The 62,010-nt window shown below is 41.5% G+C and overlaps 5 protein-coding genes across 6 annotated transcripts; 2 read left to right on the top strand and 3 right to left on the bottom strand.

Annotated features, from left to right (window-relative positions):
• Nucleotides 1–640: 640 nt before the first annotated feature.
• Nucleotides 641–4,268, top strand: LOC127774415 (patellin-6). Its single transcript, XM_052300658.1, has 4 exons — nt 641–1,565; nt 1,669–1,793; nt 1,883–2,024; nt 3,785–4,268. The coding sequence occupies exons 1-4, from the start codon at nt 786–788 to the stop codon at nt 4,043–4,045; spliced, it is 1,308 nt and encodes a 435-aa protein (XP_052156618.1). The 5' UTR covers nt 641–785; the 3' UTR covers nt 4,046–4,268.
• A 17,389-nt stretch (nt 4,269–21,657) lies between these two features.
• Nucleotides 21,658–24,968, top strand: LOC127773065 (uncharacterized; the record flags this gene model as incomplete). Its single annotated transcript, XM_052299075.1, has 4 exons — nt 21,658–22,690; nt 22,792–23,330; nt 23,472–24,259; nt 24,368–24,968. Coding segments are annotated over exons 1-4 (2,961 nt in total), but the record flags the coding sequence as incomplete, so codon positions are not given.
• A 9,204-nt stretch (nt 24,969–34,172) lies between these two features.
• On the bottom strand, nt 34,173–46,092 carry LOC127773534 (N-terminal acetyltransferase B complex auxiliary subunit NAA25). The gene is made up of 19 exons (XM_052299634.1): nt 45,916–46,092; nt 44,414–44,570; nt 44,211–44,329; nt 44,047–44,121; nt 43,375–43,468; nt 43,166–43,284; nt 42,505–42,575; nt 41,506–41,653; nt 41,236–41,411; nt 40,024–40,223; nt 39,772–39,902; nt 39,185–39,261; nt 38,680–38,754; nt 37,921–38,113; nt 37,706–37,825; nt 37,247–37,385; nt 37,041–37,087; nt 35,290–35,550; nt 34,173–35,008 (listed from the first exon to the last, which is right to left on the bottom strand). The coding sequence occupies exons 1-19, from the start codon at nt 46,060–46,062 to the stop codon at nt 34,307–34,309; spliced, it is 3,051 nt and encodes a 1,016-aa protein (XP_052155594.1). The 5' UTR covers nt 46,063–46,092; the 3' UTR covers nt 34,173–34,306.
• A 2,517-nt stretch (nt 46,093–48,609) lies between these two features.
• LOC127773799 (BTB/POZ domain-containing protein At2g30600) lies at nt 48,610–55,120 on the bottom strand. 2 transcript variants are annotated; one of them, XM_052299975.1, is made up of 14 exons: nt 54,983–55,106; nt 53,803–53,848; nt 52,493–53,315; nt 52,073–52,402; nt 51,719–51,946; nt 51,236–51,397; nt 50,375–50,587; nt 50,079–50,126; nt 49,907–49,962; nt 49,700–49,832; nt 49,543–49,617; nt 49,372–49,452; nt 49,207–49,275; nt 48,610–49,110 (listed from the first exon to the last, which is right to left on the bottom strand). In XM_052299975.1, exons 3-14 carry the CDS (start codon nt 53,297–53,299, stop codon nt 48,892–48,894), a joined length of 2,421 nt encoding a protein of 806 aa, XP_052155935.1. In that variant the 5' UTR covers nt 53,300–53,315; nt 53,803–53,848; nt 54,983–55,106; the 3' UTR covers nt 48,610–48,891. The 2 variants fall into 2 exon arrangements, with proteins under 2 accessions (XP_052155935.1, XP_052155936.1); XM_052299976.1 differs by lacking the exon at nt 53,803–53,848 and having other exon boundaries at nt 54,983–55,120.
• A 2,668-nt stretch (nt 55,121–57,788) lies between these two features.
• On the bottom strand, nt 57,789–60,069 carry LOC127774793 (uncharacterized). The gene is made up of 3 exons (XM_052301085.1): nt 59,309–60,069; nt 58,296–58,596; nt 57,789–58,105 (listed from the first exon to the last, which is right to left on the bottom strand). Exons 1-3 carry the CDS (start codon nt 59,819–59,821, stop codon nt 58,068–58,070), a joined length of 852 nt encoding a protein of 283 aa, XP_052157045.1. The 5' UTR covers nt 59,822–60,069; the 3' UTR covers nt 57,789–58,067.
• Nucleotides 60,070–62,010: the final 1,941 nt, after the last annotated feature.

Genomic DNA, 62,010 nt, shown 5'->3' with positions numbered 1-62,010 from the left:
ACTCTATCTAGAAATTAAATTAATCAGCACAAATTATGGAATTAACTAAAAACAATAATTAAAGTAATCACCTCAGAGCATTATGAATGTATAGGAAGTATTTTAATCAAATCTAAAAGTAACTTATATATATGATAATTAAATATATGATAATTTGTTCAATGAAAAAAGGTATTAATTAAAGTTACTTTCTTTTTTGTTATAAGTTACTTTTATAATATATGTAAATTACTTTTAAGCTTTACTGAATTTACTTTTGTATGTATAAGAAGTAACTTAGTTAAATCTAAAAGTAATTTAGACATATCATAAAAGTAATTTGTGATTTTTCATCAAAATATAATCATGTGAGATCTTGTTGTAAAGATTTAATTGTTATGAACATAACGGTATAATCGGATCGTAGATTGGATGAGTAGTTTAAGAGAAAATTATATTTAAAGTATATGTAGATGGTGTCTCTTATAGATAGGTGGTAGCAGTAGCTGTGTAGTCACGTCCAAAGAAAAAACAGATAGAGGCCGAGGTCGGCCCAACGGGCCTGACGAACACAGGCGCACAGCGGACAAATCCTCTAATAATTAACCCGTCACACTTTTTCCCCCCTTCTCTCATAAAAACCCCCACCCCCCAACAGCGAGCGAGCGAGCAAGCGCGCCCCCGCCACGCCTCCATCATAACGCCACCGCCACGCTCGCCACGCCTCCCATCCGCTCCACTCCATTTCAAATTCTCGCCACCTCCCCCCCGCATTTCGACGAACACCTTCGCCGCCCACCCCCCGCATGTCTCCGACCGCCACCCCATCCCCCGCGCCCGCCGCGGTGGCGGCAGCGCCCAAGCCGCCGCCGTCGGGGACGGGGGCGAAGCGCAGCCTGATGTCTTCGCTGATGGAGGCCACCGCGCTGCTCAGGTCGTCGTCGTTCAAGGAGGACTCGTACGTGGCGTCCGCGCTCCCGGCGTCCGACCTCCGCGCGCTCGCCGACCTCAGGGCGCTGCTGTCCACGCACCCGGACCCAATCTCCATCTGGGGCGTGCCGCTCAACCCGGCGCCGCCCCAGGGCGGGGAGGGGGCCCCGGCCCCGGCCGCCGCCGCCGACGAGCGCGCCGACGTCGTGCTGCTCAAGTTCCTCCGCGCGCGGGACTTCCGCGTCCGCGACGCGCACGCCATGCTGCTCCGCTGCGCCGCGTGGCGGGCCGAGTTCCGCGCCGACGCCGTGCTGGACGAGGACCTCGGGTTCAAGGACCTGGAGGGGGTCGTCGCCTACATGCACGGCTGGGACCGGGAGGGCCACCCGGTCTGCTACAACGCCTACGGCGTCTTCAAGGACAGGGACATGTACGACCGCGTCTTCGGCGACGGCGAGCGCCTCGCCCGCTTCCTCCGCTGGCGCGTCCAGGTCATGGAGCGCGGCGTCCGCGCGCTCCACCTCCGCCCCGGCGGCGTCAACGCCATCATCCAGGTCACCGACCTCAAGGACATGCCCAAGCGCGAGCTCCGCGCCGCGTCCAACCAGATCCTCTCCCTCTTCCAGGACAACTACCCTGAGATGGTCGCGCGCAAGGTAACAAACATACCAACCACTGTCTTGTTTTCTAATTTCTACTCACCGCCGCCTCAGGCATTTCGTCGAACACCTACCTGACTCTGGCACTGCTTCCTCGCAGGTGTTCATCAACGTGCCCTGGTACTTCTCGGTGCTGTTCTCCATGATCTCGCCGTTCCTCACGGAGCGCACCAAGAGCAAGTTCGTCATCGCGCGCGAGGGCAACGTCGCCGAGACGCTCTTCAAGTGAGCACCATTACACACCATTTCGTTCCCCATTTTGCTCGCCGCCGTCGCCGCGACACGCAGTTGATTCTCGCTTTGCTCACTTGCAGGTTCATCCGGCCGGAGCTGGTGCCGGTGCAGTACGGCGGGCTGAGCCGCGCCGGCGACCTGGAGAACGGCCCGCCGAAGCCGGCGTCCGAGTTCACCATCAAGGGCGGCGAGAAGGTCTTCCTAGAGATCGACGGCATCGAGGTATTACACTTCTTGCTCCTCATCATCATCTTCCCACATTGGGAGCTCAGATTTTAACTAATCCTACAAGGCCTTCAAACAAAATTTTGCATAGTTTACATCAAAAGTTGAGTAGTGAGATCTTTAAACTAGTCCTAAGTTCCTAACCACAACAACTTCTACTTTGGCTTATCCACCACCCCCTTCTGCTTGTCTCAATCCGGGTCGCCATTTGCCAAATCGGGAGCCTAAACAATTTGCAATCACTCACCTATGTTTTGCGACTAATTAAGTTGTGTGCTCGAGATGGAGCAAAATACTAGCCAGTCAAGGCAAGAACTACAACGAGGGATTATTGAGCACCGGTTTTGCTTTGTCCTAGGTATCAAATTTATAATCTTTTGGGCTCACCGCTCCCCAACCCCAATGCGATTAAAGATTTGCAGTACTACCGTTTCTGCCTCTGTTTCTCTCTGTCTACTCCAATGGCAGCGGCGCAGGCGCATGTGAGGGCCCTCGCCCAGTGCCCACTATTTGGTGTCTCTCCGGGTTTTTTGAAAGGAAATTGCGGTAGGATCAACGACCCGACTGCCATTGCCAGCACGCTGCAAAAGCTGACCCCGGGGGGGGGGGGGGGGGGGGGGGGGGGGGCTTCGAGCTGCGTGTGTTCTTGCGTTGCGTTGCTACCACACCAGTAAACGCTGCGTCAACCAGCGGTAGGAGCAGTAGAGAGCACAGTACAGTAGTACTAGTACTACTAGTAGCACTATACTATGGCTGTGTTTAGTTATTAGATCGATCTAAACACAGCCTATCCTCTGCAGCTGCACACCTCTAGTATATAGCTGACACGATGACTACTCTGCTTCTTCCCTTTTCCTGCTTGCAACAATAGTCTTTCAACAGTTCACATGAAGAGCGAGAGATACAATACAGCTTGATTCCGTCGTCACAGGGCTCACACACACCTGCAGCTAGTAGCATCTTGTGACCGGAATTACTAGTGAACGGTGTGTGCATCTGAGCTCCTTGGCAATGTGGATTGAATTGCCCAAGCCGATGAGCATGAAGGAGGACACCGTCGAGAAATTCTTCTTCTGCGACGAGATAATACCCCCCGATGCCGATGGTGCTGGAGCGGCGGCAGCAGCAGCAGTGCTCCTTTTGTAGCTTTGCTTTTGTTTACGGTTCACGCCACGGCGCGAGTTTCCACGCGCTGTCACCTCTCACGCTCACAGCATGACAGCGAGGTGAAAAGTGGGGGAAAAAAATGAGTCACTCCTTGCTTGTACTAGTACAGATTTTTTTAGCAGGGTAAAAAATTATAGTGGTAATAAAAGCGTTGGCTAGTTAAACCTTGTCTTCGCCTTCCCCGATTGGCTGGTTGAGGTGTAAAAACCTTCAACGGAAAAGGGTGATTAACTTTGGGAAGGGTTGGGGCAGTTGATGTCGATGATCAGTGTGATTCAGTGTTTGCTGCTTTTCTTTAACCGCTGTAAAAAAAACTTGCCCACTGTATTGGATTCTGCCAATGCCGAAACGTTTCCTGTGAACCGTGTTGCACATGGTAGGACCAGCTTGTGAAAGAAAACCATGTAATCTTGTGATCCCATGGATGGGACTTGAGTGCGTGGCATAATTACATGCAAGCGTGATCTATGATGTACTAATCTTTTGTTCTATCTGGGTAGTAATAAGAACAACAATAATAATCCATGATTTGGGGGATAGATTGATTTTGATCGCCGCTGGGGGCAATTGTGTTTTTTATTTCTTTTCAGGCCGGCGCGACGATAACGTGGGACCTGGTGGTGGGCGGGTGGGAGCTGGAGTACGGCGCGGAGTACGTGCCGGCGGCGGAGGACAGCTACACGCTGTGCGTGGAGCGGACGAGGAAGGTGCCGGCCGCCGCCGACGAGCCGGTGCACAACGCCTTCACGGCGAGGGAGGCCGGCAAGATGGTGCTCTCCATCGACAACTCCGGCTCCCGGAAGCGGAAGGTCGCCGCCTACCGGTACTTCGTGCGCAAGCCGTCGGCGTAGAAGGCGGCGGCGGCCGGCGGCTCGCCGGCCACCAGTGGAGTGCTTTGCATCGTTGCTTGGCTTTGAAGAGGGAGAGGTTTAATTTAATTTAGGGGCTACTTAATTAGTGCTATAACGACGTGCATGTATTAATGCCATATGTAGAATATAAATTGTAAGAGCTGTCACAACGAACTTATCATCATCCTTATAAAGCTTCGAGTTCACTGTTTTTTTTGGCTAATTTATCATTGTCCATGCATACATATATACCTGCAGAAATCAGGCTTATAATACAGAGAAGTTGCTGAAAATTGACAACTAATAAAAGATGCAAAGCAAATACTAATTAAGTTTCTGAAAATTACTACTACTACAGTACTTCAGGTGTTGTCAGTCTCATGAAGCTAATCTGCATATACCCCCAAAAGGGAAGAATTTGACTGCAGTTGATAGTGCTAATCAGTGACTAGTGACTAGTAGTACTAAATCCAAAAATGTACATTTGCAGGAAAAGCCACTAATGCTACGGGATGTGAGACCTTTGTATGTGCAACACAACACTGCATTTATGACATTAGGGACAAGCTAGAACAAGACAAGTGACTGACAGTGGCTTAGCGGTACAAAGCCTGTCTACGTGCTACAATCGCCCTGACCACTTTGTGGCGCAACGCGATGCAAAGGGTCTTGGGTGGGCATAAAGAGGGCTCCTTCCTGGCGGTGTCTTCAATTAATCATGCGATTGTTGGTTAATTACATTGTCCAAAGAGCGTACTTATAATTGGCATGTTTAGGCCGATGCAGCCTGCAGGTTTTAATTAAAGGAGTCCCCGGATGCATGTTTTATTTAACGTGGATTCTTAGCATGATATGCAATTGATTGTTAGCGCTATGCACAGATTAATATCAGGATATTAGTATTGAAGTTTTCTCATTGATCATTAATAATACTTCATCATCCTAAATGGAAAAGGAAAAAAAATACTAATTACCCCCGAACTATCGAGGTAGTCCGAATTACTCCCCTGAACCATAAAACCGGACATTCTTCACCCCCAACTATGCAAACCGGACGAATTACCCACCTCAACCCAATCCGCGGTGGTTTTGATCTACATGGAGTACACGTGGCAATCTAGTCAGCATTTTATTGTGGGGCCCACCTGTCATATATATACTCTATCTATCTCATGTCTCTCTCTCGGGCCGTCGGGCTCAGGTCTAGCGGCGCGGGCGGACGGCGTGCACGACGCCGCGCAGGGGCGGGTGGTGGGCGGCGGCGGCAGGTCTACGAGCTCGGTTGGCTCCGGTGGCAGCGGCAGTGACAGCGTCCGCGGCGGGACGTGGAGCAAGGCAGCGGCGGCGACATCCTTGCCCCCGTCACGGCGGCGCGGAGCTCGGACACGCCGGCACTGCGGTGGCCGCCCCCTTCCCCACGCGCCGCCGTCCACCGCAGTTGCCGCCCCGCCGTCCATGCGTAGCTGATGACCCCGGCCACCGTGGTGTTGTACCGCAGCCCGTGCGCCACCTCCACCACAGTTGCCGCCGTCGCCGCAGCCTCGCCCCGCCCCGACGAGCGCGACAGGGCCGTCATCCACCGCCCCCCACCCCCGCGCGCGTCACCGTCCACCGCCCGCCCCCGCGCGTCGTCGTCCGGCGCCTACCGCCCGCTCCCACGCGCTGCCGTCCACCGTCCGCCGCCCGTCCCTCCCCGCGGCGGGCAACCGGTAGGCTGTGACAGGAGCAACGCTAAGGTGGGAGGCTGCCGGGAGAGAAGGTGGGCGCGAAGGAAATGGCGAGCGGCGGTCGCGGGAACGGCCTCCTCCTCCGCCGCTGCCGCCTCCCTCTTCCGCCTCTCTTCCTCCTCTTCCCCATCCTCCTCCCGATGCCGCTCCAGCTCTCGATGCGCGCTCCGTCTGCCGTCCCCCATCCTCCTCCCGACGCTTCCGGCCATGGCTCGCCTCTCCGCCATGGCCGCTGGCGCCTGCCTCTCCCCCATCCCCTCCACCTCTCTGCACGTCACGTGCGCGCCAACCGCCGACCCGCCCCCCGCTCAGCCGCCCATCGCCCTTCCCCGCGCCACGCCATGCGTGCCGGCCGCCGGGGTGCGCGCTGCTACTGCTGACCGACGAAGAGAGAGAAAGAGGGAGATGAAGAGAGAAAGAGGGGTCTGACATGTGGGTCCTACCATTAAAAATAAAGTAAAATGCTGACTGGATTGCCACGTAGACCAAAACCACCGTGGATTGGGTCGAGGGGGGTAATTCGTCCAGTTTGCATAGTTGGGGGTGAAGAATGTCCGGTTTTGTGGTTCAGGAGGTAATTCGAACGACCATAATAGTTTGGGGGTAATTCGTACTTTTTCCTAACAGAATAGTCTAAATATATACTAATCTCTCCGTCCCAAAATATAACAACTTTTAACCCTCAGCATTTGTCCCAAAATATAACAACTTCTCCACCGACATTCTTTTCCCAACCAATCACAACTCTCCACCATTCACTTTTTCCACCACCTCCACTTTTCATTTAATCACAACCCTTTACCATTCACTTCTATCTACTTTCTTAATAACCGTGTCAACTCTAAAACTTCTTATATTCTGGAACGGAGGGAGTAGTTATGTAGTTCTCCAATAGAAGTCCTCAAATCTGCTTGTACTATAGACAAAATCCTCTTTTTAAGACGGAGAGAGTACGTAATAATTTATACAAAATACCTACGGTTCTACGAAATTTACTCCTAAAATTTCGATAGGACACGATCCAAGCTGAAACTAGCCCTACATGATACATGTGATGGAGTGTGGGTGGTCCTACTAACCTTGCTTCTTGCCTCTCTTATCTGAGCTGGTCCTAGGAGTAGTACAAAGACGTAAAAAAAAAAAAAGAAAACAGAAGTGTTTATCACATCACAGCTCAGGATCACAGGAAGGCAGGTGTGTTTTCATCTTTGTCGCTGGTCAATGTGTTCATATGCCCTGCTTTATCTTTTCTTTATCTTTTCTATTTTTTCTTTTGGGGAACATCGCCAACGCTGCAAATAAAGCTGCCTCCTGCTGTTACGCATTGGTCCAGGAAGCAGAATTGGCGAGAGCCCCCGTTTGAAATGAATTTAGCACTCCCTCCGTCCCATAGTTCTAAGGATTCTGAGTTTTTACTTGTAACGTTTGACCACACGTCTTATTCAAAAATTTTTTAAATATAAAGGGTGAATAGCTAATTTAGTCCCTTAAGTTTTACCCAAGGCTCAATTTGGTCCTTCACGTTTCATTTTATCCACATAGTTCCTCTAAATATTTGTTTTGGCTTGAAATCATCTTTGGGTCCACTTAATATGCCATATGGCTATTTCTAGTTAATATTTCTATTATAAATGTCCCTTTTGCCCTTAATTTTTATACAACTATATACTAGAAAATAGAAAACCAAGATGAATAAACAACATTGCAGATGTACTTCCCCTTATTTCAACATATGCACATGAAACTTAAGCAATTACTATCGTATATACTTTCTAGTACATAATTTATTTTCGTTTTACATAATTTACTATGCTTATCTATAAGAAAATCAAGCATGCAATTTTTCTCTTATATATGTGAATGATAGGTATAATTATCATTTATCAAGAGAGTTGTTGGTTCAAGGTCAAGTTTGAACTAAAATGAAAATTTAAAGGACTAATACGAATAGATTGAAACATCGAGAACTAAACTGAGCCTCAGATGAAACTTGAAGGACCACTTTGGCTATTCACCCAAATATAAAAAACAAAAAGTTGTGCTTAAAGTACTGTAGATAATAAAGTAAGTCACAAATAAAATAAATAATAAATTCAAAAAATTTTTAAATAAGACGAGTGGTTAAACGTTGCAAGTAAAAACTCAAAATCCATTATATTATGGGATAGAGGATTACTGCTACTCCGGGCATCCGTACATCGGAAAGTTCTCAATTTATGAACGATTTAAATGTCGCTTTACTACTTCCGGCCAAAAATAAAATAACCAATTAATCAATTATATAACGTGAAATTATCTATTACTCCTTTCATTTTAAAATATAGCAACATCGTTTAGCACAGTTATAGCTATATCTCTATCAAAAGGCGAGTGAAGCCGGTTAAAGTGATCTCACGAAATAAACTAGAGAGATAAAACTAGATTTAGGCAGCTCTATAACTACACTCTAAACCCAACCCATGAAGTTAAATTTAGAAGTTGAAGTCTTACCAAATACTCCCTCCGCCTCACAATAAATCGAATCCTGGAGGGAGGGGTTTGTCCAAAAAAAACGATGCTAGCACAAAAAACCAGAAACCATCAAATCGTTTGTGGGCCATACTAATAAATACGGAGGGCAACAATATCTCACGTCTCCTCGTTCACACGCGCAAACCTTATCTCTTCCCAAGCCTCTCGCGTTTCTCTCTCTCTCGTTCTCTCGCTACGGCATCTGGATGCACAACCTCGCCGATCCTCCTATGGTCCTACCCTCTCCACCCCTCTCCCCCTCCCTCCCGTAGTCCCGCTCCACCCCTCACTCTCCTCTGCCCGCGATTTTCTGCATCCGATGCGGCGGCTGGGATGTGGCGGTTGAGGAAGGCCTGCGGGAGGCAGATCCAATCAAGGCGATGGTGGCGTTGGATGGATGCAGCGGCGGCGAAGGCAGTGGCATGCTGTTTTCATGGAGGAGAAGGTGGAGGCGACTGGTGGATGCGGTGCCGTTGGCGGATCTGATGCAGATTTCTTTTTTTTTTTCTCTATTCTTGGTTTTTCTGTGTTCTTGGTACTTGCTACTTCATCCAGGTGAATTAAAATCATTTTTTCCAGATTGGAGGGATGTTATCTTTTCCGTCGGCAAGTGTACAAATTAGTTCTTGCATCTGAATTCAGAGCAATCCTTTTTTTTTTCTCAGATTGCATCTGAGTTAGTTCTTTTTTTTTCGGCAAGTGTAAAAATTAGTTCTTGCATCTGAATTCAGATGTCTCTTCTTTCGGCAGTGCAAAAATTCAATTTATTTTGCCTTCTTTTTTTTTGTCATAGATGCTTCCTGTATGTGCTGTACTAGTAGTACTAATTAATTAATGGATATAGATAGGGTCCGTGCTGATGAACGAATGTACTAAATGAGGGTATTTTGGTATTTTCACCTTAGTCCTAAACTCACATCGGGAATCCAGGAATCGACATTTTCCGGAGTAGGCCTTTAATGTGGGATAGGACACATCCTAGGCCCTGTTTAGTTCACACCAAACTTCCCCCAAATTTCAAACTTTCCATCACATCACATCTAAAACTTTCCTATTCACATAAACTCCTAACTTTTTTTTTCCAAACTACCAAACTTCGGAACTAAACACAGCCCTAGTATGTATTACATTCTGTAAATAATAGGTTGTTATATTTTAAGTAGATTTTGCTACAGGATATCGTGTCTTCGTGTTTTATCTGTATGACACTACACGAAGTCACTTACTTTTAAAGGAACACACTACAGAAATATGGTTATTCGCTAGAAGACACCACGCCCATTAAATTAGTGCTTTCGTGCTGACAAAGTGAGAGGGGACCCACCTTTTTACATGGCGTGACCAAATTGCCACGGAGTGTTTTGCTTAGGATGGCTGCATGTGGCTCTTATTCTCTTCCTCCTCATCCTCTTCCTTTCTCATCCTCTCTTTTCTCTCTTCTCCAGACAAAACAAACAAACAAACATTGTTGAATCTCGAGTAAAAGCATTGCACATAATTGATGAGTTGGTAAATTTGCATATTGATGAATTTGGAGTAAAAAATTACATTAAGGGACTGTTCACTTTGATGCCATTTTCAACTTTACCAAATTTTGGTTAAGTTACCAAAAAAGTGGCTACATTTAGTTTGCTGCCAAATTTTGGTAACTATATAAGAAATCCTACCAAAATTTTGGTAAGTTGCTAAAATTTTGGCAACTATGCCAAAATTTTGGTAAGGTTTTTTTAGCATCAAAGTGAACATGCCCTAAAAATGAAAATAAAAGCAGCAGAAGGGAGGTGTCATTCATGACCACCGATCGACGACGGCATGAGCAGATGCGATAGTGGTGACAACGAGCGGGAGCAACCAATCTGGCATCGGGGACGACGAGGGCAAAAGGAGGGCTCCAGATCGGGCGTTGGGGACGGCCGTTGTGATTCGCCGGCGTCGGGTCAGGCGCGGATTCGCCAGCGTCGGGTAAGGTGCGGCTTGAGCAAAATTGACGATAGCATCGTGCGAGAGCACCCGGGCCGGCTGCGTCAACAGCGAGGCAAGCGGATCGGGGGCAATGGTGACTTGGGGGAGGGCCATCCAGTGGAGAGACACGTGATGCCGTCCCCGCTCTTTCGTCATAGACCTTGTCCTCACACCGCGCAACCTCTGTCATCGCCGTGCACTCCGCCCGCTGGTTGCGCTACTACTCCTGACTCGCACGCCTCGCTGGAGAAGAGAGAAAAGAGAAAGGAAGAGATAAGGAAGAAGAGAGTAATATGAAGAGAAATAAGGAGCAATTTGGTCATGTTGTGTAACAAAGTAGGCCCCCTATTTCTTTGTCAGCATGAAAACACTATTTAATGGATATAGTGTCCCCTAGCAAGTAACAACATTTATAGTGTGCTCCCCAAAAGTGAATTCGTGTGGTGTCCTATAGTTAACATCACGAAGTCACGATGACCTGTAGCAAAATCCGCTTATATTTTAGGATAGAAGTAGTACTCCCTCAGGCAACTATTCTTTCTTCATGTCTCATAATATAAGGCAAGCATGCATACATACATTAACTAGCATCTCTTCCTCTAAATTCGCTTGGTTTTAAATCCTCTACCATCAAACCCTCCAATCACATTACCTGTAGCATCGAGGTGATCCAAGAAAAAGGTGATTTTTTTTTGGCTTTTGTGTTAGTGGTATTTGTGTTTTATATTTTAGGATAAATAGAGTAATATGAATTTGGATAAGGTCTCTGTACCAAAATAAATTAACCTAGTACATATTCTGTATATGTTTAGATTCATAGTGTTAGGTAGTGTCACATCATATATGTTTAGATTTATAGTGTTAGGTAGTGTCACATCGAATAGATTGGTATATTTTGTATCTCAGAGAACTCTTGTGACGAGTATATAACATTCTTGTATCACTGCTCTTTCGTTGTAAACTGTCCATATATATTCTTCTTAAGTACTCTCTCCATTTGAAATACTACCAGTAGTATACGGTATTGTGGAGATTATGGGTACATATACTCACATGACAAGGCTATCCGACTGGTTGGGGATGGTTCATATAAATAGAATATATATAGGATAAGGACTCGAATATTGTGTTTACTTGTGTATCAAGGAAACATCACGTTGTCCTGGTTTGTTATAATTGTAAAGTAGTTATAGAGATTTAAAATCTCTATTCTGTAAAACTGCCTCCTCCGACAATATATGAAGGGCAAGGTGCTTCTCAAGGGGCATAACCACATTTGTGAATGTCATATAAATACCACAATCGACGGATCAAATCCCGAAATAGGAGTAGGGTATTACTTCTCATCGAGAAGATCTGAACTTGCCTAAACCCTTGTCTCATAACCCATCCACTTACCTTCCTTGTGTGCTACCCCTTTTCATATTGCCAAATTCTAGTTTCGACAATTGGCGCGCTAGGTAGGGGAAGCGTCAAGTTTTTCGCGGACTAGTGCGATGGGATCTACATCAGGCGTCGATGTCTTTGCCTTCCCTCCAGGGTAGGTGTACCGCTTCAGTAGCCTCGACTTCATCACAGACGACTTCGGCAAGATCTCTCTTCTCGTTCCGGAATCGAACCAGTCAGGAAGAGATAATCCCTTGGCTCCGTTCGGTCCCCCGAATGCCACTGGGGTCTACTCCAACATGTTCTCCCTCGAGATGGCTTCAAACCACTCAGGTGAGATGGCAACGATGACATCTTCTCCACTAGTTTCTCTCAAGACGTGCCTGCATATCCTCCAATAACCATGCAACTTCCGCCCGCTCTCGTTGCAACGTTTGGTTCAAGATCGCCTTTTCCCCGTAGGTCCCGATTTGATCTGGTCTAGGCTACGATTGGGTCAGGCTCCAGGGAGGTAGGCGTCCTACTCCAACCACTCAAGTCATGCTCTATCGAGATCGCCAACTACCTCAGCTCCTCAGAAGACAGCTTTTACCCCGACACTGAGATTGCAGATGGATTTGACTTCGACAACGATTTGTTAACAACGGAATTTCGCATCAGATTCGGAAAAGGAGGAAAGAGATCGAAGCGGATTTGATATAGAATCGAGTTGAATTCAGAGTCGGATTGCGCATCGGCTAGCATCGTATCAACGGGAAACAAGACAGGGGTTTGACTTGGCCGATATGGCAAGTAGTCGATACAGTGTGACTTGAGCTCAGTTTGGGTTTAGATTTGGATAATCGTCATTGCCAATTAGAAATAGAGCTCAATTAAGGCAATTGTATTTATTAATTAGGATATTTGAGTCGGTTTGTTAGAGATTTGGTAAGAGACTGCCATGTGATCTTGTTTGTATTTTATCTTTTGGAAAGATTGAGTTGTGTCCATAATGGACTAAGTTTGTACTCAGGGTATAAATATGAAGCCCAGACCAATGTAATCGGGGAGACAATCCAACACAACTTCGGCACATCGCCACCCTTTTTATTCTTCTTTTCAGCGAGTTCTCTCGACAATAGGCAACCCGTCTCGATGGCTTGTGCTATCGGGGCTATTATGTCGTTTTAGATGTTTTAGTCCTTTTATATGACCATCTACTATCATATGTGTTAGTTAATATAGTCTTAGTATCTCAATTTAGCTCTATCTTGTTCTCGTTTTAGGGTTCTTGCCGGTATCGGTTAAATTGCCTTACTAGATTAGATTAACTAAGGCATCTACCATCTTGAAAAGTGATTAACTCCTTGATTATTTAGACTTTAGGTTTCTTTACTTACTTTGAGATGCATCATCCCTAGTGTTGTCTAGAACCCTACAAATAACTTGAAATTAATTATAATTACAGATAGTATCGGAGTTTCAGCTGATCTTACCTAATATACATGCTACTTTACTACTTTTATGTATATTTGCCACTTATATAGATAGATCACCCTATATAAATATATCAAATCTACATCAGTATCGGCCGAGTTGCCAAACTTTGTAATAGATCATTATTTGATATATTTCTATAGATTGATTTGTTTATATAAGTTTGTACTAGAGTACTAGCTAGCACATTATCTTTACTTATCTATCTTGCTCTAAATATTGTTCCATCGGCTATTTCTATAGTATCGTATGGCATATACTTGATAAACTAATTAGATGATATTAAAGCCGATGAGGCATACTTAGGGTTTGCGCTTAATTCATATATCAATCCATAGCTGATCCGGTCCAACTATATCGGCTCAGATCACTAACGATACGTCATCAGCCTATCGGCCGATCGGCTATCGGCTGACTCACTCTGTTTGTTGTTTCCTTGCTGGTTGCAGGATCAAACTAGCTGGCACGCCCTTAGCACACTCGAGGCAAGGCTTGGACTTGCACTGGAGTTAAGCAGATCTCTCAGGCCACCGTGTTTCTCTTCAACACGATTACACTCTACTTTTCTTTAGTGTTTTCATGGCTAATGCTGAGACTGACGCCAAGGTGGCTGCACGACTTGCGGAAGAAGAGAGAGACAGATTGGACAAGCATAGCGAACACGGAGAGAACAAGAGGAGCGCTTACACCGAGAGGAAGAGGAACGCAAACGGAAGGAGGAAGAAGATCACAGACTACAAGAATTGGCCGAGGTCAGGCGCATTGTTCGAGATCTCATAGGTCAAATTGTCGTCGACAACACCAATGTTTTTCTTACGCCTCATCAGAATGTTGTCGGGGCGGTAACACTCATCAACACTCTACTCGACGCAACTCCGGCTCATGTGACATCAATTCTAAACAAGGTGAAAACCATGGTCGCGGCTACCATCCCAGACATTCCAGGAGGCAGTCGGCAGGCCAGTGAATCCACATCTCAAACACCCGCCTACCATATCTCCGACCAAGAGACTATCGAGAGCCCGAGTGCAACAGGACCAACTCCCGTGCACCCCTCGGGGATAGGGGACGTCAAGATCAGTTGGTTCACTCGCTAGCCGACAACAACAATCGCCTCCCTCATACAAACAGTGATGCAGAGAAGATTCTGACTAGCAAAGCACTTCTAGAGCTGGTGCTCCCGCCAACCTCAGAGATACCCTAAATCAGCGCTACTGAGAAAGAGAAAACAATGGCAACAGCGATAGATGCCGGCACTCTCCCGATGGCAATGACGAAGGGGTTGCGGCTTTCACAAGTGTCCTGCGTCGAGTGAATTGGCCGAGTTGTTTCAAGCACACAAGCATTGAGAAGGATGATGACAAGACCATCTACAAACTTGCAATTCACGCAACAGGAGGAGACAACATGGTAATGGCGAACTACTTGCCCGTGCCATTGACCGATCAGCCAGGAATTGGCTCGCTGGGTTACCGCGAGGTTAAATCAGTTCCTAGAGCGAGCTCTGTGATCACTTCATCGCAAACTTTCAGGGTACCTTCGAGCGGCCTAGGACGCACTTCGAGCTCTACAGCATAATTTAGAGGCCCAATGAGTCCTTAAAAGACTATATTCGACTCTTCTATGAAAAGCGCAACAAGATTTCAGACATTACTGACAACATCGTTGTGGCCTTTTCACAGGAGGAGTTCGTAACGACTTTCTCATCGGCAAATTTGGATGCAAGCCTCACAGGGCGGTCAAGCAAATGTTTGAAAAAGCAAACAAGTATGCCAAGTCAGATGATGCCATCAAAAGCCTCAAAGCGGTTGGCAAGCGGCTGGCGCCCCAAGAAAGACAACGGCAACAATGGAGCTAACGGGAGCGGCAGTAACCACAAACATCGTAAGCGTAAGCCTGAGGATCTAGTGGCTGCAACATCAAATTATCAACAGCTGCGACCCCGCATCAACACCTATGACAAGGTCATGAACGGCCCTTGCACGCATCACCCAAATTCCAAGCATGTGACCAAGGACTTTTTTATCTATAAGCAATTTGCGGAGCAGTATGTGTCCCAACTCAATAAACCATATGACGGAGAGGTTGGCCCCTCAGGACAGAAAAAGGACGACGGTGACGCTAGTCAAGGTGCTTTTCAAGATCCGAGGACTGAGCTCAATCATATCTTTGGAGGACCGCTCGCCTACGAGTCCAAGAGGAAGCAGAAGCTAGCCGATAGGGAGATTAACGCAGTTCAGCTGGAAGTGCCACAATACATGTGCTGGTCAGAGATTGCAATCAATTTCAACCGCTCGTATCATTCCAACAGAGTGGTCCACCCGGGACAGTGCCCCTGATACTGAGAAAATTGACATTTAGCCATCCTCGGGTTGGGGTTTCGCTAAAATGCCATCCCCGAATGTGGCTTTGTTATAATGCCATCTTCAAACGTCACCATCTTGCCACATTGCCATTTCATCCAATTTCGGTTATTTGCAAATGTTATCCACTATGATCTGACTTTTTTGCCCTTATGGCTACTTCGTTGACTTGCATGGGAGGGACAGATCGATCTCCATCCAGTCGTCTTCTTCCTCTAGCAGTCGCAGCCGGACGGCAAGCATAGCTCGGACGTGCTCCCGGTCCCAGCGCTATCGCAGCCGAGCTCTAGCAGTCGGCTGCTCATCTTCTCCGGTACGGTGAACCCGACGCTGGTGCAGGAGGTGGCGTGCTATCTGAGCATGGAGCTGGGTCGGGTGAAGATCAAGCGGTTCACGAACGGGGAAGCGTGCGTGGTTGTGACATGTTCCTGGTGCAAGCCACCTTGCCCACCGCCCAACGAGAACCTGATGGAGCTCATCATGATCGACGGACGGTCGCCGCGCATCTTGCAGTTTGGGTGGCAGCAACAGCACTAGTATGGCTAACGATCTCGCCAGCCATGGCGGAGCTCGCCATTGAAGAGGGACTTCAAAATCCACAACGGAATTAAGCCGATTTGAGTGGGATTTGTGGGGGAATTGATGAGGAGGACGAGAGGAACCGATTTTTGCATTCAATTTGGGGCGAGAGCAACCGAGGAGGGAGATCAAGAGAGGACATTGTTGCATGAGTTCATCGGAGAGAGAAGGAGGTTGGCGGGCGGAAGTGGAAGACGCTCCTGGCGAGCGGGCCCCATGGTGGAAGGATCTTGGCCGGTGCGTGGAGTGGCTGAAGCAAGGGCATTTGGGTCAAACCAAATAAGCAAAACAATGGAAAATATTTGCAAATAATTGAAATTGGCTAAAATGGCAGTGTGGCAAGATGGGGACGTTTAAAGATGGCATTATAACGAAACCACATTCGGGGATGGCATTCTGGCGAAACCCCAACCCAATGATGGCTAAATGTCAATTTTCTCCCCGATACTAGACCCTGTGGTTCGCAATGTCAAATTAGTATGTAGGAGTATCTCTATGGTAGAGCAGAGATTAGGGAAAAAAACAGTATGGTACTCCTCGGTAAATGGGAGATAGTGGTTGAGGTAAGATTGAATGAAAATTAAAATAAAATTGTGGTTGATGAAAAAATTAGTAAGGTAAAATTCTTATATTTATATTTATGTAAAAATTCTGAATTGATAATGTTTTTATTTAGGAACTCAAGGAATAACTAACAATATTAACTCATCTATTCCAATTTTGACCAAGAATATTCTTTTTTTATATTATTCAATTATGTAGGTGAAATTTATATTATTAGATTTATTTCGTATCGCAATTTCATAATAGTGTACATTGTTAAGTATTTATGAAAAAAAATTATGGTAAGAGCAATTATATCCCAATAAACATTGTCAATTAATCCCTTCCTATTATATTTTGTGACGGAGGGAGTATTATCAAAATAAAGGAGTATTTGCATTTTATTATTGCAGTTGTGAACGAACTTGTAGGCCCATAAAACCTAATGTAGTACTCTATTTCTCCTTACAAAGTATAGTTTTGGCTAGTCAAAGATAAATTAAGCATGTGTTTGAAATATTTCTATGTCATTCATTAATACGAATAGAAAATGAGGAGGAGGAGGAGGAGGAGGAGGAGGAGGAGAGAATAGTACTATTTTAATGACTAAAATGAGAATAAAAAATATGAAACGGTATTAAAGAGGATCAGTGAATCCTACTCTAAAAATACACTTTTTGTGAAACAAATTATTAGGCTAAAACTACATTATTTTAGGATAGAGAAAGTATGAATTAAAAGGTCTTGATTCCAACTCTAGTAGGATTAAAAAGGTAAAGCCTGCTTTTGTGAGGGAGCATACACATGAGAGAAGTGAGAGAAGTATATGTTTTGCGATTGTTTATTTTTATTTGGCAAAATTTACAACAGGACATTTAAAAAATATGATCTTTGCCGGGATATCGCAATAACGTGAATTTGCTCGAGGATACTTAAAAACTATGGTAATTTGCTAGTAGACACTGAACGCATTATTATATGATTTCTTGCTATTTCCGAGAGAGAATTTTTACGAAATGACACCTTTGCCCCTAGGACCAATCTTCATATGCTGGCTGGTCATCTGCCCCTAAGTAGTCTTTGCCAATGTCAGAAGGTAGGAGGAGTCTGGCGGTGGTGATCCACTCTGCCTTGTGGCGGCAGAAGGCCAGTGTGGAGGAGGATGGGATCCACGGTGGCGAGGGCATGAAGTCCTGCGGCTCCTTGCGCGCCGAGCGCTGCCAATGAGCCGAAGAAAGCAAGAGTTGTTGCTGAGGCGCTGACAAGATGGGAGAAGTTGATATCTGGTGCTCGTTGGCAATGGGTGGGACCTAGTCGGGCTTCCGGCTTCCTGCCAAAAGGATTTCGTGCACCCTCCTCCTCCTCCTCCTCCTCCTCCAACTTCCCGGTCTCCAGCGGTGGCGGCGAGGAAGGTAGCAAAGGGCGTGGTAAGGCCGTTGAAAGGCTATGAGACGTCGGTCGTCGGCTTGACAACGGGAGCAAAGACGATGCTAATATGAGTGGACAGCGGGAACATTAGGACATGGAGACGAGGAGCAGCAAATGTGTCGGCGCCTGCGCCGACGCTGCCACTGGTGGGTGACAACAGAAAGGGGGCGTTGATCTGCCGACGCCGTTGTTCCTCCACCCCTATGCCGCATGCCACTTGTTGAGGAGGAAGATAGGGATAAGGGAGAAGAAGATAGGGGTAAAATGGAAATTTTGTCTGGCTTCTCTCTCCTCGGCTAAGTGAATATTATATTTTTAATACTCACGGTGTCCTAGGGTAAATTACCATGTTTTCTTTAGTGTTCTCAGATAAATTCACGTTCTTACTTAGTCCTCTAGCAAAGACCGAATTTTTTAGTGTCTTGTAGCAAATTTTGCATTTTTATTTCCAACTTTGGCTGCGAAGAAAAAATAATTTGTTGGTACAATTTTATATCTTAATTCTTAGTTGTTTAAAAGGCTAAAAGCCAAGACTAGAAAATAGATATCGCTAAAAGATCAATTATGAAAATTAGGTTATAAAAATAAATTTTCGCTATGGCTAATAAACCAACAAGCAGATAACGAAGAAAGAAAATCCTCCTAAAATGGCTAATGTGTGTAACTCCATAGTAAGCATTGACTCAAATAATCAAAGTACACCGTATTAAATATAGCTGATCTAAAAAAAAAACCATATATGTACAATGGAAATATAACACCTTGTCAATCCTAATGATCTAGAAGCCTGGAAATGATTAGATGAATATGATAATTTGTCAGCGTTATGGTGAATAATAAAACCGTACCACTGCATCCTATAATCGTTGAAGTACAATGGATGAGGCAAAAGCATTCATTATTTATTGTTAGCTTATGCGCTTAATTGAACTTAATTAGTCTTGGATTGGAATTCTAGCTAGTAGCACAACTTTAGGTCGAAGAATTGTAGCCCATTTCTATTAATTTCATGCCTCAAGACCATGAGAGGCTATGCATAAATTAAATTAAAGAGTGTAATTTGGAACCTGACATAAGAATGGTATTTTAATTCTAAAAAGGCAGTATTGAACTTTGTCCCCGCAAAGAACTCATTTTCTTTTAGTCGTAACTTTTCCTACTTTATTTACTAATATGATAATTTGTCGTCTTTATGAGCTTAAAGGAAAAAAAGTAGCATTGAGACTTTTTTTTCTCTCAATGGGATAGACTGGAATCTTGAATATATGAATGAACCAAGGGCACAAACGAAAAAATTAATCCTCATAAAGTTAACAAAATAAATTTAAAATAATATTTTAACAAATTTGTATGTAAAAAAATTTCTAAATCTTGTGTCATTTAGAAGCTCGGGGTGCGTACTCTTAGAGCAAGTTTTTTAAAAGAGATAGTTGACACCATTAATTTTATCCGTATAAGTTAAAAGACAGTATGTCATACATCATCTCTAAACTATCTGGAGCACGCTAATTTCAATTACTTTATTTTATTTGTCCAATTCACTTTTTTCTCTCATATTTTTTTTAGTCTGTGTGAAGGTTACCTCTTGTATAAGGGATAGCTTTTACTTTGGCCCCGTTCTTTTCTTATTAAGATACATATTTTACCTTAGTTTTTATTAGCACGCTTTTCAAACTGCTAAACATTACATTTCATGTGAAAACTTTCTATATATGCATTTTTCAAGTTTGGAATAATTAAAACTCGATTAATCATGTGTATGGCTTTCTCGTTTTGTGTGCCCATAGTTAATCTTCATCCAACTCAAACGGGTCCTCTCTCTACTTTCCTCTCTCCTCGACCTCATCATATAAGCTTATTTGACGACTAAGTGTTTAGGGGTTTATAGTACTTGCTCTCATATTCCATTCTATTATGAGAAAAAGAACAAGCCCAACATTAAAGTTGATAGTATGGACATTAAGGCCAAGGGTCTAGTTGCTAAGGCTCCAACAATTTAACTCTAAGAACCGAGTTTGGAGTAGAGTTGTGGAGCAGTTTAAACCCTGGTCCACATCTCCAGTTCATTGTGTGAGAGCACTCCAGCTCGCTGATCCTTTGGGTGGAGATAAAACTATTTGGTTGGGCTCAAGCCCAAAGGAGAGATGAAGCTAGAGCTAGAGCTCTTCCAAACGGGTGACAACTTCTTAATTTGACTATTGTATTCTTCTCTGTAAGCTCACTTTCTGAACTGCTAATTCATATAATTTTTAAAAACGCTTTTCATTTAAAAATTCTTGTAAAAACTAAATAAATCAAAATTCCAACTTTATAATAGTTAATATTAACATAATCATGTGCTAATGGCTCTTCCTACTTTGCATGGAGTTGAAAAGCTTAGCCATCCTACCAAATCTAACTTAGCCTAAGGCCCATTTGGTGGAGCTTCTTGTAGTTTCTTGAAGAACCTTCAGCTCCCCTAAACAATTTATAATTCAGCAAATGATTTCAGTTTTTTTTCTATTCTCTTCAATTGCTTCTCAAAATCTCGAGATCCCCAACAAAGCTTAATTAGGCTATGGCTTATAGATCGAAGACACGTTACGTAAGCCAAATATATCGGGGGAACAGTAATTTTGTACTACTATCAATTCAGAAGCTCTAAAATATTGCACTTCTGTGAGTGATGAAAGAGATAAAGAAACTCTAAAATTGAGTGTTACAATTTAAAATTGGTTGCAGCTCCTCATGTCATGCAGATGTTAGATGTGAATTTATTTTCACCACACGTTACAAAATATTGAAAAAGAAGGTACCACTGGTGGAGAAACCATCTTTCGTCGGTCGGCCGAATTCCACAATAGTCCCGAATGCAATAAAAACCGGGGCTAAAGATGATCTTTAGTCCCGGTTAAAAAGGGTTTGTGTTACCATCTTTAGTCCCAGTTCAAATGCTGTCAGGGCCTGTCAGGCCCCCCCGGGATCTTTAGTCCCGGTTGGTAACATCCCGGGGATTTTTAGCCCCGGTTGGTAACACAAACCGGGACTAAAGTCTCACCCCTATATATATGTCTTCTTCCTCCTCCAGCTGCCCGAGCAAGCTTCAAAATTTCTTCAAAAAAGATGGGAGGTCATGCCAAAATTTCTAGTGAATTTATTTTGGTGATTACATACAAATCGGAGGTGCCTAAAAGGTTTGCAACTTCATCCTCCAATGTTTTTTTTTGTCATATTACATTTGGAGCTATGTTTTGCACACTTTTTTGTCTCCAAAATTTAGTTGTAAGTTGATGAGAGAGAAAATTTGTGTGGGGAAGAAAGAATATATAGAAATTTAGTTGATTTGCTAAAGAAGGTTTTATGAAATAGTTGAGAAGGAAAATATAGTGAAAGTTAATCTTAAATAATAGAAAACAAACTAAAACGAAAATTAAAAGAAGTAAAACACATTAAAATTAGTTTAAAACTTTAGAAATAGTAAATAAGAATTATTTGGTGTAATATTTTATGATTTTTGTATGAATAAAGATATGTCATTATTGTATGACTGTTGAAAGAGTTTGTAATTATCTTATAATTATTGTATGACTGTCATTATTGTAAGAATAATTATTTGTGTACGATTTTTTTTCGACTCATGTAGATGGATCGGCAATGGATGTACGCTGACCGGCGGTCCAAAGAGTTTATTGACGGCGTGCATTATTTTTTGAGAGTGGCCGAAGCTAACAGGCAAAAGGGTTTTATTTGTTGTCCATGCAATAAGTGTAAGAATCAGAAGGAGTATTCTGCATCCAGGACTATTCATTTCCACTTGTTTGAGTCGGGGTTCATGCCAAGCTATAATTGTTGGACATCCCACGGAGAGCAAGGTGTTGAAATGGAAGAAGATGAAGTGGAAGACGACAATATTCCGGACTTTGCTCAGTACGTTGGATTTGAAGGAAATCAAACGGGCGAGGAGGAAAGGGATGCTGATGGTAACGACGTTGCGGATGATCTTGGTCAGATGTTGCAGGACACCAAGGAGGACTGCGAAAATGAAAAGGGGGCCTATAAATTGGACAAGATGTTAGAGGACCACAGAACGTCGTTGTACCCAGGTTGCGAGCAGGGGCACAAAAAGTTGGATACCACTCTAGAGTTCTTGCAATGGAAGGCAAAAAATGGGGTTAGTGACAAGGCATTTGGCGATTTATTGAAACTCGTCAAGAACATTCTTCCGAAGGGAAACAAATTGCCCGAGACAACGTACGAGGCTAAGAAGATAGTGTGCCCTCTAGGACTGGAAGTTCAGAAGATTCACGCATGTCCGAATGATTGTATCCTATATCGCGGTGAGGAGTACGAGAACCTAGAAGCATGCCCTGTTTGCAAAGCACTACGATACAAGATTAGACGAGACGATCCAGGAGAAGTTGACAGGCAGCTAACAAAGAAGAAAATTCCTGCTAAGGTGATGTGGTATTTCCCTATAATACCACGGCTAAGGCGTTTGTTCAGGAACAAGGGGAATGCTAGAATGATGCGATCGCACGCTAAAGAGCGTCAACAGGATGGGATACTGAGACACCCTGCCGATGGTTCGCTGTGGCGAAACATCGACAGAAAATTTAAAGACTTTGGAAAGGACGCACGAAACATACGGTTTGGTTTGAGTACGGATGGCATGAATCCTTTTGGAGAGATGAGCAGCGGCCATAGCACTTGGCCCGTTACGATGTGTATCTACAACCTCCCCATTGGCTATGCATGAAGAGGAAGTACATAATGATGCCGATTATTATTCAAGGCTCCAAGCAACCTGGTAACGACATCGATGTGTACCTAAGACCACTGGTCGAAAATCTTAAACTGTTGTGGAAGAAGGAAGGTGTCCCCGTGTGGGACGAGGACAAACAGGAGGAGTTTAACCTACGAGCGCTGCTGTTCGTAACCATCAACGATTGGCCTGCACTTAGCAACCTATCCGGACAGTCCAACAAGGGGTACAAGGCTTGCACTCACTGTATGGATGAAACAGAAAGTACGTATCTTAAGCACTGTAGGAAGGTTGTGTACATGGGTCATCGTCGATTCCTTGCAGCAAACCACCCGGTTCGGAATAAAGGCAAGCACTTTGAACATAAGGCGGACCACCGTACGAAGCCTAAACATCGCGGCGGGAAAACAGTGTTTGCTATGGTTAAAGATCTTAAAGTAGTGTTTGGAAAGGGGCCTGGTAGCCAGCCTATAGAGAGCGAAGATGGTCACGTAGCGATGTGGAAAAAGAACTCTATATTTTGGGAGTTACCCTATTGGGAATTCTTGGACGTCCACCACACAATCGACGTGATGCACCTCACTAAGAACCTTTGCGTAAACCTTCTTGGTTTCCTAGGTGTATACGGAAAGTCGAAAGATACACTGAAAGCACTTAATGATCTGAAACATATGGAACAACGTGGCGACCTTCACCCGGAACCAAAGGAGAAAGGAAGCCATTATTTGAGTCTAGCCAGCTACACTCTTAGCAAGGCAGAGAAGGAAAGTATGTTTGAATGCTTGGAGAGCGTAAAGGTACCGTCTGGATACTCCACGAATATCAAGCGAATAATAAGCACGAAGGAGAAGAAGTTCACAAACCTAAAGTCTCATGACTGTCACGTGTTGATGACACAACTGCTACCAGTTGTAATAAGGGGAATCCTTCCAGACAATGTCCGGGCAACAATAACAAAGCTATGTGTAACAAAGCTATGTGCATTCATGAATGCAATTTTGCAGAAGGTCATCGATCCGGATAGATTAGAAGCCCTTCAGAATGATGTGGTGCAATGTCTCGTCAGTTTTGAGTTGATATTTCCACCTTCATTTTTCAATATAATGACGCATCTGCTTTGTCACCTTGTCAAAGAGATCAGTATTCTCGGGCCTGTGTACCTACACAACATGTTTCCTTTCGAGAGGTACATGGGCGTTCTGAAGAAGTATGTTCGTAACCGTGCTCGTCCAGAGGCAAGCATCGCCAAGGGCTATGGAACAGAGGAGGTCATCGAATTTTGCGTAGAATTTATTGAAGACCTTCGCCCAATCAGGGTACCTGAATCACGCCATGAAGGGAGACTACGGGGAAAGGGAACTCTCGGAAGGAAAGCAATAATGACGGTAGACAACAATTTATTCCGTAAAGCCCATTTCATGGTTCTGCAACAATCTTCATTGGTAGCTCCTTACATCGAGGAGCACTTGGCTCTAGTTCGTGCCAGAAACATCGGTAAGTCCGATGCATGGATTACACGGCATCACATTGATACTTTCCCCGCGTGGCTACGACCACATCTCACGGGTAACGAGACGATCAACCAACAACTGGCCTTCCTGGCGAGGGGACCATCTGGGTCAATCGCGACATTCCAGGGATATGAGATCAATGGGTACACATTCTACACGAGAGCCCAATACATGAAGAGCACGAACCGAAACAGCGTTGTTCGTGTCGATGCCATGGGACATGATGGAACAACTGGCACGTATTACGGTGCCATTGAGGACATATGGGAACTTGACTATGGTCCTCTCAAGGTCCCTCTGTTCCGGTGCCAATGGGTTAGGTTGACTGGTGGAAGCGTAATAATTGATGACAGTGGGATGACAACGGTTGACCTTAACAAGGTTGGATACTCGGACAAACCTTTTGTCCTTGCCAATGATGTAACGCAAGTCTTTTATGTGAAGGACATGTCTAGCAAAGGAAAGAAGGGCAGAGGGCCTGACGAGCCTAAGCGTCACATGGTTCTCCCAGGCAAAAGAAAAATCGTCGGAGTTGAGAACAAGACTGACGAGGATTACGATCAGTTGGATGGGCAACCCCCTTTCACGGTGACGATTGACCCTAGCATCCTCCTATCAAATGAAGACACCCCTTACTCACGTAGCGATCACAAGGAGGGAACAATAGTGAGGAGAAAGTACGTGCGGTCAACCGTCACCGCCGATGTATTGCCGTAATTATTGTGTACACGATGTAAACTATTTTGGATGTATTGATTATCCATATAAATCAATTGTTGTATGGCATATGTTAATTACGCACGATTATTAAAGGTTTTTACAATTTTAAATCATGTATATGCTAGTTATATGCGATAATTACAATTTTTAAAAGTTTTAAATCACGCAGGTGGCATTTTCATATGTTAATTAGAGTTTTTAACAATTAATTTACTATCATTCATATGCTAATTATATATGACTATTCAAATTTTTAAAAGTTTTAAATCATGCAGGTGGCATTTTCATATGTTAATTAGAGTTTTTAACAATTAATTTACTATCATTCATATGCTAATTATATATGACTATTCAAATTTTTAAAAGTTTTAAATCACGCAGGTGGCATTTTCATATGTTAGTTAGAGTTTTTAACAATTAATTTACTATCATTCATATGCTAATTATATATGACTATTCGAATTTTTAAAAGTTTTAAATCACGCAGGTGGCATTTTCATATATTAATTAGAGTTTTTAACAATTAATTTACTATCATTCATATGCTAATTATATATGACTATTCGAATTTTTAAAATTTTTAAATCATGCATGTGGCATTTACATATGTTAATTAGAGTTTTAACAATTAATTTACTATCATTCATATGCTAATTATATATGATTATTAAAATTTTTATTAATTTTAAATCATGTCGTATGTATATACATATGTTAATTAGAGTTTTTAACGATTTAATATCATTCATATGCTAAGTATATATGATTATTAGAATTTTTATTAATTTTAAATCATATGTTTGCTTATTACGTTTTATCCACTTAATTTGTTACAAACAACAATAAATTTTCGAAGTAATTGTCATTAATTTATGTACTTTAAATAATTTTAATGCATTATTTTCTATTTTAGAAACACATATGTAATGGAAATTAATATTCAGTGCGCTTATCAGTAGTCCCGGTTCTTAACCCTATCCGGGTTTAAAATGAATTTGGAAATAGCGGGAAAATATCTTTAGTCCCGATTGATGAGAACAACCGGGAGTAAAGATAGATATCTTTACTCCCGGTTGTCTTTACTCCTGGTTGTCTTTACTCCCGGTTGTCTTTACGCCGCCAAAAACAAGGACCCGGGGTACGATTGCACGCAAGAGGAGCTTGACACTTACGTGGCATTAGAAGTCAGGAGACAATTCAAGCCTCGAAGTCCAGAAAAGAAGATTCCTATAGACCCGAGTGTCAGGAACTTCTTCAGGGGTATGTCTGCACCTGCCAAGGAGGCCATAAAGCTATCGGACTATGAGCGAACACTCAAGAAAGCATCTTCTGGAAATTCCAAACCAGTCCCTCAGCTTGGAGAGCAACCAAACCAGGAGATCGAGCCGTTGGTGACCGGTGAAGATTTTGGAATACAAGAATTTATTAATGACACCGGGCTAACTACGGATCAATTGCTACGAGACGCACCAATCGAAAAGGCGGAAGTGAAATACATGTACGAACTCGGTAAACCGCTTGTCAAGCCTGAGCTGCTGCAGTCCCTACCCACACAAATGTACAAGTTCCATCAGCTGTACATGGAGATGAGTGCCACCGGTAGAGAGATGATCGGAGCGAGGATCTGGGACACGGACTTCTTGCAAGGAGATGACATTCTCTATATCAATTTCAAGGGAATCTACGAACTATACCAGCTGGACGCCCTCGACGTCTCTATTATGAGTTGCTGGATTTTGTAAGTATATCGTTCAGTTAGATTTCTTACTACGTCTCCTTTAATTAATTAGGTCCTTGTATATAAGTAGACTATATATAATATATACTTCCTTTTATCATTGTAGAATGGAGATTCAAAGGGCCCGACGGTGGGGGGTTTTCGATACTGGATTCATCGACCCTCGGAAAGTAAACGTCGCAATGCTCGACCAATATCCGCAAGCCACAGAGGACAATCTCGTCCATCTCCTAAAGGCGCAGCATTACAAGACGTTCATACTGTTGCCGTACAACACAGAGTTAGTTTAATTTTATTGTCTTCCTATACCAAATTTCATTCCAGTACGAACATGCTAAGTGTTTCATATGTAATGCAACCCACGCACATTGCAGATTCCACTGGGTGCTTTTACTCTTCGACCTGGAGGCCTGCACCGTCAACGTATATGACTCAATGGATAAAAAAGAGTCTACGTTTGACAAGGTTTTCGAACTTATAGACAGGTACTGTCATAAGTTCCTATGTTAATTAAGAATCTTGTTATAGCTTTAAACTCCATGTAGGGCTTGGTATCGGTTTCGTCATTTGGTTCGCGGCAAATGGAGAGAAAGACTTAGGCGGAAGTTCAAATTTCCTGTGAGTACACATACTCTACATTTATATTTCTCCGATTCAAATACATACAAGTGTACATTAATTAGATCTCTCGTCGTTTGTCATTTATTTATAGTGCGCAAAGCAAAAGCAGGGAACTAACTTGTGCGGCTACTACGTGTGCGAGTATTGCCACTGCCTTGCAGACCAAATCATCACCACGAGAGAGCTCGATGTACGTACAAATAAATTCAAAATTTCATTACGTATCGATTTGTTGTTTAATTACTAATCAATTTCGTACATTCATATAGTTTATTTGCATGAGGGATAACCTGATCACACACAAGGAATTTATCGCGGCGGTTCAAGAACAACTCATGGGATTCATCAATGAACAAATCCTTGATCCCAAGGGTGAATTCTACTACGACGGAAATACAATTCATAGGTTCTTAGCTTCTGAGATAGCGACTACTACTACGTCGAAATCGTAACTAGCTAGGACTTATAATGGATTGTAATTAATACATGACTATGTTTCTATATGCATGTATACACATTTTCTATAATGTAAATATATATTTTGGTCACACACACACACAAACACACACACACATACACACACACACAGATAGATATATATATATATATATATACACACACACACACATATGCATTTGCATAACATATATATTATGCTTCAATACATATGCATGGTTTATATACATATATAAACCATGCAGCAACAGGGCCATGCAAAAAAAAAAAGGTCAGCTCGATCTTTAGTCCCGGTTGGTAACACCAACCGGGACTAAAGATGGCTCAGCCGACCAACCGGGACTAAAGATCGATCTTTAGTCCCGGTAATTTTACCCGGGACTAAAGATAGCGATTTTTAGTTTCGGATTGGTAGTCGCGGTTTGAAAACCGGGACTAAAGGGGGTTACGAACCGGAAACGTTTTCTCCACCAGTGTACTAGTATGATCTATAAACACGTGAGTTTATTTTATACTAATCCGGGAGTACTAATCCAAATGGATCATCAAGATGGCAATGCAGAGGCATGCAAGCATGCACATGGGATCAATGATACCACCAGCTAATTAAAGTAGAATGATCACTACTCATTACATGTTTGCATCATTGCAATTGCAAGGTTCCATGGTTGATTGGCTACATCAAAGTTGGGGAGAAAATAGCCTAGTTGCATGCTCTTTTGGGATGGGTTCAAACTCAAGTTAGGTGCAGGTTGGAGTGGCCGTGGGCCACTGACAGCCCAAAAAATCTTGCTAAATTTTCTGTGCAAAAAAACTTAAAGCATTTTGGTGCCTTCATCTTTTTCTTCAAAAGAAGTGTCCACTCAAGCCTCAGCCGATTACCACAGTGAATTAGAGTACTATCAGTTACAACTAGTTACTCTAATAAAGGCAATTGTGTTCCCTACCTAGTAAATCAGGATCAGCAATGTCTCTTGAAAATCAATGAAATATTTTTACCAGCTTTCTGACTTAAAGGGTACTATTGTCTGATTCCATGTATTGTCATGTGTTAGTCCAGACAATTTTTTTATACTAGTACTATCATTTACCTTTGCGGTTTTCAAGGAAAAAAACACTACCTTTGCCTTAGTGTTCAAATTTAAATTAATATATTGAGCATTTTTGTACTAGTCCATTTGTAAAAGGATCGATGACATCCTGTGCTGTTCTGCATTGCAGAGATGTCCAGCTGGAATCAAACTCAAAAGTCATGAACACTGCAGCAGTTGCAGTTGTACCGTAGTGAATCAGTATTCGTACTACCTTGCAGCAGTTCTATATACTCTACTCCCTCCGTCCCGAAAAAACAAATCTAGTATTAGTATTGGATGTGACATATTCTATTACAATAAACATCCAAATTCGTTGTAGTAGAATATGTCACATCCGGTACTATGTTGGTTTTTTATGGGACGGAGGGAGTAGAGCATTGTGTGTGTATAATGTACTGTAGAAATCGATAAAGGGTTTGTTTAGTTCCCTAAAATTTGTTATCATATCTCATCGGATGTTTGGACACTGAGTATTAAATATAGGCATAAAAAATGCACAGATTGCGTGTAAATTATGAGACGGAGCTTTTAAGCCTAATTGCTCCATAATCTAACAATGTGGTGCTACAGTAAACATTTGCTAATGATGAATTAATTAGGCTTAATAAATTCATCTCACAGACAAAATTTGTAATTTGTTTTGTTATTAGTCTACATTTAATACTTCAAATATATATCCGTATATCCGATGTAACACGCTAAAACTTTTCACCCCTGAAACTAAACACACCCTATGGCTTGTGTCTGTATAGTGCTTGTGCTTGTGCATTCAGAGCAAGTACAATAGTAGGCTATAAGCTAGCTGCATACAAATTTTAAAGAGATAAATGAGGAGAAAGAAGGGCAGCGGGCTACAGATTTATAGCCAGCTGCAGCACGGACTCTAAGACGCAGTGTGTGTATGATAGATGGGACCAGGTATTAATAGTGTAGTATGTAACTATTGTATGAATGAGCTATTAGATTGGCTATAGATGAATTAGAGCTAATAGTTGGCTATACTATTAAACTTGCTCTCATCTTGCAATCCGGAGATAAAAGGTGTCGTCCGATGGGTCACCCTCAATTTATTTTAGTGCTTGTTTCCTGTACTCTCTTCAGCGCTCTCGCTTCAGAATAGCGGGTTAGTAAAGTATTTTTTGAGGATGCAATTAAGTTCCTAAAATCTCCTATAAATCTCTTTGTTTCACATGAAAGGAAATGTGAATCTCCTACAAATCTTTTTGAGGACTGCATTCATATGACATAATTCCATATGAAAATAAGAAAAAGTCCAAACCTCTTGAAAACTTGTATTTCCTTTGGTGTTACCATAGGGCTTCATATTTTTCAGATTTCCATACGAGTAAAGAAATACTCCACTTCAGTGTTTCTTTTCTATTATATGTTCCAAAGTTTGCTTTGCACTCTCATCATCTACATGTTGGCTTATCAGCCATATCCAAAATTTAAATTTTGAAATTTAATTAGAGTTAATGTTGAGGTCTTTTTCTTAATAGTCTATTTTCTAGGTTTTAAGTTGCGAATAATATGGATATAAAAAGTTTTACTATCGTATTTCCTTGCTGCAAGTATATAAGCATGTATTTATCGGACATCGGTAATGTTATTTTTATAAAAATATTAAAATTTGATTATGAGCATCCGTAGATGGTTAATAGATCTAATATAATATATACGTAAGTTTTATATTTTAGGACATCTAATAATTTATTGTGCTTTTTGTGAGGAATAATTTGTTGCATTTTATATCTTAGACTTATTGAATGTTTAGTTTGGATCCATTACAACACACAGACATGACACTAGTAGAATAAAAAGATTTACTTAGGAACTTAGAAGAAATTGGATCCATAAAAGATATTTTTCAACGAAGTCATTTAGCGCTACTAGAATATAGGAGTATATTTTTTTAGAAATGTAGGAATAAAAAACACATAATTGAAATGTCATTTATGGGCCTGTGAATTCCACTTGAATCTAAAATAGAGAAATTTGAAAGATGATGTGTTTGGATTGTTCATTGGAAAATAAATATACGATTTCGATTGCTTCAAGAGAGAAAAGAAGCATTGTTCTCAAGGGAAAATAGAATGAATTTTGAGTTCTATATTAGTTTTCTATGTGCAATTGAGGTGAATGAAAGCAACCCATATGTGACATTATATTACCTAGCGTCCAAATCATTGTAAAAAAACTTTTTGAGACAATTTGTGTCCTTCAAAATTCTCATGAGAATTCTTCTATCATAACTTGAGAACAGCCATAATTTGCATAATTTGAGTACAAAATAGCAGAGTATACACGGCCAGTACCATAACTTACATGCATGGTGGGTGCAAGCTATAGTAACTTTTTTTTACTCAATCTGAACAAACAAGTCACGCAATCTGATTTATCGTTCATTTGAGTCAAAAGTTCGACGAGTTATCTTTGCTTAGTACGGCGCGTCCGCTAGCAGAAGCTCGAGCTTTAGCTCAGGAACTCCGTCGATGGCAGCGCCCAAGCTCTGGCTCAGGGAGGGTGGCAGCAGCAAAGAGGCAAGCTCCACCAGCACCATTTTTGGAGCTCGAGCTCATAGAGTCATGGGGCAGGTAAGGCCATTCACAGTACGAGTTTTTTAAAAAAAAAAGAAAAAAGATGTCATTTACGATACAAAGTGATATTCAACTATAACATGTCACCTAAATATTCCTCCCTACATTTACACCCGGTGTACCCTTAGCAAACCTCTCGCACCCTCATGAGGAATGGGTGGTTTTTTTGTTACGTGGTGAGTGAGGATTCGATAAGGAGGGTCCTACAATGTGAGCGGCCTATTAATTTTTAGAAGGAAGGCAATTTTTCATTACCCGGCTTTGGGAAGAAAGCCAAAACAGCATGCAGAGATATGGAAAACAAAAACTAAAGCAGAGAAACTAAAAAGAAAAGACAGGGCCTGACAACCTAGATAGAACATCCACGAGCACAGGGAAGGATCTAAACCCAAAAGGCACCCAGTGCACATGGTAGAGCACCCAAACCACCATCTAGTCTATTACATTATGAGAAAAGCTACTCCATCTGTTTCAAAATATTTGACACCGTTAAATTTTCAGTACGTGTTTGATCATTCGTCTTATTTAAAAAATTTAAGTAATTATTTATTCTTTTCATATCGTTTGATTCATTATTAAATATGCTTTCATGTACACATATAGTTTTACATATTTCACAAATTTTTTTAATAAGACGAACGGTCAAACATGTGCTAAAAAGTCAATGGTGTCAAACATTTTGAAACGGAGGGATAATAAGATAACATCGATAACATCCAGAAGTTCAGACTCTCGGAGCTGCGACATCTTATCCATTAGTGATTTAATCCAACCATTGAGTAGATCGCAGCCTCCTGTGTTTTTTTATTAGCTTCTCCCATCGCTTAAAAAAAAGATAAAGATTTGTAAACTACTTGCATAGCACTTTTAGCTAGCTTATTCTCAAACACTCGGTCATTACGAGCTAACCAGATCCCCCATACAAAAGCAGCAATCAAAACAATCCCTTTAGAGATGTGGATCTTTTAGCTAAAATGCACCCAACGAGGAGAGAATACATGTGGCATGCTTGTAGCTAAAATGCACCCATATACATTAAATTATGTGACTCTTTGTTCAATTTACAAGAGTGACTAAATTACAACCATTTAGAGATGAAAGCGGTTAGAAATAATTTCATTTTATATTATTTTTATGAAAACGGTTTTGCTACGGTTGGAAATTTTTCATATTTATAATTTTAACTATTTAGCGGTGACTTCAATACAACGCTGATAGAAATTAGAAAAAAAATAGCTAAGAGCAAAAAAAAAAAGGAGGGTTAAACGATATCATTTTAATATTACTTTTATGAAATAAAAGGGTATCGGTACGGTAAGGAATTCCCTTCTTATTTTCAAAGCCACCCCCAAGTTATGATGGAAGTGGTGTAATTTACTCCAACGATTCGTTTCTGCTAGCAGAGTGAGTAGGAGTAGTACGTACATTGAGGTCGTTCACATCCGTGAACCGATTAATTATGAATATGAGGAACATACTTCTTCTGAGTTATGACGACGAAAGAAAAAAATGGAAAAGGAAGAGCTCTCGAGTCTCAACTTCACAACTTTGCAAGATTCGTTCTTGCATGGACATGATTTCTACTCCTACCCTCTACAAGTCTCCATAGTTTGTAGCGTCGTCTCCTGTTTGTCAAAAGAAAGAAAAGAAAAACAAGAGTAGTCTCATGTCATGTACGAGTACAAGAGTGTACTCATGTGTCGCCAGTGGCAGAGTCTGTCACAGTGAGTGAACAGTGGAGGAATACTCTCTCTTTTTTTTTTGTAAAAGGAACAGTGGAATACTCTCATTATCCAGTACTCCAGTAAACAAATTGCTTTGCCGCGCGAGAGAAGAGACGTGCACAGCACAGCACAGGCAGGCTGACATGAGAAGGCCACCGTGCCAATGTGCCCGAGTCCCTGAACTGACCCATGGCTTTTTACTGTTACTGCAATTCAGAATCAGAGAGAGATGGATGGAGACGTGCGGTTGCTTTTGGCCGTCGCCTTGTAGCTTTCTGCTTGGCTCTTTCTTTGCTGTTTCTGAACCGGGCAAGCAGGCAAACAAACATGGATGGATGGATGGGCTTTGCTCGAGTAGCCTACGACGGCCTAGCAACGAAAAGCAAAGCACACACCATTGAGCACTTCAGCCGCATGCCCCTCATTGTCTTTGCCCGGTTGCCCGCCCCCCCCCCCCCCCCCCCCCCCCAAGTGCGCTGCGGCTGCACCACTCTTCCTTCCATTTGAGCTGCTTGCTTCTGCTGCACATTCCTGCACTACTGCTGGTAACCTGCAGTAAAATCTTCAAAAATTTGGTCAGACTGTAGGTATAGTGAATATGAATTCGCAGCACCAAAGCTATTCGAAGGTGAAAAAAGCCCCAACAAGAATGCCTAGATTTGTACTAGGTAGGTCCATTTGCCATATGCGTTGCCTGATGATCAATTCCAGGTCAAACAGACCTGCGTGAGCTACAAAGTCAGGGCATCGAATAATTCGGGCAAGCATGGTAAGATTACAAGTATAAAAGAATTGAAGGATGGACATCCTTCTTACGGCAACATAATAGCATAGGATGCCATCGGTAGATGCTTTCGTCGTTGCCAGTCCACATCTCGATGATTAAGCATTTTACTTCCAAAAGAATGCGTGACCAGCAATGGCAGTAAAAAATGGAGAAATGCAAAACAGAGGGGAGAAGCAGGGATCACTCCAGCAAAATCTCATAGAAACAAAGTAAAGAATGGACGGCGCAAAGCCAAACAGTTACACTCACAACATGTCACAACAATGGAACAAAATTCACGAGCAAAATTTTTCAATTTCAATGTAAGGCCGATGATAGAGAAGCCGATACTGAAGCAAGCAGCTTTAGTTTTGAATCGCATATTTTCTTTAACTCAACTAACAGCTCCTTCTCTGCTCCAACGATTCTTCTGACCACACCAGCAGAACTCCATGTTTCCAAAGATTGAGCAATCCGTTCGCCGAGTTCAGGGTTATGTCTTGCTGAATTCTCCTCCAAGATACAGGATATCTGTCCTGGCCCATCCTCATTACCTCCTTGCAAATATGACAACAAAATATCCAAAGCTTGCTCCTCCGGCCTCATCTGGTCAGATAACCAGGATTGAACACTGCGAAGTGTGTCGATCATGCACTGCACAGATCTTTGAATCGCCTGCAACCGAGGTACATTTGGTCGCTCCGATGGACCACCCTTCTTTTTCTTCTTTCCCTGTGGAGCCATCGACCTCACACAAGACTGAATAACCACGAGATGCCAAGAAATGGGTTCTGTAATCATCTGCACTAGGACTGGTATGTTATTGCCAGGAGAAGTTAGGATTCGGTTGGCATCAATCAGCTGCTCCTCTACGCAAATTTTTACCAAGCTATCCACAATTTGCCAGGAACTTGGGCTGCTCTCATCAGCTCTGGGGACTACCGATTCATTAGACCACAAGTTCCATGCATTGATAAATACAGCAAAGCTCATCCAACTGACTATATCAGGGGTAAAATCCTGCAAACGCACAGCTCTTGTCAGTTAAGTAGAGTTAAATAGGCTAAACATATAGACAAGTCACAAGTACTCTTGTTTCAAAGTAATAAGATTTCCTGGCATATTCATTCTAAAAATTGCTACCACAATTAATCCAGTGTACAAATGCAGAAATTATCGAAAGAAATACTGCAAAAGTGCAGATATAATGGTAGAAAAAGAACTTTGAGAAGTGAAGTTAAATGAAGGTAGATGGTAGGAAAGCTATAAGGCAAAAACATATATAACCAGTTGAATTGTACCTTGACAGACTTCTTGCCAGATGACATACCCAGAATCACACTAAGGGCATCATCAATGGAATATCCAATACTCCTAGCATATTTCAAAAGTAATGGTTTCATCTCTGTGGCATCAGTATCCAAACCAGATCCATTGAGTTGAGTCTCCCTGAGGGAAGATGCACAACCATGCATCGAAAGATAAACAAGACGAGGAAGAAGAGCTTTTCTCTCAGCATATTTTATCTTTGAGTCATCCTTCTCAGTAGATTTGTGTTCACACTGCAAATAACCAGTTATTTTAGAGCAGGATAAAAAAAAGTTGGTAGATTTAGTAATAGCAGGTTTCATCAGTTAGATATGGTATGTCAGTGATAGTTCTTCCTTTCAGCTTCATATATTTGTTCTCTTTACCACACAAGAGGCTTCTTGTATAAGTTTTATTCTTGTACACAAGCGTATATCTGCGTTTATGCAGAATTGATAGAAAACCTAATCAATTAGCTATGAAATTTAACATATAAGTAATAAATATGTACATTGAAAAGTATATTTTCATATAACCTCTAGCTTTTGCATTTAAAATTGGTTTCAGTATTCAGCTTCCTGGTATGAAATGACAATTAGCAATTTTCCTCAAAAAATTTTCCCTGGCAATAATTCCCAACGAGTGGCAAATAAAACAACCATTTTACAATGGGGCTCACCAACTTATCCCATGCAGACTAGTACTAATTCCTAAACTTTTAACACGCTGCCATAATGCTTTAGTAATGTTAAGTGAATTTATAGTGATAATGTCATGTACCCAATTTATATCTGAATATGATAGCAAAATGGGTAAACATGTGGATTCGGTTGTCAAGGAGTAGCATCACTCTGAGTAAGCACGAGGGTGAAGATAAAGATAAGAATGTCCAGATATGATGTAGCATCAGAGGGACACAGAAAAGGAGAGACTTCGGCTGCAATGGACATGAGTAAGAAACACATGAAGAGGAAGTGAGGAACAACTTCAGAGAAGGTTATTTGTTGCTTGCTGGAAGCCTGGAACTTAATGATAAAAGAGTCCCTACCAAGATGAGCAACGGAGTACTAAATAAAAAACTAACAAAACAAAACTCATATGGAACTATATTAGTGAATAACCAGCTATGAGATAATCTAACGGATGCTGCACCCAATGCCTTATTCTGCTGGTTCAGTGCTCTGCCCTGACCATACACCGGCGGCAGCCAACTGGCACCATGACACTATGACAGACATATAGATGATGAGTACCTAAAGGTGAATTGATCCGCAGTCCACAGTTTCTTACGATACAAATTCACCACAATGTAAATACAAATGTGTTTCTTAAAGCATCACAAAAGTGCATAGAATATCTACTTAGCAGTTACTCCCTCCGTTTCACAATGTAAGTCATTCTAGCATTTCCCACATTCATATTGATGTTAATGACATTTCATTAACATCAATATGAATGTGGGAAATGCTAGAATGACTTGCATTGTGAAATGGAGGGAGTACATAACTTTGAATTTTTGGAGGACACTAAATTAACAAAATAAACAAATTTATATCCTGTCATCAAAAAATATACCATGTCATTTCTGTTCACTTGTTTCACTGTCCACGTGGTTTAAATGAAAAAAAAAAAGGTTGTCTACAAGTAAAATTTAGTTAAAAAGACCTTCCTACATCATACTATCATAGTGAAAGTTAAATGATACTTGAGCTTGCATAAATGAACTTGTATGAATGAGGCATACCGCTTTGGCTCTAAAGCATGCAGGTGTAGAACCTTCATCAAATGGTTCTGGAAAATGAAACAATAGTAAGCATTTTTGCACTTGTAATGTCTCTGAGATAAACACATGAATGAACAGAAAAAACAAACAGCCAACAAGTGCTGCAATCATTCAGGAGGATGCTGTTAAACAAAAGATACTCACAAATAGTAGGAGAAACCAATTACCTGACAGAAAATTAACACTTGTTGTTGGTGTCCACCAAGGGCGTGCCTGAAGATCTTCGTTAAAAGTAAAGCGTTTCACGTTGTCTTCGTTTGATAGTTCAACCAACCTTGCCCCATGGTTCACATTTTCAAGAATAGACTGCAATTAGGAAGGGGCAGCAAAACCAAAATTGTTAAGGACTCTATGGATTACAAAACCACTAGGTATTCACAGAATCATTGTATAATGGCACTAATCGACACAAAAGAAATACTATCCTAACAGCAGCATATCCAGTTTAACTTACAAGAAAATAGTTAGCAGTTTTCAAACCAGTATGTTGAGAATGGTTACAAGCTCATGGAAATTAGATATATTTCTTTTAAGCATAAAAAAGATGCATCAGTAACTTTACCAAAAAAAATAAAAATAAAACAAACCCCTAAACTGTGTTTTGAATCTGACAAGCCATGACTAACCTCCACTTCATCAAGAGACTCAGCCTTCTGCTTCAGACTCAATATTATGGAATCAGATCTTACAGAAAGATACTGCATGGAGTGTTGCAGGCGTTCTTTGAACTGAACAAATTCAATTACCTGAGCAATATAGCACAAATAGCAAAAATTAGACCAAGGCCCTCCTGGGAGAATATCGACACAACAATTCTAGGGAAAAGTATTTGGTAGCTTGCCTTTGAGTAAGTACGGTGTCTATATGCAAGACAGGTAAGATCAGCAGATTCTTTCAAATGATCATCCATAAATTTTAGATAGTCCTTAACAAGATCAGCAGTTTGCTGCAGTAAAGGTGAATTCAACATCTGTGGCAGGATGTGATGCAACGCAGATTCAAGAAGAATGTTTTTCACCTCCAGGGTTACATACCTACATGCAAGAACAGAATTTTAGAATAGGAAGGATATATTCTGATCTCCGTGGATAACCACAAGGAAAACCACCAGGAACATCAATCCAAAGAAATAATTAGCAGAGTAAGCACTAAGTTTTTTTTTTCTGAGTATGCCTGTATGTGAAGATCATGGTATGCAAGAAATGAAAGAATTGTGCCATGAGAGAAACAAATCTAGGGAAAACATTCCAGAATTGGACACAAAAAATATTCCAGAATTAAACAGATGAATTAATACAAGAGTAGTTTTCACAAAACTGCAGATAATTTGACAAAAGTACAGATTGCATAGTATTGATATTTTGTGATAAAGTTGCGCTAAATTTGTAGAACTGCGATAGTGTGGCTTGAATCTATATATTGTGATAAATTCAGCACTAAATTTGTAGTTCTGTGATCCAGGGACTTAAATATTTAGTTTTGTGATAGTGTTGAAAAAATATCTGCAGTTTTGTGAAATGTACTCTATTAACAACCTATAACGTATGAAAGGAACTAACTAGAAAGAGTAAACAAAGCAGCATACAAGGAAAAGAATTACCATCGATGTGCTAATGGAAGTGCTCCTAGGTAAGAGTAGAGATGCACCAGCATAACTTTGTATTGCCAGACATACCTGCGCGGATCAAATACAATTAACATTCAGTACCCAGTTAAATAACACAAACAATCATGTATTTTCTTTAGCGTCCAGATATTATATTACCAAAGGCAAACTTTGCATAGCTAATCCCAGTGACAGTATTAAACTTGAAATACAGTAAATGGGATAATAGAGCTTGTGGCTTCTAGATAAATAAGCAATATAAGATCTACCTTTAGAACTTGTTACAGAAATTACAACTGGAAAGAAACATCTTGATGCTTCTAATTGACTATATTTTTACCTGACTTGGTAGCATAATTGAATGCTTCGCGAAAGATAACTATGTGAGTGATACCAAATAAAACTAATACAGAATTGAGGTACACAAGATAATCATTGACAATGCAACTTCTGTTCTCAAGTTCCAGAAGAAAATAGATGTGTATAAGAGCAGACTTACTTGCGAACAGTCAATCCAAACTCTAGCACCAGAATTGCTTCAATTAAGTATCCTAAGTTCCTTGTACGCCAGAATAGCTGTTCCAAGATATTGCCATTGTACTTTATTGTAATATCAAATGGAAAAGACTATTAAAGCAAGGATTCTTCTAGCAGTTTGATATAATTAAAATAACATAACACACTACTTTGAATAGAAGGATGCACTTTCAAGCAGATAATAGGTAACAAATATGAGATGGATTCAATATTATACTTATTCAAGTAGAGTAATCAGAGAAGTGAAAAATACGGACATTAAATACTATGTCGTTTATGATAGCATACGGACATTAAATACTTTTCTTTAACAAAGGAAGAAACGCCAGATACAACATTAATATACTGCAGTATTGAACAACCTACTTGAGGAAGATTTTTTTATAACTTATTAGTAACTTGGACTTTAATATAAATGTATGATCAAACACTATATTTATAAAGGGCTCTATCCCAATCATAAGTTGGACACCATGTTACATAGACTCGAAGAAAGCTTAAAGTACTCGACTTCTCTCATGCTAGTAATAACCAGCTAATGTTACACACCTGCACAAGAATACTGCTGGCCATACATAGCAATTCTTCACCATGCATGCTTTCTTGAGGATCAAGGTCTCTTGAGAGAGGCAAGTTTTTATAAAATGCCTCAACCATTCCTTTTGCAATGTGCTGGAGTTCTGGATTGTTAAATAAACTTGAAGGTGTGAGAAACTGAGAAAAAAATCAAATAGTGCATACATTTTTCAATAAAATTTAAAAACAGAAACACAGTAAAGTGATATTTTGACGAAGGTGGACCTGTAGTTGATTTTGAGAAAAAGGTTCCCAGGAGTTCTTGAACCTTAAAAGTGGTTATTGCCAAACCCAGTCCTTTTACTGAAAGTGATGATGCATCAAAAGATCTGGAGATTGTATCTAACAATTCAGTTGTTTCATCACTTGATAGCATGTGGAGGTATATCTCAACATCTGATGCTGCACAAGACAAATGACCAAATCTGCAAGAACCAAAGATAATAAGTTGCAAGTATACTACTGATTAGAAATAAATGTGAAAACATCCAAGAAATATCTCTTAATATTCAGTATGTAGATAGGTATGGGGCACTACACGGTAGACATAATAAGTACATAAAAAGCAGTATCACCCACAGTTAATAAACCCAGATTAGCTGTTGAGCCATTGATGACGCCAACTCACCGATTTGGTGGGCCAACCAGCAGTTTTAACAGTTAGACTGGCAGTTCATATAGTTAAGTAGAGTCAAACAATTACCATTATGACAGTTTGTTGGGACAGCCAACAATGAGGTCTGGTATTTGAGTTCCTTTGAACTCATATTTTGCACCAGTTTTAACTTGACTGAGTCTCACCCAGTTTCACTAGTTTGGTTTCTTTTTTGGTGGGTTTCCTGAAACCAATCATATTAACCCATTTTCAACTGTTCGAGTACAGGCATCATGGCATAGGAACTAGCTCTTGTGCTGTTTTTTTTTTCAACCTGCCAGTCCAGTCTGGTTTTAACAACTAGCGGTATCATATAATCCCCCTTAACCCACCCACCCACTCCCAAAAAAATGGTAGTGCATAAGTATATGCGCAAAGTAGCTTTATTGTGCTCATGTTTACTGTCAACCGTTCATTGAATCGTTATAGAGATGAAGCAAGGAAATGATGGAAATGATTTAATTGCAAATTACTTTGTTATAATATAGTTACACTGTTACTGAACTGGAGAAAGGGTCAGGGCTCATACAGAAAAAAGGAATACATAATGTCTTGCACCTAAGAATGCAGTATAGGCTACTTTTTTTTTCACATATTTCTATCTGTCCAACCCACTATTCGTCTACAGCAATGTATTCACAACATATTAGAGATAGGTTCACAGGCCAGTATGATTATTCAAACTAAAAGCCTGTGATTTCCAACATGCTTGGACATGATATACACTGTAATGAGATTCAGAACACCCAAAAAAAAAACAAAGTAGATGCAGTTAGACATACCTGTGAAAGTAATTTATCAAAGCTTCAATGAATTTTCTATCAGTTGGGTTTCCACTTCGGCACCGTTGCCGTTCAATTTCAATACTGGCTAAATGAGGTCCTCTGACACAGTCGCTGGTGTCATTAACCTGTAGCTTTTGCACGAATGACAATGCACTTGCAAGGCGAGACTCTACCTGCATAAAAGTGATTTCAGTAAATAACATGCATGTTATCACTAACATAAGTAATATATACTAAAAGAAACTTATTATTAAGTGTAGCAAGTACCAGCTCGTCGCTTAAAGAAGTCTTAAGGGCCAGAGCAGAATCTACAGGTAATGAAGAAGGGTGTTCACTTGTCCTTGATTTAGGCAAGTTCACATCATGCTCCAGCAAGCAGCCTAAATAATGGAGAAAGGACTCCCAGTCATCAGGACTGCCCAGTCAAAGAAAGAGAGGACAATTATCAAAAACTAATCACAAGAGCAATTTTCCATAGTTTGATTAACACAGGTGAAATATGCTTAAATAAATTGAGGAATGAGGAACAAATCTCTACTATTATAAAACTTGAAGATGTTTTTTGCTGGTACTTCGGTACGTCATCCGTGTATGAGTCAGTTTTTAAGTTTGTTCGATTTTGGAAATACAAATCTGTATTTGAGTCGGGTTTTCAGTTCGTTCGCTTTTGGAAATACAGGAGTTGTATAAGATATCTCTTTAAAATACTCACATGCTAACTTGAGATGGTCACCCTAATTGCAGCTCGTGATTTTCTAGAAAAATATATATCCAAGCGAATTCCAATAGTGAATTTCACCTTAACTAAACAGTATAACAATAACAAGGTTAAAATAACCTTCGCCCATTGCAACGCACGGGCATTTTTTCTAGTAAAACATATATTGAAGTGATCAGGCTCTAAAGCTCTGAGGGGCTAGTGTACAAAAACAAAGTTTACCATTTTTAAAGGAAAAAAGGCAGCAGTAGATCGAAAGACTCTGATGATATAAATGAAATTGTGTAAACCCCTACATAAGAATTTCTACGGTGAGCTTGCAGGACACCAATATATTATGCATATCGAAACATGTACTTATGAACCAAATAGTTGATACTTGGTAAAGTGCATCTCAACAAGTGTTTGTGGGTAGAACCTGAGATACATATATTACTACAATTCACAGAACATATTTATTGATTGACTATGATTAAGCAACAATGCATGGCCAATCAAAAGAACTAGAGTAAATGAAAATTGTACAAAGCCAATTATGGAAACATTACCAAGATTCAAGGATCTTTTGATATATCTCGGAAGCAGCAGTGTATTTGCATGCTTGAGCAAGAAGCCGTCCCTGTCAACTTGAAGTCAGGTAATAATGTAAGTGGGTAGGAAGGGAAAAAACAAAGGATTGTAATTTGAAGTTGTATTTTCTACACAAGCAAATGAATGTGCTGGAGATATAGCTGACTTGGCCAAATAGTACTTTTTCTGGAAATCAACACTCAACAACGCAAACAAAAGGGATAATTATTTGCTAAAAACACATTTTAATGAACAGCTTTAACCCCATGTTCAATGTAGTTATCCTTTATCAAGAAATAAATAGACCGTACATTCTCCATGCAAGCAGAGCAGTAAGCTGCACATGATCAGTTCTAAAAACCACTTTTTTTATTAGTTGCTTTAACAGTTTAACTTCATGTTCATGATAACTTTATGTAGATTTTTAGCACATGAAGAGCAGTGAGCAAGCTAAGGATTCAATTCAGATATTACTATGACATAAATGCAGAATTCAGTCATGAACTACAATGACTTGCAATTTCTAGATGTTCTAATATACAATTATATAACAGAATTTTGAATTTGGAAAGGCATATGTAATGAACTACTTAACATTAATATGTATTTCAGATATGTACAAGAACAAAAGTAAGTTACCTGCAGACGAAGCTTGTCCTCCTCCCTTCCCATAAGAGACCCCAAGTCTCCAGAAAGAACTTCCAAAGCAGCATCATATTTTGACTGCTGTTCCAGAATTGAAATATAGAGTGCCAGTGCTGCATGAAGTTCAAATTACGTCAAAAGAGAGCATTTATGCATGCAAAAAAAAAATGGTGAACGCAGCACTTCAGATAAATATAAAATACCTTCTGGCTCATGTAAACTATGAGAAGTTATGTGTTTTTTAAGCAACGCTTCAGCCAGTGGTAATAACTTCTCACCTCCAATGCTAAAGTGTACCTGTCATGGGCAAAAGGATAAGTTACTTGCACAATAACACATAAAGAAGATTAATGAAGATAATCCTGGTCAATAATACAGCAGACGCATTCTCGATGGACTTGTTCAAGCTAGTAGCTACGGGCCTACGGCATTGCAAGTACTGCTACTAGATTTCTAATTCAATGTCTTTTTCAATGAATAGCAAGGGTCATGGCAGGGATAAGTTAGTACCAAGGTGCTAAACATGTTCAAGAATTGTCATCTCTATACTTCTGGTAGTGTAAATTGTAATGCACCAGATGAAAAACTCCCTCTCCCTCTCCATCTCTCCCTATTTCTGTCCTGCACAAATAGCCATCTCCACTCCCTCTATACTCCCTCTCACCTGCCCTGAAGAGCATCTCCTTGGCGGCTTGGGCCATGCATCTAGAACAATCATTTTACCCGTATATTCAAGGAAATTATTGTTTCTACCTAGAGTGTTCCCTTTTTTTCCGTAATAAAAAGCATAGCAGTGTCTTTATACAGTACTGGATCTATAAATGCAGATGCAGATCTCATCATTAGTCGAGATATAACAAACTACAATGTCCCACCTGCAGTTGAATACTGCAAATAGCCCAGAGCAAAAACCTTTCTTCTCCAACGGTTTTGTACATTTTTATTGCTGTCTGCAGAAGATACAAAACAGGGTGGTCAAGAATTGAACAAGAAAGCACAAAAGAAAATTAACAAACTAGCAGGAAAAATATCATCATACCTGTTGCTGCTTCACATATGAGTACTCTCTGACATAGCAATTAAAAAGGCCCATCATTAACTCCAAGTTATTGGGGTACTTTGTACAAGCATACTCATAGCATGAAGTAGCAAGATCCACTGGTACAAACATATGCATAAATAATTCAGGGAAAAAAATAAGATGCTAAGGAGATATAATCAAAAGACCAAGTGCAAACGTACATCGCTCAAGCCTTTGAAATACTATCTGCAGGGTGCTAAGAGTGAGATCATCAAAATGAAAGATGTTGTCAGAATACAACTGCTCCTTGGCATTCAAACACACACTGAGTGCTTCATCAGGCTTTCCCATCCTTTCCAAAATAAGACCCTTGAGAGCCTGAAATGAGATAATTCAAAAGTACAGTTAAATCGCATTCTCTATACAGCGAGCATAAAATCCTGTAAAAAGCCTGAGCTAATCCCTTGGGCCAAAAGCATAGCAACAAAAGAAGACAGGTTTTCATATCAGATCTATAACAGTCACGAAGGGAACAAATCAATGGCACTTACATTAGGCACATAAACCAAATAGATAATGTGTCAGTTTCTCAGCATCCAAAGTGAATCAAGAATTTATAGTGTCAGAATAAAAATACATTCAATGCCTGATTATACATCTCTGAATTATCAAAACAATGCATTAACTTTTTGCCACAAATCAAAAGCTAACACCTTGCCGACTGCTAGGAATAGGCCATTTGCTTTGAAATTGTGATAAAATTTCAGTTTGCTGCTAGGCTCGGCTTGAAAATGATGAAATAAACCAAATTCAAGCCCAAATACCTGCTGTCTGGTATTTATGAATTAATCCAAATATGAAATCTCTGCCATTTGGGATATTAAATCTGCCTTACTAGTCACTAGAAATAACCTGTTTGTTATTTCCTACAAGATAATTAATAACATCTCCAAAGAAAATATTAACTCTGCTTGTCCTAACAGTACTCTGCTGCTCCCTGCCCCTCTAGCCTGCACCGTCCTGGTTTCATGTCAAGTTCATCTCATGTTCCTTCCAATGGTCATGAACCTTTTTAACCACGTATCCTAACTTCGTAACCAAATGAATTATTACTCCAGTCCTAGCCTATCATATCCTTTCATCACCTTGTAAGCAGCAACCTGGTTGAAAAAAAGTGATAGCGAACTTCCTACCAAGAAAGGGGTTGAAGACCTTGTGGCAATGCAATTTGGATCAAGGATTAATGTGAGCTACTATGGCTTCAAAAATGCCAGTGGTTTCTTCAGTTGATCCAAACTGTTTGTTTCATAGGACTGCTCACATGCTCCTGCTATTGGATTTTCGTCCCAACCAGACACTAATGCAATCAAATATGAACTACACAGCTACTTCCAAATTGTAATGTAGGCAAAATGAGAACATAAGTCCTTACAAGCAGTTAAAAACTAGTTCAAGCAAGTTGGTCAACTAGCCATAAATCAGATGCAATGCAAAACTAATCATCCAGCTTACTATCTCTAAAACTAGTAAGGTATCCATTGATCCAAAAAAAACACTCCGATAAACCATCTAAGCACAAACCAGGCGCGGCGACAGTGACCGCGGCTGCTGATTAAACAACCACCGACCTAGCCCATTGGCGCGCCAGATTCATCAAAACCGCAACCAAAGCTACTCCAGAAACAAACCGAGCGAGGGAGGGGGAGGGTAGAGGTCCACTCACGAGGACGTAAGGGGAGGTCGGGTGCTTGGCGAGGAGCGCGGTGCAGAGCTTGAGCGCAGCCTTGTACTGGCGCGAGTCGACGGCGTCCCAGATCGGCCGCACCCGCCTCTCCGGGATGCCCCCGGCGAGCCCGAACTTGCTTGCCATCCCCCCACCCCCCGCCGGCCCGGCCACCCACCACCCCTCGCGATCTAGGGTTAGGGTTTCTGGCGGCGGCGCGTTCCGCGGCGGTGATGGGAAGGGAAGGGAGGGGGAGAGAAAGGGAGAGAGACGCCGCAGCGGCGGAAGCGAAAGGAGGAGGGTTTATCGTGTCGCGGGCTCGGGGCGAGGCGCGCGTCAGAGCCACCTGGCCACCTGGACACCGGTCCGAGGAAGCGACGTGGGAGCATCTGGGCCGTCGGATGGGAGACGTACGGCTGGTAGGCCACGCGAGGGGAGGAGGGTGACGTAAGCCCGTAACCCTATGGTTGGGGGGACGGTGAGGTGGTGACCGTTGGTTTCCGGATGGGCGGTCTGGATGTAGGAAAAGGACGTGGACTAAACCGGATAAGCTGGTGAGGATGTGAGGGCCCACCTGGCAGTGAAACCGTAAGGGATCAGCCGCCAGCCGGAAAGGTTGACATTGGCTTTGCTATGTTGTAAGTGCACAGCTGCTCAACTAGTCAACCTTTGCAAGTAGACACAAAAATCAAGGAAAAATAGAAGATCTTTTGGAATTGTTACTTGTTTACCATTTTTAATGGTTGATTATGTCTCACCTTCTATAATCATTATATATGAAATTTCTACAATGAAAAATTTAGTTAGATATCAACGACTATAAAATCAGTGCTCAAAATATATTAGACATTAGACTACTGATGAATGATATCACTAAGACATTTAGTTGTAAATGAACAGTTGATAATCAATACAAATATATATGGAAGCAAAACATATCACAGATATGATATTTTGCCATTATCACTTAATAGCAACTTGTTGACACCCACAGGACACGTCGTAGTTATGCAGCAACATCTAACCTAACTATTTGCAGCTAAACAATAGACAACCATGGTAAAAAAAACTGACTAGTAAATGAATCGCTCGAGCTCTCATTCCGCCTACTCAGTGGTCGATCAAAACGTTTATCCAATTCAACTGTAGAACCGAAATGCTTATTTTAAGTGTATAAACTAAATCATTGAAACGGGCAACTAAAATTATATGCAATTCTTAAAAGTTGTGATAATACCTGATTTGAATTCCATGCTGATTAACTACCAACACATATGCCTTAGGGGTGGGTCTCCCTCCTACTCCCACAAATTTTTTTCACATGTTTGCAAGAAAATACGCGTACGCTGAGTTCTTTTATGCAGTTAACTATGGCAACTCCGTGACACGTAGAACTCCAACCTGTCCGATGCTTTTTCAGCCAAATAAATAGAAAAGTGGGACCAGCACAATGAGCAAGCTGCGCGAAAAACCGCTTCTTTTTCCGGTTCCGCAACAACAAAATGAGGCAATCATTAGAGCGTCATAGATTATTAATTGTTATAAACTACTTCCTCTGTTTACATGTAAGACTTTCTAGCATTGCCCACATTCATATAAATATGCTACATTATGAAACTGAGGGAGTAGAAATTTGGGTTTATTTTTTAAGAAATTTTTATATAAAAAGTTTTCTTAAATATACACCGTTTAGTTGTTTGAAAAAGTTGCTAAAATTGATATGCTTTGTTGACTTATCATTGTTATTCTCAACGGCTGATAAGCCATGAAAAGGCAAACTAAGTAATTTAATAATTTATAGGTAAAAATTTTTATATGTGTGCCCTTATCAATTTTAAAACCAATGTAAACTACGATAAAACCCCCTCAAAATCAACATTAATTTTAAAATTTTAGCTACAACTGACAAGTCAAAAGCTAAGCAGCAAGACACCGCCAAATACCGCCTTAATGCATATATTGTAGGACATGAATTGATATATGCGAGAAGATGTAAGGGCTGTTTGGTCCATCATAAAAAATTCGCCCGACTCAAATTAGACGAGTTTTGACTTTTCAAGGCAAGTATTCGGTTGCAAACCAGAGCTGCGGCGTGCCTAGGGATGGCAATTTAACATGTTTGCCTGTTTACCCATGGGTAAAATCCTAATAGAGTTGGATTTGTTCTCCATTTAGTATCCATGGGTTTTTTTATTGGGTCAAAACCTGTACCCAACGGGCATACGAGCACGGGCATGTGTAGTCACTACCCTTGCCCGCTTTGCCCGTTTACCTGCAAAAACCAATTGTCATTTGGTCCCTCAGTCAAATTAGTATAAATGCCACCATCTAGTATTGATGAATTATAATGCTTGTATTGTTGAACTTGGTACAACTATGCCCTGTCTTTAAACTGGGATAATGTCTCTCTACCTATGGAGATTTGTGGTTGAAGTGTTAAACTGTGGACAGGTAAACAGGTATGCCTGCGGATGTATGGCAACGGATATGGGTTGTGCTCCTTGCTCATCATGTATTAACAGGCATGCTCGCGGGTATGAATTACCTCACGGGTACGGACATGGGTAGTCACTAACCGTACCTGTCGTACCCGACTACCGCGTGCCATATTCTGGTAGAACAGTCACATACAAGTTGCCAAAGCGAGTAATCCACCCAAACAACCGAAACGTGTCATGTTTTCTATGATTCCCATGGTTTCACTCGTTGATCCTTCGTTCAAGCATTCCTCGTGTAATCACGGTTTTGTACCAACTTACAGATGACACATGTGTATTACAAGGACGTATAAGCATTATTCACTTTTTCTATGGTAATTATACCGCAAAGAAAAAAAAAACCAAAGTGACCAAAGCAAACTAAAACGAAAAGTTCTTTACTAGTGCAGATATGAACACACCGGATTACAGAGCCACCTAGCTAGATCATTGCTCACTGCCGATCTCTTCTCAGGGGTGTGCAGCAAAGCTGTCCCAATCACCGGAAGTAGCCATAGAGCTCGAGGAAGCAGATGCAGAGATTCCAGGTGTTGGAGACGCCGGTCGCCGGGGCCGTCAGCATGACCCGGAAGAACCGAAACGGCAGCAACGCCGTCTGGCCGGTGATCGGCCACGACGCGAACTGGCCAGGCTGGCAGATGGTCTGGTCGTCTTCGTGGACATGCAGGCTAGTCCAGCTACGGCCGTCCATTGATCCCTGAACGCCGCACACAACAAGATTTAGGTACCTCACTCTCATAAACATCCGTGGTCCCATCAGGGTCAGGGTACAAATGAAAGGAAAATGGTTTACCTGAAGAACCCACGACCTCATGAAGGTCGCGGAGCCATCCTGCCTCACCGTGTAGTAGTTGCACATAAGCTGCAAAAAGAGAAGTAAATAAACTTGGACAAGTGTTGATACAGTTTATTCCCGATGCTGGTTTGAGAAAATACGAGCAATGTTTCAGATAAGAACCTGGTGATCCGGTCCAATGTCTACCATCCACCAAGAACACATCTTGCCATCTTCAAGACGAGGCCCAGCAAAACAAGTCGCCTGAAGTAGCTAGATGTCAAACCCGTTCCAATTTCCAAGCAAGATTTAGTAAAGTTTTACTGCTATTTTTACCATTCCCAATAATAATACCTGGTAATTTTTTGAAACCAAAGCCTTTGGATCCGTGTACCTGGAATTTGGGCTGCTCGCTGTCACTGTAATATTCTAATTACAGAAGAGAGCCATAAGTGATTAAAGTTGTTGCATGTAATGGCCTCATACATAAACAAAGCATAACCATATTTACCTTGGCTAAAACAGGGTTGATCCATTGGTGTTTACCAAATGATGTACCGGCATAGTAGATAACACCATTGTTATCACCATCCGAAATATACTGAAGCTCTTTATAGCTGGAGCGTCTATGATGAAATCTCTCACTGGGAATTTTGAGGTTGATGAACAGTTAGTAAATAAAAAACAACTCTGTATTGATCAAAGCATCAATACTCACCATGTATTTGTTGCCATCCGTAGTCCCGCATTAGAGAACTCAATGGCTTCTGCAACCTGTGATCCAGAAAGTAAATCAATTGTACTTTTCCTGTGCAGAATACTAACCAACTGAAAGTATGAAATATGATCCCTAATATGCAATTAACTTTGGAGAGCTAGTAGTCACTAACCAACTGTCTGAACGCTTCTATGTTTTTTGCTAGATTACTTTTCTCCATCTGCAGCGAAGTAATGGGTAATTTTAGAAGCAAAAAAAAGAAAAAAAAACTTACGGTGGCAAGTGCTCCATAGTATAATAACACGAGGGAACAAATCAACAACATAGTGGTAAATAGGCTCTGTAATCTCCCCATACACCCTGCTTAATTCCTAGGACAAGCATGGTTGCCCATCTCCTTTACTGAATGACACAACACCTGGCCCTATTATTAGAAAAAGAGAACAATATAACAAGAGAAGGCAGTACCAGGTGAAGGACAGATGGTTGCACTAAAGGGAACCGCACAAATGTTAGCAAAGTATTGATGGCAGTGAGCCTCCCTCCAAAGAGTTTCTCTGGTCTTGAAGTGCTTAAGAGCTCGTGCACAGAGGTCCAGTTAAAACAGTCACAAGCCTCCATGCACCATGTTAATATGGCATCCAGAACCCTCTCTTCTGATGTTACAGTCATATGCCCATGCTGCAAAATTAGCACTAATATGACCAATGTTGGAAGGATCATAATCTGATTCTCTGAAATTAAGTAGGACATATGTGTTATGCATATCATTTTTACAATGTGCACTAATCTAGCCTACACATCCATATAGATTCATTTGTTTATAATAATATTAAACAAGATTAAGATATATAAACCAGATAAACATACCAATGTTCATATTAGTATGTTGACAAAATGAAGTCAAATAGAACATTCGTAATCTCTCCTGTATTCATAGCACTCACTTGTTCTCTCTCTCTCTTTTTTTTTGCGACGACTCACTTGTTCTCTCTGAATGCATGGGATCATTGACCGACTATATCTGAAAATTTGTAGGATTTTTAAGGAAATATCCTTTAAAATGACCAAATGTTGAAGTATTTTTTTTGGGAGGGGCACCGTTAACTGGCAACCTTACAGCCAGAAAAAGTAGCGAAGTTGCAATACCGAAAACTAAGGAAAGCCATTTTCATTTGTCAGGTAAAATGTAACACTAATGATGAAACTGGACAGCTTCATATGATGCTCAATCTTGATGGGCACCTTTATCTATGTTCTCGAGGACATTATTTTTATTTGGTCCAGTAGCAGGGAAGTTCATGAAATGGAAGCAGTAGTACAACTTGCCTGAAGAATATCCTTAAATGTTGCCTCATCCAACAACACAAAGTCTGTGCAAGCAGTTGTGCAATAATCAAAGTGTTCTGCAAAATTCCTCTTGCACATTTCTTCAAGCAATTTACAAGATGGAATTGACGAAACTGCTCGTAGAACTGAACATACTGTGTCCTGCAAGAAACTTTCAGGGGTAAGTCTACACTGAACCAGCTAGCAAATTCACCAAATTTGCAGAAGCCATATCCAATTATCCCATAAAAAAACTAGAAATTAGCCCTGGTGGATGAGCTTCTTCCTGTAGGACACGAATCCTGCATGCATAATGCAGACGGAATTGTATCAATATCTCATATATGTGATTTATGAGGCAAAGCCTCCACTTTTTATTGTCACTACCACCGCGTCCCCAATTAAGTCTTGAATAGTGACAGGTAAATTGCACCAGTAACTTTTGTTGGTGAATTGCTCTATAAAAGAGAGAACATTAGGTACCTTTGAGAGGAATTCCATAATTCTTTTACAGCATTCAAACTGAAGAGCCGTGATCCCAAACTGGTCTGACAATAGGAGCAGCTCAACCAACACTGGTGTGATTTCCTCGATATCCACCTTAAGTTCCCCACTGTACATAAATTGGATGAGGAGAAAGAATGCTTCGACGGGAACATCTTCGAAAAATACATTTGAAGCACTGCTTTCTTTCATTCCATTTGTGAACATCTGCATTTGTGCATTCATGACTCAATCTTTGGTTGCAATAAGTTAGATATGAAGCATATTGCTGAAATATGAATATTTTGAAGTAATAAAAACATAAAGAAATACAGCATGAGAAGAAAATTGTACCTTGTCAAATGTCATGCTCCACAAGCTAAGGATGAGTTTGTGAGCATGAGTAACAAGACCATGTCCATTTACATAGATATTTACATCACTGTGCTCACCATTTACAAGGAACTGTTCAATTTTCTGTGTATTTAATGGAGCTTTGAAAGGGAAATAATAAAATTGATGAGCTTGAGAACCACCACTTGATAACTGTATTTTTTTGCTAGACTCAGAAACTGCATCACTCATCTTCAAACAGCCAATAATTTCTTCACAATACATTACCAATGGTTTAACTTTAAATTGTGAACTCAACTCCAGCAGTGAAACCAGTTGCCACTCCGAAATCTGAGCCAAATAGTCAGCACAACAGAAAAGCAATCAATAATTTCAGTATCCACCCTTTCTTAAATTCAAAAGTTGGCATCTCAAATATACCTGCGTAGAACCTGTGTAGATGTACTCAAGAAGGGAGTGCAGAACTGGGTAGGAGACAGATGGAAGCTCAATAGCTGGTCGACTCATCATCAGGTTAAAAGGGAAATCACCACAAGAACCCAAGACAACTTTGTGAGCTGGGACAACCTTTCTTTCGCTGCCAACCACAAATATAGAATCTGAGAAATCCCAGTTCTCTAGAAAGTTTGCAAGTGCCCTTTGGTCTAAGCCATCTTTTGATTCTTGTTTTCTTGTATGCCCTCCAGCACCATCCGGCTCAACATATGCACACTCAATTTGGCTCCAAAGGATGCTGTTTTGAGGAGCTGATGGCATAAGACTTATATTTCTGTATCCAACATGCTTGTCCCAGCTGGATAGTCCCACATACTGAACATTTCGGTTGGGATCAGGGTCAAGCCATTGGAACAGGATGTTGTTATTTGGATGTCTTCCTTGCCCGATGCTTATCAGTCCATCATAGATGCTGATCCAGTAGCTCTGAAAAGACGAGGAGCAACATAGGCCAATGCCAGCAACATCAACAACAGTCTTTCCATCTACTTCAATTTTCAATCTTTTGTTCCTATGGCTGCCCAAGATCACAATGTAGTGACGACTGTTATCCATTTTGTAGTGATAATGCTGGCTCCCAGGTTGTTCGCGGAACACCAGGGTAACATCATTGTGTGCAGATGCCTCAAAGGTGATGCACCCGCGACCAGCCTCCCTGAACCGAAACTCCTCATCCCAAGCACACTCGAAGGGGGCAACTGTTATAGATCTTTTTTTCTCCTCCACTTTCATCGTAAACAGATTTCAGCTGCAAAGGCAAATAGGGTAGGAGCACAGAGCACTTGTCAGTCATAACTAGAGAGGTAATGCACACCACCCAAGATAGAAAAGTGGAACACATACGCGCACAAAGAAAAAGAAAAGGGACTACAGATATCCATTAGTTGTTGAGAACCGCACAAGCAAGAAACTTCAATGCAAATACAGGAATCAGTAAAATAAGCAAGTCATGTTTGTAGAGGCCTATGATGTGCTTGGGTGTGCAAGAAGCCCGGCCAAAAAAAAGTACAGATAAACAGTCTGGCTAGAGTAACCACTTCTATTTGTGTATACAAACAACTGATGCTATTGTAAGAAAGAAGCAGCCAGCCTCATTCAATAGATGAGAAAATTTATTCAGCAGAATATTCAAATGTTGGAAGTAGAATTTCTTCTCGCGAGAATTATATCAAGTTAAAAAACCAGATATGATGCACGATGCTGAATAAAATTGTCACTGGAACCATGAGACTCACGTTTACCACCAAACTTGGGCAATCAAGCGTCAATGAGTATAAATATCTGTCAGAAAATTGAGATAACAAAAAGATGTATGAGTGGTCAACTAACCAAATAGTTCATGCATAGAAGGACAACATTGACTAATATCATCCAGTTTTTTTACTCTCCTTTTGTTTGCATAGAAAACATGTTTATAGCTAACTGTGGGTCAGTCAACCAAATTCATCGTCCCAAGGAATCTGCACCCAACAACTACTGACAATGAAGAGAAAGCCAATTCTCGCATCACATTCCTTTATATATTCGACACCAATGAGAATAGTAGTGAAATTAAAATACTGTACAACACAACCCAGCAGATACCGCTACCCATATTCATCAGCAATCTAATTAGGCTATTCCCAACCAAGACATTAGACATAGTTTCCATAAACTCCACATCATCAAGAAACTAGTACTAGACACTACTCTTCCAATGCAAACACCACTATTCCATACTTAAATTTAATGCTACTTATCTCACATGATGTCTTGGATGTTGTGTAGAAACCATGTCTCATGCAAGACATGGTTTTCTTCTCTTTCCTCATTTATTCACTTGCCATATCATTTTTTATCCTAGTTGGCATCTTATTTAATGCTATAGACACCATCCTAGTTATTGGGTTGGAAATGGCCTTAGAAACACGTAGCAAATAAATTTGGACACAAGCCCTCTAAATAAATACTCAGCATAGGATCCTTAGTAAATAAGTCAAACACACTTTGCTGAAAACCTACATTTTCTTTTAAATATCCTGTATCTCGTTGGTGCTTTAGCTATCGTGTTGTTTCTTAAGGAAGAAATTATATATCCAGTGAATGAACAGAAAAGCTAAGTTGGTTCATCTTCACTTAAAATGGTTGGATGCTTTGCATAGAGCTAGTTATTTGGTGAAGAGAACTGCTTCTACCACTAGCAGTGGCGGATCTAACATGGGAGATGGTATTAAGGTCAAGGCAAATTTCTACAAAAGAAGCTACGGTTAACGCAAATTCGAGGAAGAGAGCGTGGGTAGAGAGAGATGGGAAAGAGGATGTGCGGTAACGGATGCGGCGGAAGCAGCCGGACGAACGACGGCGACCCCTGCTCGCTCGCTCGCGCGATGGATGGGGATCGGCGCAGCAGGCGGCGGTGGCGGAGGATGTGCTCACCAGGATGCGGCGGAAGCAGCATGACGAACGACGGCGCCCTGCTCGCTCGCGCCTCGCAGGATGGATGGGGATCGGCGGCGGCGGCGGCGGCGGCTGGCAGACTGACGGATAACTCACGGCAGAGGCCAACTATACGTCAAAAATGGCGAGGGTAATTTAGTAATTTGCCAAGCACTCAGTCCACCCCGATTGCGCATCACGTTCACCTGCCAAAACGGTGCAAATCTAAAAACGGAAATAGGTTTTGTTTAGTTCCTTCAAACTTAAAAAAAAAATATCATCACATTAAATATTTAGATACATGTATGGAGCATTAAATATAAAAAAAAACATTTGCACAGTTTATATGTAAATTGTGAGACGAATCCGAATCTTTTGAGCCTAATTGCGCTATAATTTGATAATGTTGTGCTGCAGTAAACATTTGCTAATGAATGATTAATTAGACTTAATAGATTCGTATCGCAGTTTACATACAAAATCTATAATTTGTTTTGTTGTTAGTCTACGTTTAATATTTCAAATGTGTGTCCGTATACGTAAAAAAAATTGACGAGGAACTAAAAACGGCCATAATATCCATCGATCCTAATTCTATTTTTCAAACGGAGGCTATAGACTATTTCCTCCATCCCATAAAAAACCAACCCCGGATATGACACATATCCTAGTGCTATGAATCTAGACAAATTTATCTAGATTCGTAGTACTATGATGTGTCACATATATTCCTAGATTCGTTTTTTATGAGACAGAGGAAGTAGATCTTTGAGATGGTGGGTTTTTATTTCTTTTATAGGGTTATAAGATGGTGGATAATAAATAATAGATATGTTTGAGCACTACTCGATTAAGCACAATTCACCAAATGGGTTATGTCGTGTTGGCCCACATGTTGAGGCTAGAGTTCAGACACAATCCAGTGAGATGTTGGGAAGTGTTATGTCGACTAGGCACAAATGGGGTACATGGGTTGTGTAGAGGCCCATTAACCCAAATCTGATATATACCAAAATAAAAAGACAAACAAAGTTCGGTGTATCCTGACGCACAAACTTCGACGAAAGCTTGGTGAGGTCCTCCGCCCACCAATAGCACATTCCTCTACCTCCTTTGCCAAACACCGTCATGGCCCTTCACTTCCTACTTCCTTTGCCTTGAGCATGTGAGCTGCCAACAACCGACACGATTAGTGGTTTGTGCTCGTGAATGGGATCAGTCGCGCCACCATGACTCAATGACGGCTACTCGATATATAGGTTCTAGGGTCGACCTTGGTCCCCTGGATGCGTCCCTATTAGAGTCCGACACGATACTCGGCCCAACGGGCCCAAAGACAGAGACGCAGCACTCGGATAGATTCTAAATGTCTTCTCATTTTGACAACATGCTATTGACTCGGAAGGAATTTTGACGTGGGACCAGGTTCATTAGAAATGTGGTCTCGTTAGCTTTCCATACATATGTAGAACATCGAAATCGGAGTCCGAGTACAACCTGGGCGACGAATTTAGTGTGGACTGCTCCTAGAGACCTATGTGGACTCGAACTTAATATGAGTTGGACCTCCATCTTGACTTAAACGTCCATGATGACTTTGTCCATCTCTTAACCACTCTCCAAGTACTCCATGGTTCTCTCCATAGTTTCTAATCATAGTTAAATCATTAGGTAATAATCTATTCTCAAAAACACATAAAGAAGTAGTTAGGAACGAGCTCACTTGTTATTTAATTGCCGGGCACGAGATTTTGAAGAGTAGCATGTGTATTCAAAGGAATGGTGACCTCCTTGGCCTCGATCTTGCTCAGCCTAGCTGGATAGGCGGCAGCGGCATGTTTAACGTGGGTTTCGCGTCTAGGACGATAAAGCATACGTACGGTACATGAAATAGAATCAGAGACGATGTGGTGAACGATTGACGAACAGGGTTCAATCTTTCGTTTTCCACATTTGTATCGGGGTGCTGATATACCGAAATTTTGGTCCGAAATTATTTTATTTTTTAATAATATATTGCCAAATTCACAAAATAATGAAATTTATTTTTAATGTTTCGACCGAAATAATATCATATCGGGAGGGGGTCTAGAACCAAAATTTTTGAAATTTTGGAAATTTTGTTCCGGAATTTTGAACCATGCTGACGAAGCGGAGAGATAATGCAAGCTATGCGAGCCTGTTTCGCTCGGCGGGAACAATGCACGCTACGCAAATCATGCAGAAACCGAGTAGGAGAAGGAACAACGAACGACAAAAAACTTTCGGTAGAAATGGTGATGGATGAAATCAATCGGGAATTCGGGATTCTAACTCGGACCTGGGGAGAAACGTATGAAAACTTTCGACAATAAACATTTTCAATTTTTATAATAGTAGATATTTGAATGGTTTTAAACAAACAAGGGGCATCTCCTCGAAAAATCAACACGGTTTAAAAAATTATAGCTTCCCTTCTTTTCTAGAATTTTGATGAACTATGGAGTATCTGGTTTTGTGATATTTAATTGAGGATAGAAACAGATGAATTAAATATTGCAAAGTTGAAGATGTAGTTTTAGAAAAGGTATTCAAACAATCATCTATAAATATTTTAAGTAAATTTCACAAAATTACATATATTTTGATCAAATTATCCTAAAACTATAGGTTAAAGGTATTATATCACAAAACTAAATATTTAATATTAAAGTTATCACAAAACTATATATTCTAAGGTTTAAATCTATAGCACTATTGTTATATTGGAGCTATAAATACTATAGTTTTGTGCTTAAATTGACAATAAACATATAAGTAGTTTTGCAATAAATTTGCCATTAATAATGCGTATGTGCATCAATCTCTTAGTACAATATTCACCATGACCGAGGATTACACTGAACTGAAATACTGAAGCAACTAATCGAAGTAATTATATATCCAAGTGACACAAAAAGAGCAGATTAAATCCTAATGTCCGTCATCTTTTGATCTTATGCACTTCTGTAGGATGCCCGATTAATTAAGCACTGGCTTTAATTTGTCGATGCATATATATATGTCAGGTGTCAGGACACCTTATTGCTATTCTTCCTCTGCTCGATCAAGCATCCACACAGGGGTACTTCAACGCATCTTCCGCTGAAATTTCATCAACAGTACATCGAGTAGAAGAGAAGAAAATCAGCAGGCAGGCATATATATGCACTTGGTAATACGAACAAGTGAATGAATGATGATGATGAGCTAATTAATTAAGCTCTTGCAACAGTAGATCAACGAGCAATTAATTAATATCAATTCGATTATCGGTGAGAAAGATCCGACGGACCTGGTGTGCCGTGCGAGAGGACGACGACGTCGATGCGGTCGTTGCCGATGGGGAGGTCGACGAGGAGAGGGGAGAGCTGGGCGTAGGCGCCGGCGCGGACGCAGACGGTGGTGTGGAGCGCGTCCCGGTTGTGGCCCAGCAGGTTGGCCAGCGTGAGGCGCAGGTGCATCAGGCTGTTGGTGTTCACCCGCAACGCCCTCCACTCGCTCTCCTCGAACTCCCCTCCCTCGTCCCCCCTCACGAACCGGATCACCCGGCTCGTCTCCCCCTCTGTCGCCGGTCCTCGCCGCCGCCGTATCAGCTGCCCGCCCAACGATCCATCCATCCATCCATCAAGAGGAGTTAATTGCATATATGCTTGCATGGCGATAGATCATCCAAGGCAATCGACAAGGGTACCATGACATGACATGACATCGTTATTTGCATTCGGTTCAAATAGTTATATAAAAAATTAAAAAAATAGTATTAGTATCACTTAGGATGATATAAATTTACAGGCAAATATATATGACTAAATTTGATCCAAATCAGAGAAACAAAACAATAAAATTAGATAGTGAATAGTACCCATACATCACAGCTAATATTTGTTATTTTTTCTTCATATGTAAATCGAATTTAGACTTACATATCTGTATAGTGTCTTATATTATCACAATCTATCTCTTTATAAATTTTGAGAAAACACTAGTGACATGGTGGTGGAGTTGTGAGTGCATAACTCTACCTACAAGGGTTCAAATCCTGATGCCCACGAATATTATGCATTTGCAAGTGGACTTTCAACGTAATTTTGGTGAGATCAGGGATGTGTCATTCGTTTTTGTCCCTTGAGCATGTGTTAGGGGCCAGGATACATTTGCGGGGTGTGAGTGTGGTGTGTCGTGTATAATGGTGTGTGCGTCTACCGTTTAATCAGAAAAAGATTTATAAATTTTTAGAACCGCTTAAACTGTATGCATACCACATAGGTGGTCGTGTAGAAAATACTTTTGACGTATGTATACTACCTGCGCCGGGCGATCGACGAGGGTGACGCGGCCAGGCTTTGGCGGGACGACCTCCACCGCCCACAGCATCATCGTGCTGGCGTTGTCGCCGGCGACGGTGACGGCGGTGCGCCACCGGAGGTACCTCCCGTTGGCGCGGAGGTAGCGCCCCGTGCCGTTGCGGAGGAGGGAGGAGCTCCTGCGGCGGAACGCCTGCCACGCCCAGGGCGGCGGCGTCGGGTGGTGGGCGGCGTCGCGCTGCTCGGCGGTGACGCCGTGCGCGGGGCCCGCCTTCGCCTGGAGGTCGGTGGCGACGAGGTAGCGGCCGTAGGCGCCGCGGAGGCGGACGTAGGGGCCCGGGGCGGCGCCGGGGACGTCCCCCGTGATGTGCTCGACGGCCCACACCGTGTTGTGGGCGCCGCGCTGGCCGGACAGGCAGACGCCGCGGCCGTCGTCCTCGGCGGCGAGGTACTTGCTGCGGCGGACGACGGAGCACCGCAGCCGCACGAAGTGCGCGTCCTGGAACACCTCCATTCCCGACGACGATCATTTGTGCCAACGACTATACTTTCATCGCGAGGCCGATCGGCACCATGAGCAAAGCCGACAGGACGATATCAGTTCGATCGAGCTATAGTCGCCGTCGTCGCCGGAGATGTACAGCGGCCGGCGCACACTCCATCGATCGATTTGGTACGTACGAGCTCGCCGCCGGGATGTTGGTTGCACGCACGTACGAGACGAAGGCGACTGCGCGGCGGCCGGTTTCAGTGGACGGCGGCGCGCGGGGCGTGACACATGTGGCCCTGCATTTGTGCAGTCTAAATACAGGTTATTCAAGAAGAGAACAGCACTGATTCGCGCGGGAACGATCGACCTGCGGCCTTGACCGGTTCGCGGATCTGATCCGAGTTGCACGGATGCATTGCCTGCGGAGTGTGGGCTGGCTTCGTGTGCACGTGCAAGGGAAATTTTGCAACGAACGGCATTTGAACTTGAATTTGTAGCACGCTCGCTCTCTCTCAAAAAACAAATCGAATTTGCTATACATTGCTCCGAGACATTTTCAGCCCGTTTGGTGGGGGCGGGGGGGAGTTTTTAGAAAGGATTAGGAGTTTAGAGAGATGATGCTATTAACTGTTTGGTTTGGTGACATGAAAATTTTGGTGAGATGAAGATAGAGAATTGAGGAATGAACTCCATCCTTTTCAATACCTGGGCAGAAGGTGCTAATTGAGAGGAAATTTCTCCTTTACTCTACCTAAACAAATCTCAACCATCCATTTTCATTAATGATATAATCTCCAACTAAATTCCCTGTCAAATTCCTCTTTCTCTACAAACAAGATATTAGGATTAAAAATTAAAGAGTAAAATGCACCAGCGGTACTTAAACTTGTCAGGAGGTTTCATTTAGGTCCACGAACTTGCAAAGCGCACATCGAGATCCCTAAACTTGGTTTATTGTATCATCCCGGTCCAAAGCCGTGTTGGACCGTGGTCTTACCTACGTGGCACGCCACGTGGACGATGACATGGATTTTTTTTTTCTCCCTTCTTCCTTCTTTTTTCTCTTTCTTCCTTGTCGATAAGACGAAAATGCCTCGTACACGTCATCGTCCATGTCATCGTCTTTATTTAAAGTCTATGAAATCTTTTAGCCACCATATAATATAATCCAATTGTGAGTAGGTTTGTTGTGGAATCCCAACAACCAAACCATGTGGAGTTGTTTCTTTCGTGTAGTTGCTCCAATTTGCTATGTTAGATTGCCCTCTTCCCCAGGTTTGCTTACGTATTATTGGTAGTTTTGAACCTTGCCTTTTGCTACCACTATACTGTGCATGGTGGCCTTGGGACTTTGAGGATGACGGGGTCTCAAAGAAACCACAAAGTACAAGGACATATATGGTGAAATAATAGTTATTGAAATGTTTCCTATGTGATTGCTATGCTTCATTAATGAAACTCGGATCAGGAAACAAAGTTCATTGAAGAAATTGATGGAGGTTGAACTCACCCTAAAGAAAGTATAGGACTAAATGATTAATTTTGATTAGATAGCCCATTACGAGAATATCGGCGTGGTGAAGAGCAATGGTTCATATATCTATATAGAAACTAGTATTGTCTTTTCACGAGACTCCCTTCCACTCATCACACCTAGCCTACATTGAAAATAGATAACTTGGCTGGCAAAAATGAGGGAGTAGGGCCCGTAGAGAAAGCTGTCGATATGAAATAAAACAATGCCATTGTCATTCTAATCTGAAAGGCAGCTTGCCTCATAGCCGCAAAGGTCTATAAGCGGCGATGTTGATGGTTCATGGATACTAGGAGGAGAGGGATAACCTCGTCAATATCAAGTGCATGCGGCGATGAGACAACACTGGCTAGTGGTTGTGCTCGTCGACATGAGGATGATGGGTGCTAGCCATGGAGATGTTAGATAAAGAAAAAATGAGGGATAGATTGATGAATTTAGTTGAGGAGAAACTGTGATAATGTTCCGTCTGGATTTAAGCTTCTGGGTAAATGCACATAACAATATGAGCCAGACTATATAAAAGCCTAACATCCAGATCATGTGAAATTGACGCACGTCTGATAGGAAAGATGTGAGCATGATAGTAAAACTTTGAGAAAATCCAAAAAATGCAATCAATAAGCATCATGTTATATATTTTGCATTGACGAAAATGAGGTATAGTAAACGCCATAGC

This window comes from Oryza glaberrima, chromosome 5 (genome assembly GCF_000147395.1).
Source record: "Oryza glaberrima chromosome 5, OglaRS2, whole genome shotgun sequence".
Taxonomy (NCBI): Eukaryota; Viridiplantae; Streptophyta; class Magnoliopsida; order Poales; family Poaceae; genus Oryza; species Oryza glaberrima.
Note: the sequence above shows the minus strand (reverse complement) of the source record. Positions and strands in the feature narration are given on the sequence as shown.

Bases quoted from the DNA above. Each gene is read 5' to 3' on its own strand.
- LOC127774415 (XM_052300658.1), top strand. From the start codon at position 786: ATGTCTCCGACCGCCACCCCATCCCCCGCGCCCGCCGCGGTGGCGGCA. The intron at 1,794-1,882 runs GTGAGCACCATT...GCTCACTTGCAG, and splicing joins GTCGCCGAGACGCTCTTCAA to GTTCATCCGGCCGGAGCTGG. The intron at 2,025-3,784 runs GTATTACACTTC...ATTTCTTTTCAG, and splicing joins TAGAGATCGACGGCATCGAG to GCCGGCGCGACGATAACGTG.
- LOC127773534 (XM_052299634.1), bottom strand. From the start codon at position 46,062: ATGGCAAGCAAGTTCGGGCTCGCCGGGGGCATCCCGGAGAGGCGGGTG. The intron at 43,469-44,046 runs GTGGGACATTGT...TGCCCATGACAG, and splicing joins TTTGCAGTATTCAACTGCAG to GTACACTTTAGCATTGGAGG. The intron at 35,009-35,289 runs GTACAATTCAAC...GTGCGTTTGCAG, and splicing joins CTGGCAAGAAGTCTGTCAAG to GATTTTACCCCTGATATAGT.
- LOC127774793 (XM_052301085.1), bottom strand. From the start codon at position 59,821: ATGGAGGTGTTCCAGGACGCGCACTTCGTGCGGCTGCGGTGCTCCGTC. The intron at 58,597-59,308 runs GTAGTATACATA...TTGGGCGGGCAG, and splicing joins TCGTCGATCGCCCGGCGCAG to CTGATACGGCGGCGGCGAGG. The intron at 58,106-58,295 runs GTCCGTCGGATC...ATGAAATTTCAG, and splicing joins CCTCTCGCACGGCACACCAG to CGGAAGATGCGTTGAAGTAC.
- LOC127773799 (XM_052299976.1), bottom strand. From the start codon at position 53,299: ATGAAAGTGGAGGAGAAAAAAAGATCTATAACAGTTGCCCCCTTCGAG. The intron at 50,127-50,374 runs GTACTGCCTTCT...ACTTCGCTGCAG, and splicing joins AACCATCTGTCCTTCACCTG to ATGGAGAAAAGTAATCTAGC. The intron at 49,833-49,906 runs GTGAGTATTGAT...CAAAATTCCCAG, and splicing joins CGGATGGCAACAAATACATG to TGAGAGATTTCATCATAGAC.